Source organism: Drosophila obscura, unplaced genomic scaffold, assembly GCF_018151105.1.
Source record: "Drosophila obscura isolate BZ-5 IFL unplaced genomic scaffold, ASM1815110v1 contig_95, whole genome shotgun sequence".
In the NCBI taxonomy this organism is placed as follows: domain Eukaryota; kingdom Metazoa; phylum Arthropoda; class Insecta; order Diptera; family Drosophilidae; genus Drosophila; species Drosophila obscura.
Window position 1 is genome coordinate 378570 of NW_024542889.1, and position 72089 is coordinate 450658.

The 72089-nt window shown below is 40.8% G+C and overlaps 1 pseudogene; it reads left to right on the top strand.

The window, feature by feature from the left end:
• The first annotated feature begins 28574 nt into the window (after nt 1–28574).
• LOC121405386 lies at nt 28575–39608 on the top strand (annotated as a pseudogene).
• The last annotated feature ends 32481 nt before the right edge of the window (nt 39609–72089 follow it).

Consider the following 72089-nt stretch of genomic DNA (forward strand, 5'->3'; position numbering starts at 1 on the left):
ACCGGCCCCCCGCGTCTTCAATCGACCCATCGTTAACTCTCGTTATCAAATCCGCACACCTTTCGCTAGTTTTGGATAAAACATATATATTAACTTAAGTACAATAAACTGTGAATACATTAACTGAACAATCATCGCCTTTTTAATAATATCGCAATACAACGCTACTGAAGAAGCTCAGTAGCTCAACATTTGGTGACCCCGACGTGATAGAAACATAAACTTGTTAAATTTTATCACAAAAAACATAACATTTTCGTTGGATAAATTGGCTTTGAACCACGGTTTTTTCGGTTTGTCGTATGTGCACAAGCAACAGAAACGGTTCTCGCGTCATCTGCTTTGCGGTCTGCTTGCTTGCTGCTGTTTCGTTTCGGTTTCGTGCTCTCAGTGTGCATGCCTTTGTTGTTGTCGGATGCACAAGTTTAGTGCGTTTCAAACTGTTAGCTCACGCTGCTGATCTGTAAAACTGCAAGACCGTGTGTTTTGAGCGCTGCGATTGATTGTACAGTTCATGTAAAACTGCTCGAGGTTATTCACCGGCTGTTAACCTCTACACTCGCTCAGTGACTCTAAATCCAGCTTTCTACTGAGCATACACGATGGCTTCTAATAGCACCCCTTCAATCTCTCCCCCTCACCTTTGTTCGTCGATTCGGAAGCTGCATTCAACAAGCGCAAGGTGCAATCCATGGTAGGAGCAGCACGGAGATGGAAACTGCCGTCGGCAAGGAGAGGATTGGGGAACTCAGTGAGGAGGAGTTAAATGTGCGACTAAAGTTGCTAGCGGATCTGGTCGCTTCGTTCAACGAGCACCATAATGCCCTGGAGAGGATTGATCTCGATGAGATTGGCAGTCCCTTGAGGGAGGAGTTTGACGAATGCGTGGTCATGCTGGAAATTCGTATGAAGCGCGAGTTGAACAAGCGGCAGCCCACAATGCTCCCATGCTCAACAATGCGGACGGATCATGTTGGAGAGGCCCCAGCTACAGTCATAGTGCAGAGTCGGCCTCGCCTGCCGGAATTAAAGCTTCCCGAATTCAGGCGGGGGCTACGCGAAATATGCTGCGTTTCGGGGCATGTTTGCCTCCATAATTGACAAGGATTCTGACCTAACGAATGTGGAGAAGCTGCAGCACCTACGATCCTGCCTGAAAGGACCTGCTCTAGACACAATCTCTTCGCTAGAATTCAGCCACGCCAGCTATCCCATCGCCCTAGACCTTCTTAATAAACGATTCAATAACAAGCGTTTAATATTTCAGGCACATGTCACCGACATTTTGGGTGTGCAGCGTATTGAGACCTCGTCTGTGTCCCAGCTCCGGTCATTGTCAGATACTGTAAATGCCAATCTGCGGGCCTTGCAGAGTATGGGGACAAAGGACCAGATAGCTGACTGCATTCTGATACATATCCTGCTACAGAAAGTGGACAGCGCCACACAAGCCAAGTGGGAGGAATGCTCGTCAATGGATAGCATACCCACAAGCCAGCAATTTACCGCTTTTCTGGAGCAGAGATGCCAGAGGTTGGAGACTCAGGAGCACGCTAAGGAAATGTACACTAATAGCAATCGGAAACACTGCCTAGTTGCAACTACCTTCAAGCCGATTGCCTGCGCGCTCTGCGGCGACACCGGACATTCGATATATCGATGTTCTCAATTCAGCAACCTTTCTCCTCGACTTCGGCTCCAGGAAGCTAATAAGCTATCCCTATGCACCAACTGCCTCCGATCAGGCCATCAGCAAGGTGAATGTCGGTCACGATCCTGCCGAGTATGTGGTGCTAAGCATCACACACTACTTCATTTCGAGTCTTCGTCCTACACTTCTCAAGCCATTCTGCCTCAACTCGTCAAATCAACATCGACTCTACGAATTCCCGCGATACCCTCTGTCGCTGAACATGCCGTAACATCGTCAGCCACGTCGCTCTTGGCCCAGAGTCATCGACGGGACGCTGTGATTTTGCCCACTGCCATAATCAGCGTAAGGAGTCGCTCCGGGATGTTGATTCCTTGCCGTGCCCTGCTCGATTCTGGATCGCAGGTGCATTTCGTCACTTCTCGTCTGGCTCAACAGTTGCAGCTACAGAAGAAAGAGTCGGAAGTTTCCGTTTCTGGTCTAGGCGATTCGTGTGCCATATCCGAAGGATGCTGCGTCGATATCCAACTGGAATCATACGCGTCCAACTATGCCGCGACCATTACGGCACTTATTGCTCCAACCATTACGGGTAACCAACCCAACGGTATCCACGACATTAATCGCTGGAACATGCCCTCCAACATACCTCTGGCGGATCAGAAGTTTCACCAGCCCCAGCCAGTTGATATTCTGATTGGAGCGGCTCTGTTCTTCGAGCTTCTATGCCCTGGCAATATCAAGTTGGGAACTGGACTGCCACGTCTTCAGGAGACCAAACTGGGATGGATAGTTGCAGGAGAGGTTTCTCCGTCTCTCAAGGCAGCTCCACTTTTTGCTTCTCTATTTTCAGGTAGCTCATCTGAAGTGGCCCCTCGCTCGACCCAGCATAGGGTCAGAAATAAAGTCCGGAGTAGCGGTACTGAAGACGGTGCTGAAGACAACAACAGTGCTGCAAAATAAGGACGTTAAAGATCCGTGCTCTTCAACGGGGGGAGTATGTTCGGCTAAGCGCCGGCCCATGGCAGCACAATGAGCAAAGAGACCATATGTAACATCTCTTAAAAGTAACGTCTCTCTTTATTACTGTTTTGTTTGCTTTGCTTATGCTCTGTCTGGTGCTTTGCTCTCTGTCGGCGTTCGACAGCCGCTGTGGGGGAGGCTCGTCAGAGAAAGCAGAAGACACTTCAGATTCGATCATCACCGTCGTTAAACGTTTTGCTGTCTGGCACAGTGACCTGCCTGCCACAGAGTTCTAAACTAAACCTTACATAAATCTAACAACTTCAACAGTCTTGAACCGGCCCCCGCGTCTTCAATCGACCCATCGTTAACTCTCGTTATCAAATCCGCACACCTTTCGCTAGTTTTGAATAAAACATATATATTAACTTAAGTACAATAAACTGTGAATACATTAACTGAACAATCATCGCCTTTTTAATAATATCGCAATACAACGCTACTGAAGAAGCTCAGTAGCTCAACAACTATTCTCATATTATATTGTTTTTGAAATCATTCGCTTTTCTAACTTCTCTGCTTGACTTCCTCGCATTTTCATGACTCCATGGGCAGGACGTTAAGTGTCCACCATAACGAGAAGTTATGTACAGTTGACTTTCACATTTACTTAAAAAGTACTGTATATCGAGTAGTTTTCGGACATGTTCATTGAAAATTACTCCCTCGAACAAGTTTATAAATATTTCTATCTTCGCTGACATCATCATCATAATTAATACGTAACAACCTTATATTCAATTTTAAATTAGATTCCTAGAAGACCCTCCCCAATTTTTGTAAACCAATGAAAATAGTTTCATCCCCTTTTATGTTTGGAATGAATGAAAACAAACGTTGGTTTGGGTTGCTGATAAAAATTTTCTTTATTCAAGTTTTTATACCCGTACTCAAAAAAGAGTTAAGGGGTATATTAGATTTGTGGTAAAAGTGGATGTGTGTAACGCAGAGAAGGAAAATTTTCCGACCCCATAAAGTATATATATTCTTGATCAGCATCAATAGCCGAGTCGATATAGCCATGTCTGTCTGTCCGTCCGTCCGTCCGTCCGTCCGTCCGTCTGTCTGTCCGTCTGTCCGTCTCGATGAGCGCCTGGATCTCAGAGACTATAAGAGCTAGCGAAACCAAATTTGGTTTCCAGACTTATGTGATATCACACTGCTACAAGTGTATTTCAGAATTTCGCCCCGCCCCCTTCCGCCCCCACAAAGAACGAAAATCTGTGGCAGGCACAATTTTAAAGATACGATAAAACTAAAAACGCAGTATCGTAGAGAATGCCCATATCTACCAGATTGCCAAATCTGAACTAGATCGAATCATAATTATAGCCAGAATGAAGAAATTAATTTTCTGTTCCTTCCCCTGCCCCCTCCTGAACACAATAACAGAACTCATTTTCCTTCTCGCTCACACACTCTGCCGCGTTCAGTGCGCGAGCAACCCCTAGTGGAGGAGATGTAGAATCTAAATGGTACATGTAGAATATACATGTTAGATGTATAATATAAATAGTATATGTAGATGTAGATAACAGATGTAGCAAAAAAAATGTAAAATTTCTTTTTTTTTTAAGTTCTAAATAATTATATGCTTAAAAATGTATATGCTGACTGAGTACGGGTATAAGTAGAGTCGCGTCCCCAGAAGCGACTCACACGTTCCTTCTCGTTTTTTTTCATATTGTTGTGAAATAGGATATATGATGAAATTAATTTTCTAACTGCATGCAACCGAAGTACCTAGTGAAAGCAGCCACATTTTTCAACGTCATCATATACATTTTTAAAGAATATGATGTGTTCTCCGTGGAATGTTTTTGTGAAATCATTTGCTCCTCGACGTATAAATATATCTCTTGATTCCATAAGAAATAGTAGATGTCCTCTAAATATCTCATCATCAATTTTTCAACAAATTAATTAATTTTATGTATTACTGCTGAATAATCCTTTAGGTTGTACTTGATCTCATAAAAGTTTTCATTTTCGTTCTGATTACAATAGTCAACACGATTTTTCCTCAAGGAACAAAACGAACTTTTTCTTAAAGATTTGGGGCTTAGAAATGGTCTGATGATGTTTTTTTTTCTATGGCAGAACTTTTTTTAAAAAAATTTTTGAAGTCTGGTATTTTTTTAAGCTTTTTTCAGAGGAAGCGCTTGTTTTTTTCACATAACTCTAGTATCTTACGTCTGGTTGTAAAGAACTTTGCTATTTTGAAAAGATAATTGAAACAGATAGAAGTTAAGCCCAAACACTTTGTGATTACAGCTTACCGTCTGGGAAATATAAAGCATTGAAATGCAAAAATGATGATTTTTGTGCGGTATTTTTTACGAAATTTTGACTTTAACTGACTTTGACTTAACGAATTTTAGCTCCAAAGTCTCTCCATAGATTTTAATGAGCGATACCTGGAACGACACCAAATTAATACACCTATACACAAAAAAATAGAGGACACAGGTATATCATTTTTTTCGACTTTTCCTGAGTTTTTAAAGTCAAAATTTCGTAAAAAATACCGCACAAAAATCATCATTTTTGCATTTCAATGCTTTATATTTGGGCTTAACTTCTAGCTGTTTCAATTATCTTTTCAAAATAGCAAAGTTCTTTACAACCAGACGTAAGATACTAGAGTTATGTGAAAAAAACAAGCGCTTCCTCTGAAAAAAGCTTAAAAAAATACCAGACTTCAAAAATTTTTCAAAAAAAAAGTTCTGCCATAGAAAAAAAACCATAATTCTTTAAAAAATTTTAAATCTCCATATCTATCAGAAAAAGCCGGTTTGGATCCTTGAGGAAAAAAAAGTTCGATTTTGTCGAGTAGTGTTATCATTCATTATACGTACTATCTCCCTACACAATCACAATATGAATGAATTAAGCTTGAAAATTAATTAAGATCACCCTTGTAATAATTTAAAATTTTGTGTGCATTGTTGAGAGCACAAACACCTTCAATTTGACGCATTGAGCAAAATGGATGCTCAGTAGTATTCATTGTTTTTAGTTTGGAGCATCCACATTCCTCAACATTGAGTATATTTGTTGTTCTTAAGAAATTTTTCAAAAAATATTTCTTCTCAATACCTTTACACAATACAATATCCTTTCCAGCAGTTATTTTCCTCAAAATTTTTTGTATTTGTGTAAAGTAATGTATACTGTAACGAACCATTGTTCTAGCCATGGCTCGTCACAAACGGCGAAGGGTCAGCGCATCCACGCTGGCGGGAGACAATAACCTAACTGATATACACAGAGCTAGCGAACCATGGCTCTAACCACGGTTCTCCAAAAATAGCGGTGTGTCAGCACCCCGGAAATAAAATAGTCTTAAGCAACGCTCACAATTAATTAAGAACTCTCGACCGACAACTCTACACATTTTTGTCCACACAACAATTTAAAACACCCCACCTCTTGGGACATTTCGCAATCGACGGCCTACATAAGAAATATCATTTGCGTTATTTCACAATAAGTCAAGCCAACATAAAATTATCGACTTACCACTCAACTTCCGCGATGCAGAGTTAGCAAAAACTCATTTCTTTTGAAAACCAAATACCCAATTCCCAACTGCACCTTCCGGGATGCAGCATCAGCAAAACACACTGATCCCCTAAGCATTGTCAACGAAGCACCAAGCTTCCACAATTATTGTTGTCCAACAACCTTAAGTCAGCAAGAATTAATTATTTCCGGGTTTCAGGTGCGATCGCCAGCTGCATAAAAGGGCCAAGATCGGCCGAAAGAGTAGGCAGTCCATCAGCCCGAACACAAGACACTGCACTAGGCAGTCCCTCAGCCCGAATACAAGATACAGGCAGTCCATCAGCCCGAACACAAGACACTGCACAAGGCAGTCCCTCAGTCACACACCCAAGACACTGTACTACGCAGTCCCTCAGTCACACACCCAAGACACTGCACAAGGCAGTCCCTCAGTCACACACCCAAGACACTGTACTACGCAGTCCCTCAGTCACACACCCAAGACACTGCACAAGGCAGTCCCTCAGTCACACACCCAAGACACTGTACTACGCAGTCCCTCAGTCACACACCCAAGACACTGCACTAGGCAGTCCCTCAGCCCAAACACAAGACATTGCACTACCCAGTCCAACGGCTCCAAGGCAAAGTAACTAGATCCGCGAGTTAAGTCATTGTAAACAAACCAGAATTAAATAATAAAAGACAACGCAAAGAACACCAACAAAAACCACCGGTTCACAGGCCAAGTAACAAGATCCGCAAGTAATCCATCGTACACAAACCCACAAAGAATTAAGTAATAAAAATAATAAACACCAGCAAAAACCAAAAAACCACGATTTTCTTGAAGTATTTTTGTCAGCAACAAAACGCTCCGCCTGCGTCCTACCTCTCTTTCGGCCGCACCGAACCTAAAAGTCACCTGCGATCTACAAATTGTCTTGTAGTAGACCCTGGACAGGCTGATGCTTACCTCAGCCTGAAATAGGACCTCACAATACCATCATACCAACACACCAACAGCCAATCATCAGTTTTTCGATCCTTCTTATTTAATGTCGAAAAATTATAAGGAGGATGTATAATGAAATGATCATTTAATTTAGTATCTTTTTCAAATACTACCCCAATTTCCTTTAGAATAAATTTATCATGTCCAATAAATCCTTGAATGTCGATTGCAACAATATCTTCACTCATTTTATGTATCTGTGTGTGTGTGTGTGCGTGTGTGCGTAGACCGTTAGACAATACGATGAACTAAACCTTTCAATGGATTATACTCAACTAATCGTTCATGTATAAGGAAGCAGTATGCCTGTGTATCTGGTTTACTATTATTTTTCAACTCTATCGAAATTCTCACATCAATCGGCCACGATTTAACCGTTTCATTTTGATAAGATAGATCTATTACAATAATCGGAGCCTTAGAATAGAAATCATTTGGACTCAATAGTGGGAATGACTCACGATTGTAGTAGCTAGACTGAAAATTTTAGTACATGTCATAGAGATGAGCATACCGATATGTGGTGAAATCAATATTTAAATCAGAATTCAAACTGATATGATTCAGAATTCAAACTTTTCAGGTTTGATAAATAAACACTCCCTTTTGTGTAAATGTTATAAGCGCAAATCGAGGTCGTTCCTCATTAGCTGATAACTTAACATTCCAAACATGATGTGTACCCTCAGAAAGTTTCGGATTAATATACGTATCCCAATAGGTATTGTTGGTATATTACCACACTTTTTATATCTTAGCATATTATGTGAGGAATTAGGCTTATGTGGATTAAAGCCCAAGACGATGTTAGTTTTATAGATATTAGTATGTCGTTTGTGTATTTAATATGTTGTGTGTGTAACTTAATGTGTAGTGTGTGTGTCTAGTTCGCGAAACTCTGGCACCGACTGACTCTGACTCTCGCTTGCTTAACCCTACAAACCTCCTGCTCTAATTGATCTCTCTCCTTTGCTCAAAAAGGGCGTTGCTCAATACTGGCGGCCACTTCGAGTCGCTCTCTGCACTGCCGGCCCTATCCCGATTCCTACATTCGGCCCTCCTGACGCTGGATTCGCCCCGAATTCCTTCATGTACTCTGCCACACTCGAAGTCTTACAAGGTCCTTCTCCATCCCCGACCTTCTCTACGTCATACCTTCCATGCTTATGTACTTTCACCACTTTGTATGGTCCTAAATACTTTCCTTTCAATTTTAGCCCCACCCCGTACTGTGTACGCTTAATCGCTACTAAATCATTAACCTGGTACTCTTTTTCTACCTTTCTTTTCTTATTGAATGCTAATCGATTCTCCTCCTGCAAAACTTTTATGTTCTCTCTAGCCTCTCTTCGTATCTGCTCGCGCTCTTCATCCAATTCATCAACTAATGATTGATTCACCAGCTCTTTTAGCTCCGAAATATCCGAACATCGCATATCAACACCTGTCAAAATCTTAAACGGTGTGATTTTTGTACTCCTCGGCTCAATATTGTTGATTAACTGCTGCACTTTAGCTACATGCCTGTACCAAGAACCTGGACTATCTCCACTTAACTTTGACAACATAGGAACTACGATCCTGTGCATTCGCTCCACTTGCCCGTTACCTCGTGGCACACCTGTAGTAATCATCAAATGTTGTATATTCTGCCCTGAACAGTACTCTCTAAACGCATTCGCCGTGAAAGCGGCTCCTCTATCTGATACAATTCTACATGGATTTCCGAAATTGATGGCTTGCTTTTCCAAACAGTTTATGACTTCCTCAGTTCCTGTACTACGCGTTGGATATAACCACACATACTTTGAGAACCCATCAACAACAACAAGAATATGGTTATAGCGCTTTTTGGTAATCTCCATTGGACCTACATGATCTATGTGGAATGTCACTAACGGTCTATCGCCCTTATCTATCGGTGTCAAATACCCTTCTTGCTTTCCAGCTTTCGCATTTACCAAGATACATTCTACGCAACTTTCCACAACTCGACATACTTTCTCTTTCAACTTTGGTATGAAATACGACTTTTCCACTAGCTCCTGAGTCTTCTTTGCAGAAAAATGCCCCTGCCTATGAGCAATTTGCATTATTTCTCCCTCCATTTGGGATGGGACTACGATCAGTTCTCTATCGGGGTCTTTGAACAAAATCTGCTTCGCAATGTAATAGTCTTCATACCCTTTATCCTCCACAATACTTCTAATTACTTTTGTCCAGTCATCCGCCAATTGCGCCTCTTTCAACCTATGCATCACACTATCTGTCAATACGTAACACGATACTCTACTTAATGCATCTACATGCCTCATTTTCGATCCTGACCTATGCTCTATATCAAAATCAAAGTCCTGTAGGAACATCGCCCATCTCGCAACTCTCAACGGTACCTCTTTCTTCTTCATCGTCATGGCGAACGCATTACAATCAGTGATGATTTTAAACTTCGTTCCCAAGACATATACACGCCACTTTGTTAATGCTCCTATAACTGCTAGCACTTCTAGTTCGTACGAGTGGTATTTCTCTTCGCAAGGTCTTGTTTTGCGGCTCATAAATAATACTGGGTGTAGCAAGCTATCCTCTGGGTCTCTCTGCAGCAATACTGCTCCAAATCCGAACTTGGACGCATCTGTGTGTATTTCTGTTTGCAACCTAGGATTATACAACCTCAAAACTGGTTTACTAGTCAGCGCAGCCTTTAACTGCTCGAACGATATCTGCTGTAACTCCTTGAACTCGAACTTTGCATCCTTCCTTAGCAAATCTGTCAACGGTTTTGCGATTACTGCGTATCCTTCTATAAATTTCCTGAAGTACGACGTCAGCCCTAAGAATCTTTGCACTGCCTTTTTATCTCTGGGTATTGGAAAATTACCCACTGCCATGGTTTTTTCCTCACTTGGTTTGATCGTTCCATTTTCAACAATATAGCCTAAGAATGTTACTTTCTTCTGTAGAACCTGACACTTTGACCAATTAATCCTTAATCCGTTCTGTGCTGCCACTTCAAGCACTCTTCCCAATCTTTCTAGTCCCTCTTCAACATCCTTACTTGGGATGATAATGTCATCCATGTAAATGACTGCATCACCTTTCCTAATTAAATCACGCATTACTGACATTATGAAACGATTGAACACTGCAGGCGAGTTGGATATACCAAATGGAACATACTGGAACTCGTACTGACCATTTTGGGTAACGAATGAAGTGTACTTCTGTGACTGTTCCTCGACAGGCACGTGAAAATACCCATTCGACAGATCCAATGTGGTAAATACTCTTGCTCCCTCTAACTTCTCGATAACACAATCCATTTGCACCATTGGAAAATTATCTCTCACTATCTTTTCGTTTAACTTTCGATAATCACAACATAGTCGTTTCTTCCCATTTTTCTTTTCGACCAAAACTACAGGAGATGCATATTCTGACGTGCTATGCTTGATTATCTTCTCGTCTAACCATTCCTGAACTTGGTCATCTACTATCTTTTGTTCACTGCATGCAAGACGTCTCGGATGTTGGTAAACTGGTAACTCGTCTGATAACACTAATTTCATTCTTATCTGACTACTAGCATTTCTTTTTGGATTGTATCCCTCGATCAGGCCTTTCACTTTACAAGCATCTAGCTGCGATAAGTGTGAAACCTTTATGTCATCCTTATCGTCACTTTCTTCGAAACTCATCATACACAAGCTTTTATACTCTTTTAACAGCTCTGAGCAACAACCTTGTTCCTCGTTACCCTCATCCTGTATCCCTTCGCTCTTTACTTGGACCTCCGATCGTCTAACGAATTCCGTCCCTTCTTTGGTGACTTTCATGTCAATGTCTTTTAAGATTGTCCTGCCCAAAATCGCTTCAAAAGCTATGTCTTCATCCGACACAACATTGAACTCTACCTTCATTTCGATTCCATCGATCTTCACAGGAATGACTTCACTTCCGATCGTGATGATCTGAAACTCCCCAATTCCAGTCAGACATCTTTGGCGACCTGTCAACTGACCAGTTCCTAACTTAAGGAAAACTCTGCGGCTTAACAAGCACAAATCCGCTCCTGTGTCTACAAGACCTTTGAACGTACCTCTTGTGTGTACCACATTCTTTAACTCTAGCCCGGAAGAAGTAAATATACCTGATGGTTTTGTTACAATTTTCCCTTGCACTAAGTTTGCTCTTTCCTGCTTTACCTGTCCTTCAACCCTGCAAGCAGCGGCCTTATGCCCAAGTTGGTTGCATTTAAAACATCTGAAATCGTTCTTTGGACAGTCTTTCTTCATATGTGACGTTTCTCCACACTTATAACATTTCCTAGCTGACTCTGAACCTTTTCCCTCATTTATTTCCTTACCAAAACTCCGTGATTCATATTTGTTTGACGACTTTAATGGACCACGCATCTTCTGGTAAACTTCAATCTGATTCTTCAACTGCTGCATGGTTCTGGCTTGATACAGCAACCCCTTATTGGTTCGACTATCCGGAATACCATCCACAAAGTACTCAATCAAACTTTGGTCCTCTAAATCAATCGGTTTTGCGATCTCCATCAGAGCATACAAGTATTCCTGCAACGTTTCGTTTTTCTTTTGTTGTCGCCTAACCAATCTCCGATGAACCTCTGCCGATGATACTTTAATCCCGAACTCTTCGATCAACGCTTCCTTCAATCTACTCCAGTCACGAATATCCCGCTGACTGCGTATGAACAACTTTGCTGCTCCACCTAACAATTGCTTAGCGTAAATGAAAGTCTGCAGCTGATTCCACCCTACCGTTAGTGCACATTCTTCAAGCTCAATTATCCACTGATTAACATCCAAGCTATTTGAACCTGAAAACTCTGAAACGCTACCTTCAACATCCTTTAGCGTGAACCACGATCTAGCTGAAACTGTAGCTTCCATTTCTCTGCGACCAATTCCTGCCACTCTGTTTCCTATTTCTGCATTTTGAACTTGCCGCGGTTCTATTGACCTGAATGATTGTTCCTGTTCATCCCCATCACTCTCATCTACCTCCACTTGAAGATCATAGTGATTAAGAAGCCTGTTTTGTAAATCTACCTTTCTACCAACAGTCTCCAATCCCAGCTCGTTCAACTTAAGCCTCAAATCCGCAACTAGCAGTGCCAGAATCTCGTCTCTTCTCATCTTGTACAATTTATGTTCTTATAATATAGAATGTAATGGGTAATAATATACGAAAGTGTGTGGTATTATAATGCAGTAAAGAATATAACAATAAAAGTATTACTTCTAATTTCTCTCAAACTTTGGCACTCCAGTTAGCTGCTTTTACTTGGCCGGTTACAATGGCTCTCAAACAATGCCAATTTTTTAATCTCAATTAATTTTAACTTATGAATTTCAAACTTTGCCGTTACAGTTTATTTATTTTTTCCAGTTGCAGTTGCTCTAAAACTCTTCCAATTACAGTTTATTATTTTTCCAATTAAAATTGCTCTACAACTGTTCCAATTACAGTTTATTATTTTTCCAATTAAAATTGCTCTACAACTGTTCCAATTACAGTTTATTATTTTTCTGATAATTGCAATGGCTCTCAAACATTACTTGAATCTTATCAAACTGCAATCACATACTCTTCAAACTGTACTAAAATCAAAATTTTCTCCTTAAACACGTTCGTTCTTGTTTGACTCACTGTCGCTCGTTTCCGCTTCCTCTTCGATCAATACTTATGTATATGGATCCTCTCGTCTGACCAGGACAATTTCCGTAACTCACCAGAATTCGCAACTGTACTTTGCAACTCGCATCTGCTATCCGACCTTACCGCCTCCCAACGCTTGATCCCATCCAGATCAAACAGCTCTCGTTCTGCTTCACGCCTCTCTTTTCCAGCTATACAGTACGAACACTCCAGCCAGTTGCTTGTTGTCTGTATACCGAAAAGTCCCGCGCCGCTGTCAGTAACGATTTCTGCTCCCTCTGCTTTCGTATCGTCTTCGTTTCCAGCTCCTTTATCACTGCTCTCGTCGTTTCTCGTGGCTTTCGTCGTTTTCTTTCGCCTTCACAGTTTCTCGTCGGCTTCTGTCGCAGACCTTGAAATCGGTTCTTGTTGAGTCTGCCGTTTCTGCGCGTCGCTTCTGAATTTCACAATTCCACGAAATTGTCGAAAATTCTTTTGACGCTCCGTTTTTGTCTCTGTCGCTCTCCAACAATTGTCCATTAACACTCTTGACTTGGTTAATGCAATTTTGCGACTTATGACTCGAGCTCCACTACAACACAACACAATTGACCACAATTACGACACTTTTTATTGTTGGTGTTTTTATACACGTTTAATCAAAATTCATTCCCGGACGAGCCCCCAAATGTGTGGCCCAGGGTTTTTGCACTGATGTGGATTAAAGCCCAAGACGACGTTAGTTTTATAATAGTGGTAGTTGTTGTAACTTTATTTAATATTATGGGAATTGGCTTATGATTATGTGTATTTAATATGTCGTGTGTGTAACTTAATGTGTAGTGTGTGTGTCTAGTTCGCGAAACTCTGGCACCGACTGACTCTGACTCTCGCTTGCTTAACCCTACAAACCTCCTGCTCTAATTGATCTCTCTCCTTTGCTCAAAAAGGGCGTTGCTCAATACTGGCGGCCACTTCGAGTCGCTCTCTGCACTGCCGGCCCTATCCCGATTCCTACATATATTTGTAATTTCTAAATGGTATTCTTTTCCAGAGGTGTCTTTTTTGAGAAATACATCATCCAAATTTTTAGAAACTAACAGAATGAGTTCATGTTTATAGTTTAACAAAACCTTCTTATAGTCCTCTGCAAATCCCATTAAACATTTCAAGGGTACTGAAAAATTAAATTTGCTAGCTACCACAAAATTACCAGAAGAACCACTCCAACCCGAGTTTTACATTTTCTTGTTCTCAGGTAGAATTAGAGAGACAAAGTTTTTTAATGTTGAAGTAACACCAAGAAATCTTGTTTTGTCGACTTCACAACCATTTATTTCGTATCTTATTTCATCAAATAGGTATGCCATACAGTTATGGCAGTTAAATGTTGCTCAACGATATTAAGAATACTCTGTTTTTCAATGTAAGTCTGCTGCCCTTGTTTTTGAACCTCTTCCCACAGCTTTACAAATATTAGTGTGAGGATCCGTGTGAATATTTGTTCTTTTATTGTATATAATCATTCTGTCATTCGTAAATGTATACGAATTGTTATATTTTCACCACGCACGTTTACCAAGTCACCGTTCTGATCTGTTATTCGCATAGATATAGTACTTATTTGCTTAGTGTTCACTGGCAAATAAATGAGATTACTAGGTGTTACATTCATTTTATACCCTTGATACCAAATTCATATAATGTATGATATGGTCTATTATTTACATAGGAACCGCTAACAATATTACACTCTACACGTAGTGTATTTATTCTTAAAATGTTCACTGGTTGATCAGATACATAAGTTGTTGTTTTACTCGGATTGAGTATCCTTCTGTCGAAACCAAATAATGGTCCAATGGTTCTCTCTTTATTAAAGTATATTGGATGGTCACTTGTAAAAAGTTAAACTTGTAGCGTATTATTATTACTCTCCAGTTTAAATGTATTCTCAATTTTATATTCTTTCAATTTATGATGAATAAACTTCCAATGTCTATGAGCTCATACGAACCTATGGGAATCGTTATAACATAATTCCCAATATGAAACAGATTGTTTGTTTCATCAACATTGGGAATTGAATTGTACATGTAATAGTCAATGAGTGCACATTCATAATCGCCTTTCAGCAATTCGATTGGTGGAAAATAATTTGTTTCTATTGTGGAAGTGTTTTCATTTAATGATAACATTAATGATCTTGACATTTTGAACTCTCTTCTTAAACTGGTGTAGATGGTAAAACACCATTTGATTTAAATAACAATAAACTGATCGAAACCTTTTCTATATCGACCCTTTTCAATGTCATCTTTGCTAACTAATAAGAAACCGTATTTATCTTCCCAACATTTTCGACAAATATTTATAAATGTCGGTTGTTCGGCTAAGCGCCGGCCTATGGCAGCACATAGAGTAGTTGAGCATCTTTTAATGTAATGTTCTCTTTATAACCGTTTGTTTGCTTGTACTTATGCTCTTGCTGGTGCCTTGCTCTTCTCGGTTTTCGTCAGCCGCTGTGGGGGAGGCTCATCAGAAAAGGCAGAAGTCACTTCAAATTCGATCATCACCGTAGTTAAGCGTTTGGCTCTCTGGCACAGTGACCTGCCTGCCACAGAGTTCTAAATTAAACCTAACATAAACATATCAACTTCAACAGTCTTGAACCGGCCCCCGCGTCTTCAATCGACCCATCGTTAACTCTCGTTACCAAATCCGCACACCTTTCGTTAGTTTTGGATAATACATATAATAAGAATTCCCGAGTTCACAAGTAGGTTTTTAAAAAGATATTTTATTTAACCGAACTTATAAAATAGAACATATGATATAATAATGAATTCCCCAACTCAATGTTAGAAAGTCTCAAACGGAACTGTCTTCTTGTTCTCGAGTTATTGATCTCGAGACCTCTGTTGGGAAGCTTAAAGCTTATCTCCTTAAGCTTTCGGCTTCGGCTGATATTTCGTCTTCGTGATTGAGTGATGATGGCTTCGGCTGAGAGGCGGTTGTGAGAGGCGTTGCTTTGGTGAGAGCGGCTGATAAGCGATGCGTTGGTCTATGTGTGGGAGGCTTGGGAGATGCGTCGGCTTGGATGAAACAGGCGGCCGCAGCTGGTGATTGGTGTCAGCTTTCATCTTGAGAACTCACTTGTTTACAAGAGTTTCCCTTCTATTGGAGTGTGGGACTGATTCTGAATTAGTCATAGTGTGGAGTGTGGGAACGAGCTGATAACGTATTGGTCAGCGACGTTCTATTGCATTCCAGAGTTTTGGGTTGCATGGGACTTCCTGTTGATTTCGGTATGGACGAATCATGCGTTGTTTATTCAGGTGTTGGGGTATCTTCTTATATGTTTATCTTATTTCATATAGATGCGAATACATGGGTGTAAGGGTGAGTGCTGGGCATATGCATAACGTGTATGGGTGTGGGTGTGGTTATGAATATGTAAGTGCTTAACGTATACTTAATGCGTATGTAGGTGTAGGGCAGAGAATTAAAATTATTTTATTTTTATTTATACCAATAATAAAAAAATTACTAAAATGTATTATGAATATATAAATTAATTATTTTTTATTTCTGTAATTTACAAAAAAAAAACGAGAAGGAACGTGTGAGTCGCTTCTGGGGACGCCGACTCTACTTATACCCGTACTCAGTCAGCATATACATTTTTAAGCATATAATTATTTAGAACTTAAAAAAAAAAGAAATTTTACATTTTTTTGCTACATCTGTTATCTACATCTACATATACTATTTATATTATACATCTAACATGTATATTCTACATGTACCATTTAGATTCTACATCTCCTCCACTAGGGGTTTGCGCACACTGAACGCGGCAGAGTGTGTGAGCGAGAAGGAAAATGAGTTCTGTTATTGTGTTCAGGAGGGGGCAGGGGAAGGAACAGAAAATTAATTTCTTCATTCTGGCTATAATTATGATTCGATCTAGTTCAGATTTGGCAATCTGGTAGATATGGGCATTCTCTACGATACTGCGTTTTTAGTTTTATCGTATCTTTAAAATTGTGCCTGCCACAGATTTTCGTTCTTTGTGGGGGCGGAAGGGGGCGGGGCGAAATTCTGAAATACACTTGTAGCAGTGTGATATCACATAAGTCTGGAAACCAAATTTGGTTTCGCTAGCTCTTATAGTCTCTGAGATCCAGGCGCTCATCGAGACGGACAGACGGACAGACGGACGGACGGACGGACGGACAGACGGACGGACGGACGGACAGACAGACATGGCTATATCGACTCGGCTATTGATGCTGATCAAGAATATATATACTTTATGGGGTCGGAAAATTTTCCTTCTCTGCGTTACACACATCCACTTTTACCACAAATCTAATATACCCCTTAACTCTTTTTTGAGTACGGGTATAATAATAGAATAAAAAAAAAAAAATATATGGGAAACCTACTATTAATGAATTGCCTGATAAAAACGGTTACCTTGATAAGGTAAATTATGCATTCATTAACAGGTTTTGTTGTTTTTTTTATAAAACCTTTATATTTAATAGAACTAAACTATTTCTAAAAGTATCAAAAACTTTTGTGCGTCATACACCAAAATATATCAATTAATTATAATTATAAAAAGATAAGCTAACTAAGCTACTGGGTTCATACCCCATTTATAAAGGTTATAATCCTTTTCTTTTTAATTTTTAATGATTCTTCAAAAATTTAATTTATCACATTTATAATTATTGGGACATTAATTCGGTAACATTTAACTCTTGGTTAGGAGCTTGAATAGGTCTTGAAATTAATTTATTATCTTTTATCCCCCTGCTAAGAGATAGTAATAATAACACAACATCAACAGAAGCTTCTTTAAAATATTTCTTAACCCAAGCTTTAGCCTCAACTGTACTCTTGTTTTCTTCTATTATTCTTATATTAAAAAATAATAAATAATTAAATAAAATAAATATCGAAATTAACGACTCATTTACTTCAATAATTATTATATCAGCTTTACTGCTAAAAAGAGGAGCTGCTCCTTTTCATTTTTGATTCCCTAATAAAATAGAAGGATTAACTTGAATAAACGCACTTATATTAATAACTTGACAAAAAATTGCTCCTTTGATATTTATTTCTTATTTAGATATTAAAAAATTTACTATTAGTTAGAGTAATTTTATCAGTAATAGTCGGAGCAATTGGAGGTTTAAACTAAACGTCTCTTCGTAAGTTAATGGCATTATCATCAATTAATCATTTAGGGTGAATATTAATAAGTTTAATAATTAGAGAGTCAATTTGATTAATTTATTTTTTATTTTATTCTTTTTTATCGTTTATTTTAACATTTATGTGAAAGGTTGTATTTAAATGTATGTTTATTAACGAGATATATAAGTAATGGATACAGCTTTGTTAGATATGTTTTTATAAGCGAAAGACAACTGATTTAAGTACGACTGATTTTATTTACGACTGACGAAAACGACGACTGACCAAGGAATGGCGAGAGGCCTCTGAGCGGCGTCGGCTGACGTTCTCGCGATCTCCTCTTTACTCTCTCTGCTCTCAGCTCTCTCTGGGAGGTCTGCACTTGTGTGCGCGACCCAGCCTTCTTACATTCGGCCATCCTGACATTCGTCATCCGTCCCGGATGACAACAGCTCCTCGTTTTCCTCGACAAACTTCCAAAGCTTGAGATTGTCACAACTAGTCGCTGTCACGTTTGGTCCTTCGATGTCCGGGGCTGCTTTCTTCACGTCGTATCGTCCGTTACGCTTGACGTTGACGATCTCATACGGACCAAGGTATGAACTCGCCAGCTTTCGACCAGCAACAAATTGGGTTCGCTTTACAGCGACGAGATCGACCAATCTGTAGCCATGCTCGACACGTCGTTTCTTGTCAAAGTTGGCCTTGTAGGTCTTCTGTGCTTGCTGTATATTCTGCCTGGCTTCATTTCGCAACATTAGACGGTCGTCGTTAAACTTCTCTACCAGCTCCTGATTCAGTAGTTCCATTAGTCGATCTTCTGCTTTGCTATTCATCTTGATGCCGAACATGATTTCGAATGGTGATACTTTCGTCGACATATGAATGTGGGAGTTAATCGCTCTTTGCACAGAAGGTACATACTTGAACCACTTTGACGGTTCCTCTGATGACAGCTTTGCTATGATCGAAAGGATTGAGCGGTTAACCCTTTCAACTTGACCATTACCTCTGGCAACACCAGTTGTTGACCAGACATGTTCTACCATGTTAGCGCTGAGGAACTCAGCAAACGCGTTGGCCGTGAATGCAACGCCTCTGTCGCTTATCAGGCGCCTCGGAAATCCGAACACGTTGGACCATTCGCTCAGCTTCGTTATGACCTCTTCACAGCCTGTAGACTTCGTTGGAAACAGCCAGACAAACTTTGAAAACCCATCCACTACTGCCAGTATAAACTTATACTGCTTAGACGTCGCATCCATCGGACCCAAGTGATCGATGTGGACCGTATGGAGTGGTACATCTCCCTTGTCGATGCAATGCAAGAGGCCTTCTTGCTTGCCGGTTTTTTTGCTGTGAATAATACAACTTATACAGTTAGATATGAAATTATTTACCTTCCCCTCTAAGTGGGGGATGTAAAACTGCTGCTGAATACTGTGCATCGTCTTTGTCGTTGCCAAGTGACCAGTGTCATGTGCAGTCTTGATCACCTCGCGCTCCATCTGTTTCGGGACTACCAGTAGCTCGTGTCCAACAACTTCTTTATAAAGTAGTCCACCTTTCAGCTTGTAGTTCTCATATGCACCGTTTTGTAGAACTCGAACAATTGCTCTTATCCCATCGTCGCTCTGCTGTGCCTTCTTTAAACGTGATGATCTTTCTGATGTAACGACGTAGACTTGAGGATAACGACTTAGAGAGTCCACATGCTTCATTTTGTCTGCCGCTCGATGTTCCATTTCGAAGTCGAAGTCCTGCAAATGGAGCACCCATTGCGCCACTTCTCTTGGTATGTCAAGCTTACTCGTCGTCTGCTTAAACGCGATACAATCCGTGACCAGCTTAAACCTTATCCCCAGCAAATAATGTCTAAACTTTTTCAATGCCAGATATGCAGATTTGACCTCGAGTATGTAACTATGTTGCTTTGATTCAGCTTGCGTCGTCTTCTTGCTCCAGAAATAAACCGGGTGAAGCTTACCATCGAACGACTGCAATAGAACTGCGCCGTATCCATCTTTGGACGCGTCAGTGTGAAGCTCGGTTGGCGCATCCCTTATGTAAATTCGTAAAACAGGCTCCGTTACAAGAATGGATTTCAACTGTTTGATCGCCTGTTCTTCCTCTGGTCCTATCTTAAAATCGACGTCTTTTTTAAGAGATTTGTAAGCGGACGTGCTACCTGCGCATATTGTGGTACAAACTTGCGAAAAAATCCTGTAAGCCCCAGGAATGCTTGGATGGCCTTGACGTTTTTCGGCATAGCAAAGCGATTTACAGCAGAACACTTCTCTTCTCCTGGCCAGATTTGACCATTTTCGATAATGTGTCCCAAGAACTTAATACGCCGCTGCAGAAAACTACATTTTTTCCACTTAATCTTCATTCCATACGAAGCTGCTTTCTCTAGAACTTTCTTTGTTTTGGTCATGCATTCTCCGACGTCGTTGGCATAAATAATTATGTCATCCATGTACAGCTGCATAACGTCTTCATTGATAAGCGGCTGGAATATGTGATTTACAAACCGTATGAAAGCTGCTGGGGAGTTTGTAAAGCCGAACGGCGCCTTGTTGAATTCAAAAAGTCCTTCACGAGTAACAAACGCAGTGTAAGCTTTGCTATTCTCTTCCACGGGCACATGGAAAAACCGATTTTCCAAGTCCATAATGCTGAAAAACTTTGCTGCTTTGAGTTTTTCCAGAACGTCGTCCATCATCGGCACGGGAAAGCGATCTTTCAACACCATGCTATTCAGTTTCCGATAGTCAACGCAGACTCTCAACGTGTGATCTTTTTTCTTGACTATTACGATTCTGCTCGCTACGTGAGACGTTGATTTGCGCACAATACCCAGATCGAGCCACTCCTCAATCTGCTTCTTTACAGCTGCTGCTTCATCTCCAGACAAACGGCTTGGCGACTGGCAAAACGGTTTTATAACTCCATCTGGAACGATCTTCAGCTCTATTGGACATATAATGGGTACTTCGGCTGACAACTGCTTTCCACTAGCTGCTCGATGTTCTTCTGATATTGGGGTGGAGCATCAAAATTACCTGGAGTTTCGATGACATTATAAACCATTTATACTCTTCTTCCGACTTTTTCTGCTGTTCCAGGCTTAGAAAAGAGACTCCGTTTAAATCGGCCATAAGTGTGAACTTCTTAATGAAATCGTAGCCCAAAATTCCATCACATTCCATCGAATTGTTTGGAACCACCAGAAACTTATGCTCGGTTCGCAGCTGATCCACTTCTATGTCGGCGTTAAAAAATCCAATTGGCTTTGTATTCTTGTTTCCCAGGCCACGCAAGGTTGTTGCACTTTCCAGCATCTGCACACCGTTCAAATTTTTGAATACTCCTTCTCTGACCAAGGTCACGTCCGACCCAGTGTCAACCAGGCACTCCACTTCACATTCGTTTACAAGTATTGTCTTGAAGCGACTGCGATCCATAATTAGATTCACCCTTCCATCTTTCTTCGGACAATTACGGGAAATATGTCCGTACTCGTTGCAACGGAAGCATTTGGTATCAGCTGTACACGACATTCGTTTGTGATCCGGAGAACCGCAATTGAAACAGTATTCTTTTCTGCCTTCAGGCACCGTCGCTTTACTTTTGTACACCACTGTGCTCTTGTCATCGCTGGGTTTTCCTTGAACTAGCTCGTAAATGGCATACTCTTCCTTAAGGGCTTTATACGACCGGCACCGATGCATCGCGATTTTAAACTCGTTTTTTATTTGCAACCCGTCTACGATATAGCGCAATACTGCTTCCTCTTCAACACTGCCGACGCTTGCCAACATTTTCATGCTTAGCATATACTCATGGAATGTCTCCGACTTCAGCATTTTACGATTTCTCAACATTTGGTGAATATCCGCACTATTTGTACTCTTTTCGAATTCGCTTATTAATCTGTCTTTCAGATCGTCAAAATTAGACACGCACTCGGATTCCAAAAAAAGCTTAGCAGCGCCACACATCTTGCCTCGGGCCTGAACATATTTTTGTTTATCCGACAGTTCGTAAGCCTCCGCATTATTCTCGAAAATGTCGAACCACTGTTGCACAGGGATAGAGTATCCATCGAAGTCGCTCAGAATTTTCTCGAAATTACTCGCCGATATTTTCACTTGATTATCTCTGCGTTCATCTACCTCTATTTTCAGGGTTAACAGTTGCATCATTTGTTGCACCCTGGCGTCGATGTTTGCCACGCTTCCTCAGCCATTGCTACCTTGTTTTCTTCTGGGATCAGCCCGGTTTCGCGATCTAGCTCCGTCTCGGACAAATTTTCATCCAGCAGCAGCAGATTCTCCTTTTCGATTCTTGTTTCCACTTCGTTGATTTTTTTCGACGGCGTACGTCTGGTTCTCGGCATTTTCCTTTTTATTTTACGTTTGTGTATCTATTGCGAGCGACGCGACTGAGCTGTTATTTTCTTTCTTCTTGCGAACCGACACAACGAGTACCCACAACAACGACGTCGACCGAACCGTTCTCTTTCGTTCTTTTTTTCCGAATGTCTGTGTTCGTGTGTGTATTACGAGCAGACAAAACAGCGAGCAAGCGAACCGAACTGTTCTCTTTCGTTACTTTTCGACGATCGTATGTATATTACGCACCGACACAAAACAACCCCCGAAAATAACGAGGTTGACCGAACTATTTTTCGCTCCTTTTCTGTTCTTTCGTATGTGTATGCACGCCGCAACACAAAATTTGAATTTCGCAACAATTTTTCGCTTTTTGGGCAAATACTGTAATTTCACAACTGTTCGACTGTACAACTTTACGACTTTACTTCTTTTTTTTTTTTTTTGAAATCACAATAAAATGCTCCATCCACTTTAGGAAACTTTTTCACTTATCATTACTAACCGCGCATTCAAAACAGGACGAGCCCCCAAATGTGAAAGGTTGTATTTAAATGTATGTTTATTAACGAGATATATAAGTAATGGATACAGCTTTGTTAGATATGTTTTTATAAGCGAAAGACAACTGATTTAAGTACGACTGATTTTATTTACGACTGACGAAAACGACGACTGACCACGGAATGGCGAGAGGCCTCTGAGCGGCGTCGGCTGACGTTCTCGCGATCTCCTCTTTACTCTCTCTGCTCTCAGCTCTCTCTGGGAGGTCTGCACTTGTGTGCGCGACCCAGCCTTCTTACATTTATATTCAATATTTTTAAACTATTCCATTTAAATCAATTATTTTCTTGATTTGTCAATAGAAAAATTTTAAAATTCACTTTATTTCTAAATTTTGTATCTTAAGGGGGATTGCCCCCATTTTTAGGATTTTTACCAAAATGTCTTGTAATTCAACAATTAACATTATGCAACCAATATTTTTCATTAACAATTATAATAATATCTACATTAATTACTTTTTTTTTTTATTTACGAATTTGTTATTCAGCATTTATACTAAATTGTTACGAAAATAATTGAACGATTAGTACACAATTTAATAATATAAATACAAATTTATACCTAATTTATACTTTTTTTTTTTTTTCAATTTTTGGGTTACCTTTAATTACTTTATTTTTTTTATACTTTAAGGCTTTAAGTTAATAAAACTAATAGCCTTCAAAGCTGTAAATATAGGAATTCCTTTAAGTCTTATTAAATTTTACTCCTTCAAAATTGCAGTTTGATGTCATTGTTGACTATAAGACCATTGATTAAGAAGAATAACTCTTATAAACAAATTTACAATCTATCGGCTAAACTTCAGCCACTTAATCGCGACAATGATTACACTACTCGACAAAATCGAACTTTTTTTTCCTCAAGGATCCAAACCAACTTTTTCTGATAGATATGGGGATTTAAAATTTTTTAAAGAATTATGGTTTTTTTTCTATGGCAGAACTTTTTTTTAAGAATTTTTGAAGTCTGGTATTTTTTTTAAAGCTTTTTTTAGAGGTAGCGCTTGTTTTTTCACATAGCTCTAGTATTTACGTCTGGTTGTAAAAACTTTGCTATTTTGAAAAGGTAATTAAAACAGCTAGAAGTTAAGCCTAAATACTTTGTGATTTCAGCTTACCGTCTGGGAAATATAAAGCATTGAAATGCAAAAATGATGATTTTTGTGCGGTATTTTTTACGAAATTTTGACTTTAAAAACTCAGGAAAAGTCGAAAAAAAATTATATCTTGTGTCCTCTATTTTTTTGTGTACAGTGCGTTAATTGGCGTCGTTTAAGGTATCGCTCATTAAAATCTATGGAGAAACTCGAAGCTAAAATTCGTTAACCAAACCTAAAATACGAAAAAATGAACAAAAAATACCTTTTGGAAGGTTGCGGGCCCAACTGCCAATTGGGAACAAAGCAAACGAACAAGAGTTGTACATTTGGTACCTGATCGCGTTCCTTTGTTCCCAATGGGCAGTTGGGCTCGAACCTTCCAAAAGGTATTTTTTGTTCATTTTTTCGTATTTTAGGTTTGGTTAACGAATTTTAGCTCCAAAGTCTCCATAGATTTTAATGAGCGATACCTTAAACGAGGCCAAATTAACGCACCTATACACAAAAAAATAGAGGACACAAGATATCATTTTTTTTCGACTTTTCTAGTTTTTAAAGTCAAAATTTCGTAAAAAATACCCCACAAAAATCATCATTTTTGCATTTCAATGCTTTATATTTCCCAGACGGAAGCTGAAATCACAAAGTGTTTGGCATCAGCTTCTAGCTGTTTCAATTATCTTTTCAAAATAGCAAAGTTTTTACAACCAGATGTAAGATACTAGAGTTATGTGAAAAAACAAGCGCTAGCTTGAAAAAAGCTTAAAAAAATAACAGTTTTCAAAAATTCTTTAAAAAAAAGTTCTGCCATAGAAAAAAAAAAATATCATCAAACCATTTCTAAGCCTCAAATCTTTAAGAAAAAGTTCGTTTTGTTCCTTGAGGAAAAATCGTGTTGACTAGTGTAATATGGCGGTGGTTGGAAAAGGAAGAGACACGGATAACGGATGGCACAGAATGAAGAAATAAGTACATATATAAGAATATATATATGTACTTATATCGCGGAACTCGGACTTTTCGGAATTTTGGAACACAAATCGCAAATGGAAGGGATTTGTGGCACACGAAACTCGTACTTATCTTGGGATCCTGGTGGTGAAGGCGATGCCGTGCTCGAAGGCTGGATATGGTTGGGGAAGGCGAAGTATATCCGGCTCGAAGGACCAATGTTTGAGCGTAGAGGCGGTGCGAAATCCCAGGATCGATTCCCAAAATACGATGAACTAAACCTTTCAATGGATTATACTCAACTAATCGTTCATGTATAAGGAAGCAGTATGCCTGTGTATCTGGTTTACTATTATTTTTCAACTCTATCGAAATTCTCACATCAATCGGCCACGATTTAACCGTTTCATTTTGATAAGATAGATCTATTACAATAATCGGAGCCTTAGAATAGAAATCATTTGGACTCAATAGTGGGAATGACTCACGATTGTAGTAGCTAGACTGAAAATTTTAGTACATGTCATAGAGATGAGCATACCGATATGTGGTGAAATCAATATTTAAATCATCATACGGAAATGATTCAGAATTCAAATGCATTTTCAGGTTTGATAAATAAACACTCCCTTTTGTGTAAATGTTATAAGCGCAAATCGAGGTCGTTCCCTATTAGCTGCTAACTTAACATTCCAAACATGATGTGTACTCTCAGAAAGTTTCGGATTAATATACGTATCCCAAATACGGAATGCTATTGGTATATTAACACCACTTTTTATGATATCATACATTTTTATCTTAGCAGTATCACTGGGTGTTATGTGAGGAATTTTCCAGGCTATATTTGTAATTTCTAAATGGTATTCTTTTCCAGAGGTGTCTTTTTTGAGAAATACATCATCCAAATTTTTAGAAACTAACAGAATGAGTTCATGTTTATAGTTTAACAAAACCTTCTTATAGTCCTCTGCAAATCCCATTAAACATTTCAAGGGTAGTGAAAAATTAAATTTGCTAGCTACCACAAAATTACCAGAAGAACCACTCCAACCCGAGTTTTACATTTTCTTGTTCTCAGGTAGAATTAGAGAGACAAAGTTTTTTAATGTTGAAGTAACACCAAGAAATCTTGTTTTGTCGACTTCACAACCATTTATTTCGTATCTTATTTCATCAAATAGGTATGCCATACAGTTATTTTTAAATGTTGCTCAACGATATTAAGAATACTCTGTTTTTCAATGTAAGTCTGCTGCCCTTGTTTTTGAACCTCTTCCCACAGCTTTACAAATATTAGTGTGAGGATCCGTGTGAATATTTGTTCTTTTATTGTATATAATCATTCTGTCATTCGTAAATGTATACGAATTGTTATATTTTCACCACGCACGTTTACCAAGTCACCGTTCTGATCTGTTATTCGCATAGATATAGTACTTATTTGCTTAGTGTTCACTGGCAAATAAATGAGATTACTAGGTGTTACATTCATTTTATACCCTTGATACCAAATTCATATAATGTATGATCTGGTCTATTATTTACATAGGAACCGCTAACAATATTACACTCTACACGTAGTGTATTTATTCTTAAAATGTTCACTGGTTGATCAGATACATAAGTTGTTGTTTTACTCGGATTGAGTATCCTTCTATCGAAACCAAATAATGGTCCAATGGTTCTCTCTTTATTAAAGTATATTGGATGGTCACTTGTAAAAAGTTAAACTTGTAGCGTATTATTATTACTCTCCAGTTTAAATGTATTCTCAATTTTATATTCTTTCAATTTATGATGAATAAACTTCCAATGTCTATGAGCTCATACGAACCTATGGGAATCGTTATAACATAATTTCCCGATATGAAACAGATTGTTTGTTTCATCAACATTGGGAATTGAATTGTACATGTAATAGTCAATGAGTGCACATTCATAATCGCCTTTCAGCAATTCGATTGGTGGAAAATAATTTGTTTCTATTGTGGAAGTGTTTTCATTTAATGATAACATTAATGATCTTGACATTTTGAACTCTCTTCTTAAACTGGTGTAGATGGTAAAACACCATTTGATTTAAATAACAATAAACTGATCGAAACCTTTTCTATATCGACCCTTTTCAATGTCATCTTTGCTAACTAATAAGAAACCGTATTTATCTTCCCAACATTTTCGACAAATATTTATAAATGTCGGTTGTTCGGCTAAGCGCCGGCCTATGGCAGCACATAGAGTAGTTGAGCATCTTTTAATGTAATGTCTCTCTTTATAACCGTTTGTTTGCTTGTACTTATGCTCTTGCTGGTGCCTTGCTCTTCTCGGTTTTCGTCAGCCGCTGTGGGGGAGGCTCATCAGAAAAGGCAGAAGTCACTTCAAATTCGATCATCACCGTAGTTAAGCGTTTGGCTCTCTGGCACAGTGACCTGCCTGCCACAGAGTTCTAAATTAAACCTAACATAAACATATCAACTTCAACAGTCTTGAACCGGCCCCCGCGTCTTCAATCGACCCATCGTTAACTCTCGTTACCAAATCCGCACACCTTTCGTTAGTTTTGGATAATACATATAATAAGAATTCCCGAGTTCACAAGTAGGTTTTTAAAAAGATATTTTATTTAACCGAACTTATAAAATAGAACATAGGATATGATAATGAATTCCCCAACTCAATGTTAGAAAGTCTCAAACGGAACTGTCTTCTTGTTCTCGAGTTATTGATCTCGAGACCTCTGTTGGGAAGCTTAAAGCTTATCTCCTTAAGCTTTCGGCTTCGGCTGATATTTCGTCTTCGTGATTGAGTGATGATGGCTTCGGCTGAGAGGCGGTTGTGAGAGGCGTTGCTTTGGTGAGAGCGGCTGATAAGCGATGCGTTGGTCTATGTGTGGGAGGCTTGGGAGATGCGTCGGCTTGGATGAAACAGGCGGCCGCAGCTGGTGATTGGTGTCAGCTTTCATCTTGAGAACTCACTTGTTTACAAGAGTTCTCCCTTCTATTGGAGTGTGGGACTGATTCTGAATTAGTCATAGTGTGGAGTGTGGGAACGAGCTGATAACGTATTGGTCAGCGACGTTCTATTGCATTCCAGAGTTTTGGGTTGCATGGGACTTCCTGTTGATTTCGGTATGGACGAATCATGCGTTGTTTATTCAGGTGTTGGGGTATCTTCTTATATGTTTATCTTATTTCATATAGATGCGAATACATGGGTGTAAGGGTGAGTGCTGGGCATATGCATAACGTGTATGGGTGTGGGTGTGGTTATGAATATGTCAAGTGCTTAACGTATACTTAATGCGTATGTAGGTGTAGGGCAGAGAATTAAAATTATTTTATTTTTATTTATACCAATAATAAAAAAATTACTAAAATGTATTATGAATATATAAATTAACTATTTTTTATTTCTGTAAATTACAAAAAAAAAATACTAGAATAAAAAAAAAAATATATGGGAAACCTACTATTAATGAATTGCCTGATAAAAACGGTTACCTTGATAAGGTAAATTATGCATTCATTAACAGGTTTTGTTGTTTTTTTTATAAAACCTTTATATTTAATAGAACTAAACTATTTCTAAAAGTATCAAAAACTTTTGTGCGTCATACACCAAAATATATCAATTAATTATAATTATAAAAAGATAAGCTAACTAAGCTACTGGGTTCATACCCCATTTATAAAGGTTATAATCCTTTTCTTTTTAATTTTTAATGATTCTTCAAAAATTTAATTTATCACATTTATAATTATTGGGACATTAATTACGGTAACATTTAACTCTTGGTTAGGAGCTTGAATAGGTCTTGAAATTAATTTATTATCTTTTATCCCCCTGCTAAGAGATAGTAATAATAACACAACATCAACAGAAGCTTCTTTAAAATATTTCTTAACCCAAGCTTTAGCCTCAACTGTACTCTTGTTTTCTTCTATTATTCTTATATTAAAAAATAATAAATAATTAAATAAAATAAATATCGAAATTAACGACTCATTTACTTCAATAATTATTATATCAGCTTTACTGCTAAAAAGAGGAGCTGCTCCTTTTCATTTTTGATTCCCTAATATAATAGAAGGATTAACTTGAATAAACGCACTTATATTAATAACTTGACAAAAAATTGCTCCTTTGATATTTATTTCTTATTTAGATATTAAAAAATTTACTATTAGTTAGAGTAATTTTATCAGTAATAGTCGGAGCAATTGGAGGTTTAAACTAAACGTCTCTTCGTAAGTTAATGGCATTATCATCAATTAATCATTTAGGGTGAATATTAATAAGTTTAATAATTAGAGAGTCAATTTGATTAATTTATTTTTTATTTTATTCTTTTTTATCCTTTATTTTAACATTTATGTGAAAGGTTGTATTTAAATGTATGTTTATTAACGAGATATATAAGTAATGGATACAGCTTTGTTAGATATGTTTTTATAAGCGAAATACAACTGATTTAAGTACGACTGATTTTATTTACGACTGACGAAAACGACGACTGACCACGGAATGGCGAGAGGCCTCTGAGCGGCGTCGGCTGACGTTCTCGCGATCTCCTCTTTACTCTCTCTGCTCTCAGCTCTCTCTGGGAGGTCTGCACTTGTGTGCGCGACCCAGCCTTCTTACATTCGGCCATCCTGACATTCGTCATCCGTCCCGGATGACAACAGCTCCTCGTTTTCCTCGACAAACTTCCAAAGCTTGAGATTGTCACAACTAGTCGCTGTCACGTTTGGTCCTTCGATGTCCGGGGCTGCTTTCTTCACGTCGTATCGTCCGTTACGCTTGACGTTGACGATCTCATACGGACCAAGGTATGAACTCGCCAGCTTTCGACCAGCAACAAATTGGGTTCGCTTTACAGCGACGAGATCGACCAATCTGTAGCCATGCTCGACACGTCGTTTCTTGTCAAAGTTGGCCTTGTAGGTCTTCTGTGCTTGCTGTATATTCTGCCTGGCTTCATTTCGCATACATTAGACGGTCGTTGTTCAAAGTGACCTCTCACTCGAACCACTTTGACGGTTCCTCTGATGACAGCTTTGCTATGATCGAAAGGATTGAGCGGTTAACCCTTTCAACTACTTTGACCATTACCTCTGGCAACACCAGTTGTTGACCAGACATGTTCTACCATGTTAGCGCTGAGGAACTCAGCAAACGCGTTGGCCGTGAATGCAACGCCTCTGTCGCTTATCAGGCGCCTCGGAAATCCGAACACGTTGGACCATTCGCTCAGCTTCGTTATGACCTCTTCACAGCCTGTAGACTTCGTTGGAAACTGTTCAAAGGACCACATGTTATCGATCTCAAAGCAACACTGCGCATGTACACTGATGCTCCGAGGATCTATCGATACGAGTTTTTCGTGTGTCGTGTGCCTATATAATTCTCGTGAGCACGTCTCCATACATTTTTCTGTACACATTATTATCCTACTCAATAAATAACTGAAACAGGTTATGGGCCCAGGCACCCAGATAACTAAAACAGTGAGAAACAAAAAACATTGTTTGTGCTTAGTGAAAAGCAGTGTCGAAAAAAAAACGACTTAGACTCATTGGTGTGTGCGTGTGTGTACGGTAGAGAAAAGTGGAACAAAAATTTAAACAGACGTTCGTAGCGTGTTTTTTGATCAGAATTCTGCAGCGAGCCGGACCGTTGCCGTGGTTAAAAGTCCAAAATAAAGAAGTCCCAACAGATCAAGAAACACAAAAGCGAACGGAGACTCTAGTGTGTATACCAAGGCACAGAAAATTGTGCGTGTGTGTAGCTAACAAAATTCAACCGAGCAAAGGAGAAAAGGAAACTGAAAAAAAAAAGAAAAGAAAGAGACAAAAGTATTTTCCTCGTAGTTGCTTTGTGCATGAAACAAGCGACAGATTTATACATATGTACGTAAGCATTTGCACAGTCGGACAAAAACAATAAAAAATGAGTGGAAATATGAATTTCAATATTGAGAAACTGGACGAAAACAATTATAGCACATGGGAAGTTTTGATGAGAAGTGTTCTCATACAAAATGATTTGTGGCCAGTAGTAAGTGGTAAAATAGAGCTGAGTGAAAATGCAACTAATGAGCAACGCGCAGCTTTTGAGCTGAAAGATCAAAAGGCGTTGGCGTCAATATTACTTTGTGTTAAATCGACCCAACTGAACAATGTTAAAAATTGTGTATCATCTTCGCAGGCCTGGCAAAAGTTAAATGCAATTCACAGACCAAGCGGACCAGCAAGATGTGTACTGCTAATCAAACAGTTGTTGTCGCTGAAAATGTCGGAAGACATGAGTGCACAGGAATATTTGCACAAATTCCAGGTGGTACATGAGGCTTTAGCAGAGGTCAGCATAAAGGTTGATGAAAAGCTTTTATCTGTTGTTTTGCTAAATGGTCTGCCAAAATCGTATGAAAGTTTTGTTGTTGCGATTGAGACGCGGGATGATTTACCGAGCTTAAGTGTGCTAAAAATTAAAATTTCTGAAGAAGCGAATAGGCAGGAAGATATCGTTTACAAGGAAATAACAAGCAGCGCAGAACTACATGTTAGCCATGACAACAAAAACTTTAAGAAAAGCTTTAAGAAAGGCAAGAAGTGTTTTAATTGCGGAAAAGAAGGGCATTTTAAAACAGATTGTCGTGTCAAAAGAAAGCAAGAAGAAGTAAACAATAAGGGCGTAAGCTACAAAAGTGGAGAAAAATTGGGTACATTGCTTTGTGTAACCAAAGATACCAAAGTGGAACCTGAAAAATATGTACCAATTTTAAATGTTGCTAAGTCTGATGACCGGATGGTAAATGCATGGTGCATAGACAGTGGCGCAACGGCGCATTTATGTTGCGACAGGGATCGCTTTGTGTCGTTCACGGAAGATAATCAAAAAGTATTTTTAGCCGGCGGGAAATCACTTATTGCTGAAGGGCATGGAACTGTAAAAGTAAAGTTCGGTGATAGAGCGGTTACAATGGATAATGTTATCTTGGTACCAGATTTACAGTACAATTTTATATCAGTCGCAAAAGCATTAAGCAATGGCAAACAAGTTTTGCGATGATTTTTGAAAACGGAAATGTGTAAGTAAAGGCACATTTAGAAAATGGATTGTTTATGGTTAATGACAATCAGGAAAAGTGCATGAACATTGTAAATGTTGAGACAGATACATTTAAATGGCACAACAGGTTCGGTCATGTACATTTTGACGCACTAAAGGAAATGGCTAGTAAGGAGATGGTAATAGGTCTCAAGGGCATTTGCAACCCAAAAAAGGTATGTGCAACATGCGCAAAAAGTAAGATTTGCGTTCAACCATTTCAATCGAGCTCAAACAGGTCAAAGGGTGTACTAGACGTGATACATAGTGACGTATGCGGTCCAATGCAAAAGCAATCGATAGGAGGAAATCGATATTTCGCAACATTTATTGATGATTGTTCCAGATATGTATCAGTATATTTTCTAAAATCCAAAGATCAGGTTTTTGATGCTTTTAAAGTGTTTAAAAGTCAAGTTGAGTGCCAAACTGGGAAACAAGTTAAAGTTCTACGAAGCGACAATGGCCGAGAATACATTTCAAACGTTTTTGATAAGTATCTGAAAGAAAATGGAATAATAAGAAACTTAACAGTGCCATATACACCGCAACAAAACGGAGTTGCAGAAAGGGCGAACAGAACATTGGTTGAAATGGCAAGAAGTATGCTGTTGCATTCTGGGTTGAGTGAATGCTATTGGGCTGAAGCGATTCGAACTGCCGCGTATTTGCGAAATAGAGTGGCAACAAGTTCCCTGAATGGTGTTACACCATTTGAAATCTGGACAGGTAGAAAGCCAGTGGTATCGCACTTGAGAGTTTTTGGCTCAGTAGCAATTGCTTTAGATAAAACTAAGAAATCAAAGTTCGCACAAAAAGGTTTTGAGTATGTAATGGTGGGATACTCCGATACGGCCAAAGCATATCGATTGGTCAGTAAAGAAAACAGAAAACTCGTAGAGAGTAGGGATGTCATTTTTGTAGAACCTGAAGGGGACAGACTAGAGCCATCAGATTCTAATGACATGGCATCAGTTGAGGTTCAACAAAACCAGGACTCTGAATACGATATAGAAAACGAGTCATCTACAGATCCAGAAAATGCACCAGAGATTCAGGAGGAGAATAGGTCCGATAACGAAATTATTGCATTTCCAGAACCCAAGAGAGGACCAGGTCGTCCATCCATCGTACGTACGGGCAAACCAGGAAGACCGAGGAAAGAGTATCATATGCTCAATGCGATACTAGCAGCAGACGTACAAGTTCCTCAAAACTACGAAGAAGCTGAACGGTCAACTGAAGGTGAGCTATGGAAAGCATCCATGAAGGACGAGTACGAATCCCTCGTCAAGAATGGCACGTGGTCGCTTACTGAATTGCCTAGCGACATGAGGGCTATTGGATGCAGATGGGTTTACGCTGTCAAGTCAAATCCGGATGGAAGCGTGAACAGACTGAAATCACGTTTGGTAGCAAAAGGTTGTAACCAACGCTACGGGATCGACTACAAGGAGACATTCGCACCGGTTGTTCGCCATGCAACTATCAGGTTGATAATTGCACTTGCAGTCGAACATGGCCTCCACCTACATCAAATGGATGTTGCAACCGCATATCTAAACGGAGAACTGCAAGATGAGGTCTTTATGAGGCAACCCAAAGGCTTCGTCAGCGTTGATTATCCAAATCACGTTTTGAGGATTCACAAGAGCATATATGGGCTTAAACAGTCAGGAAGAGTTTGGAACTCTATGTTAGATGCAACGCTGCGACGCATTGGATTTGTGCCGACTGCCAATGAACCATGCCTCTATTATAGACCAGGTAATAATATGTGTCTATTAGCTGTCTACGTAGATGACATTATTTTGGCGTGCAACGACCTGGACGATCTATCTGATATCAAAACAAAGATCGCAGCAGAATTTGACGTAGTTGACATCGGGCCTATGCAGTACTTCCTAGGTATTGAAGTGAAACGTGAAGGCAGTACTGGAGCAATTTCAATCAGCCAACGGAAGTACATTAGAGAATTGCTCGAACAGTACAACATGAACGATTGTCGACAGACGCCCACGCCGCTGGAAGCTGGTTACCAGGTGTCATGCAACAGAGAGGACTGCCGCAAGGTCGACATGACATCGTTTCAAAAGCTAATTGGGGAGTTATCTTATCTTGCAGTTATGACTCGTCCGGACATTGCTCATTCAGTGAACAAGTTGGCACAACGCAACAAGGATCCCCATTCCGAGCATGAAGCGGCAGCTAAGCATATCCTTCGATATCTAGCCAAAACTATCGACTGGGAAATATGCTACACAAAACAAGGCAAGGCAATTGAGTGTTTTGTCGATGCAGATTGGGCAAGTGATATGACAAACCGCAAGTCATTCACTGGCTATGTATGCACCTTGGCAGGAGGAGCGATTTCTTGGGAGTCAAGAAAGCAATCGACAGTCGCGCTTAGTTCCACGGAGGCTGAGTACATCGCCTTATCATCTGCAGCAAAGGAGGCGATATACTTTCGAAACCTACTCATCGACTTGAAGCTGATGTCCAAAGAGTCAGCTATTCAGATGTACGGTGACAACATAGGAGCACAGCAGCTGGCTAGAAACCCTATGTTTCATGCACGTACAAAACACATCGACGTCAAGGTTCATCATGTTCGAGAGGTTCTCAAGAGAGGTGAAGTCGACATTGCGTATCTACCAACCGATGAAATGATAGCAGATGTCCTTACAAAGAACTTAGCCAAAGTTAAACATCATAAATTTGTATTCGCCTTTGGCTTAAAAGAACGTTTATAATTTGCCTTGACATGTATTCGAATGCTAGTTTAAGTAGCATTAAGTATGTTTAAATGTTGTAAGCATGCGTTGTGTTGAGGAGGAGTGTTCAAAGTGACCGCCACGATATATAAGTTATCGATCTCAAAGCAACACTGCGCATGTACACTGATGCTCCGAGGATCTATCGATACGAGTTTTTCGTGTGTCGTGTGCCTATATAATTCTCGTGAGCACGTCTCCATACATTTTTCTGTACACATTATTATCCTACTCAATAAATAACTGAAACAGAAACAGCCAGACAAACTTTGAAAACCCATCCACTACTGCCAGTATAAACTTATACTGCTTAGACGTCGCATCCATCGGCCACCTTGTCGATGCAATGCAAGAGGCCTTCTTGCTTGCCGGTTTTTTTGCTGTGAATAATACAACTTATACAGTTAGATATGAAATTATTTACCTTCCCCTCTAAGTGGGGGATGTAAAACTGCTGCTGAATACTGTGCATCGTCTTTGTCGTTGCCAAGTGACCAGTGTCATGTGCAGTCTTGATCACCTCGCGCTCCATCTGTTTCGGGACTACCAGTAGCTCGTGTCCAACAACTTCTTTATAAAGTAGTCCACCTTTCAGCTTGTAGTTCTCATATGCACCGTTTTGTAGAACTCGAACAATTGCTCTTATCCCATCGTCGCTCTGCTGTGCCTTCTTTAAACGTGATGATCTTTCTGATGTAACGACGTAGACTTGAGGATAACGACTTAGAGAGTCCACATGCTTCATTTTGTCTGCCGCTCGATGTTCCATTTCGAAGTCGAAGTCCTGCAAATGGAGCACCCATTGCGCCACTTCTCTTGGTATGTCAAGCTTACTCGTCGTCTGCTTAAACGCGATACAATCCGTGACCAGCTTAAACCTTATCCCCAGCAAATAATGTCTAAACTTTTTCAATGCCAGATATGCAGATTTGACCTCGAGTATGTAACTATGTTGCTTTGATTCAGCTTGCATCGTCTTCTTGCTCCAGAAATAAACCGGGTGAAGCTTACCATCGAACGACTGCAATAGAACTGCGCCGTATCCATCTTTGGACGCGTCAGTGTGAAGCTCGGTTGGCGCATCCCTTATGTAAATTCGTAAAACAGGCTCCGTTACAAGAATGGATTTCAACTGTTTGATCGCCTGTTCTTCCTCTGGTCCTATCTTAAAATCGACGTCTTTTTTTAAGAGATTTGTAAGCGGACGTGCTACCTGCGCATATTGTGGTACAAACTTGCGAAAAAATCCTGTAAGCCCCAGGAATGCTTGGATGGCCTTGACGTTTTTCGGCATAGCAAAGCGATTTACAGCAGAACACTTCTCTTCTCCTGGCCAGATTTGACCATTTTCGATAATGTGTCCCAAGAACTTAATACGCCGCTGCAGAAAACTACATTTTTTCCACTTAATCTTCATTCCATACGAAGCTGCTTTCTCTAGAACTTTCTTTGTTTTGGTCATGCATTCTCCGACGTCGTTGGCATAAATAATTATGTCATCCATGTACAGCTGCATAACGTCTTCATTGATAAGCGGCTGGAATATGTGATTTACAAACCGTATGAAAGCTGCTGGGGAGTTTGTAAAGCCGAACGGCGCCTTGTTGAATTCAAAAAGTCCTTCACGAGTAACAAACGCAGTGTAAGCTTTGCTATTCTCTTCCACGGGCACATGGAAAAACCGATTTTCCAAGTCCATAATGCTGAAAAACTTTGCTGCTTTGAGTTTTTCCAGAACGTCGTCCATCATCGGCACGGGAAAGCGATCTTTCAACACCATGCTATTCAGTTTCCGATAGTCAACGCAGACTCTCAACGTGTGATCTTTTTTCTTGACTATTACGATTCTGCTCGCTACGTGAGACGTTGATTTGCGCACAATACCCAGATCGAGCCACTCCTCAATCTGCTTCTTTACAGCTGCTGCTTCATCTCCAGACAAACGGCTTGGCGACTGGCAAAACGGTTTTATAACTCCATCTGGAACGATCTTCAGCTCTATTGGACATATAATGGGTACTTCGGCTGACTTATAACTGCTTTCCACTAGCTGCTCGATGTTCTTCTGATATTGGGGTGGAGCATCAAAATTACCTGGAGTTTCGATGACATTATAAACCATTTATACTCTTCTTCCGACTTTTTCTGCTGTTCCAGGCTTAGAAAAGAGACTCCGTTTAAATCGGCCTTAATGAAATCGTAGCCCAAAATTCCATCACATTCCATCGAATTGTTTGGAACCACCAGAAACTTATGCTCGGTTCGCAGCTGATCCACTTCTATGTCGGCGTTAAAAAATCCAATTGGCTTTGTATTCTTGTTTCCCAGGCCACGCAAGGTTGTTGCACTTTCCAGCATCTGCACACCGTTCAAATTTTTGAATACTCCTTCTCTGACCAAGGTCACGTCCGACCCAGTGTCAACCAGGCACTCCACTTCACATTCGTTTACAAGTATTGTCTTGAAGCGACTGCGATCCATAATTAGATTCACCCTTCCATCTTTCTTCGGACAATTACGGGAAATATGTCCGTACTCGTTGCAACGGAAGCATTTGGTATCAGCTGTACACGACATTCGTTTGTGATCCGGAGAACCGCAATTGAAACAGTATTCTTTTCTGCCTTCAGGCACCGTCGCTTTACTTTTGTACACCACTGTGCTCTTGTCATCGCTGGGTTTTCCTTGAACTAGCTCGTAAATGGCATACTCTTCCTTAAGGGCTTTATACGACCGGCACCGATGCATCGCGATTTTAAACTCGTTTTTTATTTGCAACCCGTCTACGATATAGCGCAATACTGCTTCCTCTTCAACACTGCCGACGCTTGCCAACTTTTTCATGCTTAGCATATACTCATGGAATGTCTCCGACTTCAGCATTTTACGATTTCTCAACATTTGGTGAATATCCGCACTATTTGTACTCTTTTCGAATTCGCTTATTAATCTGTCTTTCAGATCGTCAAAATTAGACACGCACTCGGATTCCAAAAAAAGCTTAGCAGCGCCACACATCTTGCCTCGGGCCTGAACATATTTTTGTTTATGCGACAGTTCGTAAGCCTCCGCATTATTCTCGAAAATGTCGAACCACTGTTGCACAGGGATAGAGTATCCATCGAAGTCGCTCAGAATTTTCTCGAAATTACTCGCCGATATTTTCACTTGATTATCTCTGCGTTCATCTACCTCTATTTTCAGGGTTAACAGTTGCATCATTTGTTGCACCCTGGCGTCGATGTTTGCCACGCTTCCCTCAGCCATTGCTACCTTGTTTTCTTCTGGGATCAGCCCGGTTTCGCGATCTAGCTCCGTCTCGGACAAATTTTCATCCAGCAGCAGCAGATTCTCCTTTTCGATTCTTGTTTCCACTTCGTTGATTTTTTTCGACGGCGTACGTCTGGTTCTCGGCATTTTCCTTTTTATTTTACGTTTGTGTATGTATTGCGAGCGACGCGACTGAGCTGTTATTTTCTTTCTTCTTGCGAACCGACACAACGAGTACCCACAACAACGACGTCGACCGAACCGTTCTCTTTCGTTCTTTTTTTCCGAATGTCTGTGTTCGTGTGTGTATTACGAGCAGACAAAACAGCGAGCAAGCGAACCGAACTGTTCTCTTTCGTTACTTTTCGACGATCGTATGTATATTACGCACCGACACAAAACAACCCCCGAAAATAACGAGGTTGACCGAACTATTTTTCGCTCCTTTTCTGTTCTTTCGTATGTGTATGTGTATGCACGCCGCAACACAAAATTTGAATTTCGCAACAATTTTTCGCTTTTTGGGCAAATACTGTAATTTCACAACTGTTCGACTGTACAACTTTACGACTTTACTTCTTTTTTTTTTTTTTTGAAATCACAATAAAATGCTCCATCCACTTTAGGAAACTTTTTCACTTATCATTACTAACCGCGCATTCAAAACAGGACGAGCCCCCAAATGTGAAAGGTTGTATTTAAATGTATGTTTATTAACGAGATATATAAGTAATGGATACAGCTTTGTTAGATATGTTTTTATAAGCGAAAGACAACTGATTTAAGTACGACTGATTTTATTTACGACTGACGAAAACGACGACTGACCACGGAATGGCGAGAGGCCTCTGAGCGGCGTCGGCTGACGTTCTCGCGATCTCCTCTTTACTCTCTCTGCTCTCAGCTCTCTCTGGGAGGTCTGCACTTGTGTGCGCGACCCAGCCTTCTTACATTTATATTCAATATTTTTAAACTATTCCATTTAAATCAATTATTTTCTTGATTTGTCAATAGAAAATTTTTAAAATTCACTTTATTTCTAAATTTTTTATCTTAAGGGGGATTGCCCCCATTTTTAGGATTTTTACCAAAATGTCTTGTAATTCAACAATTAACATTATGCAACCAATATTTTTCATTAACAATTATAATAATATCTACATTAATTACTTTTTTTTTTATTTACGAATTTGTTATTCAGCATTTATACTAAATTATTACGAAAATAATTGAACGATTAGTACACAATTTAATAATATAAATACAAATTTATACCTAATTTATACTTTTTTTTTCAATTTTTGGGTTACCTTTAATTACTTTATTTTTTTTATACTTTAAGGCTTTAAGTTAATAAAACTAATAGCCTTCAAAGCTGTAAATATAGGAATTCCTTTAAGTCTTATTAAATTTTACTCCTTCAAAATTGCAGTTTGATGTCATTGTTGACTATAAGACCATTGATTAAGAAGAATAACTCTTATAAACAAATTTACAATCTATCGGCTAAACTTCAGCCACTTAATCGCGACAATGATTACACTACTCGACAAAATCGAACTTTTTTTTCCTCAAGGATCCAAACCGACTTTTTCTGATAGATATGGGGATTTAAAATTTTTTAAAGAATTATGGTTTTTTTTCTATGGCAGAACTTTTTTTTAAGAATTTTTGAAGTCTGGTATTTTTTTTAAAGCTTTTTTTAGAGGTAGCGCTTGTTTTTTTCACATAGCTCTAGTATCTTACGTCTGGTTGTAAAAACTTTGCTATTTTGAAAAGGTAATTAAAACAGCTAGAAGTTAAGCCTAAATACTTTGTGATTTCAGCTTACCGTCTGGGAAATATAAAGCATTGAAATGCAAAAATGATGATTTTTGTGCGGTATTTTTTACGAAATTTTGACTTTAAAAACTCAGGAAAAGTCGAAAAAAAATTATATCTTGTGTCCTCTATTTTTTTGTGTACAGTGCGTTAATTTGGCGTCGTTTAAGGTATCGCTCATTAAAATCTATGGAGAGACTTTGGAGCTAAAATTCGTTAACCAAACCTAAAATACGAAAAAAATGAACAAAAAATACCTTTTGGAAGGTTGCGAGCCCAACTGCCAATTGGGAACAAAGCAAACGAACAAGAGTTGTACATTTGGTACCTGATCGCAGTATGCCTGTGTATCTGGTTTACTATTATTTTTCAACTCTATCGAAATTCTCACATCAATCGGCCACGATTTAACCGTTTCATTTTGATAAGATAGATCTATTACAATAATCGGAGCCTTAGAATAGAAATCATTTGGACTCAATAGTGGGAATGACTCACGATTGTAGTAGCTAGACTGAAAATTTTAGTACATGTCATAGAGATGAGCATACCGATATGTGGTGAAATCAATATTTAAATCATCATACGGAAATGATTCAGAATTCAAATGCATTTTCAGGTTTGATAAATAAACACTCCCTTTTGTGTAAATGTTATAAGCGCAAATCGAGGTCGTTCCCTATTAGCTGCTAACTTAACATTCCAAACATGATGTGTACCCTCAGAAAGTTTCGGATTAATATACGTATCCCAAATACGGAATGCTATTGGTATATTAACACCACTTTTTATGATATCATACATTTTTATCTTAGCAGTATCACTGGGTGTTATGTGAGGAATTTTCCAGGCTATATTTGTAATTTCTAAATGGTATTCTTTTCCAGAGGTGTCTTTTTTGAGAAATACATCATCCAAATTTTTAGAAACTAACAGAATGAGTTCATGTTTATAGTTTAACAAAACCTTCTTATAGTCCTCTGCAAATCCCATTAAACATTTCAAGGGTAGTGAAAAATTAAATTTGCTAGCTACCACAAAATTACCAGAAGAACCACTCCAACCCGAGTTTTACATTTTCTTGTTCTCAGGTAGAATTAGAGAGACAAAGTTTTTTAATGTTGAAGTAACACCAAGAAATCTTGTTTTGTCGACTTCACAACCATTTATTTCGTATCTTATTTGTTTCAGTTATTTATTGAGTAGGATAATAATGTGTACAGAAAAATGTATGGAGACGTGCTCACGAGAATTATATAGGCACACGACACACGAAAAAACTCGTATCGATAGATCCTCGGAGCATCAGTGTACATGCGCAGTGTTGCTTTGAGATCGATAACTTATATATCGTGGCGGTCATTTTGAACACTCCTCCTCAACACAACGCATGCTTACAACATTTAAACATACTTAATGCTACTTAAACTAGCATTCGAATACATGTCAAGGCAAATTATAAACGTTCTTTTAAGCCAAAGGCGAATACAAATTTATGATGTTTAACTTTGGCTAAGTTCTTTGTAAGGACATCTGCTATCATTTCATCGGTTGGTAGATACGCAATGTCGACTTCACCTCTCTTGAGAACCTCTCGAACATGATGAACCTTGACGTCGATGTGTTTTGTACGTGCATGAAACATAGGGTTTCTAGCCAGCTGCTGTGCTCCTATGTTGTCACCGTACATCTGAATAGCTGACTCTTTGGACATCAGCTTCAAGTCGATGAGTAGGTTTCGAAAGTATATCGCCTCCTTTGCTGCAGATGATAAGGCGATGTACTCAGCCTCCGTGGAACTAAGCGCGACTGTCGATTGCTTTCTTGACTCCCAAGAAATCGCTCCTCCTGCCAAGGTGCATACATAGCCAGTGAATGACTTGCGGTTTGTCATATCACTTGCCCAATCTGCATCGACAAAACACTCCATTGCCTTGCCTTGTTTTGTGTAGCATATTTCCCAGTCGATAGTTTTGGCTAGATATCGAAGGATATGCTTAGCTGCCGCTTCATGCTCGGAATGGGGATCCTTGTTGCGTTGTGCTAACTTGTTCACTGAATGAGCAATGTCCGGACGAGTCATAACTGCAAGATAAGATAACTCCCCAATTAACTTTTGAAACGATGTCATGTCGACCTTGCGGCAGTCCTCTCTGTTGCATGACACCTGGTAACCAGCTTCCAGCGGCGTGGGCGTCTGTCGACAATCGTTCATGTTGTACTGTTCGAGCAATTCTCTAATGTAGTTCCGTTGGCTGATTGAAATTGCTCCAGTACTGCCTTCACGTTTCACTTCAATACCTAGGAAGTAATGCATAGGCCCGATGTCAACTACGTCAAATTCTGCTGCGATCTTTGTTTTGATATCAGAAAGATCGTCCAGGTCGTTGCACGCCAAAATAATGTCATCTACGTAGACAGCTAATAGACACATATTATTACCTGGTCTATAATAGAGGCATGGTTCATTGGCAGTCGGCACAAATCCAATGCGTCGCAGCGTTGCATCTAACATAGAGTTCCAAACTCTTCCTGACTGTTTAAGCCCATATATGCTCTTGTGAAGCCTCAAAACGTGATTTGGATAATCAACGCTGACGAAGCCTTTGGGTTGCCTCATAAAGACCTCATCTTGCAGTTCTCCGTTTTAGATATGCGGTTGCAACATCCATTTGATGTAGGTGGAGGCCATGTTCGACTGCAAGTGCAATTATCAACCTGATAGTTGCATGGCGAACAACCGGTGCGAATGTCTCCTTGTAGTCGATCCCGTAGCGTTGGCTACAACCTTTTGCTACCAAACGTGATTTCAGTCTGTTCACGCTTCCATCCGGATTTGACTTGACAGCGTAAACCCATCTGCATCCAATAGCCCTCATGTCGCTAGGCAATTCAGTAAGCGACCACGTGCCATTCTTGACGAGGGATTCGTACTCGTCCTTCATGGATGCTTTCCATAGCTCACCTTCAGTTGACCGTTCAGCTTCTTCGTAGTTTTGAGGAACTTGTACGTCTGCTGCTAGTATCGCATTGAGCATATGATACTCTTTCCTCGGTCTTCCTGGTTTGCCCGTACGTACGATGGATGGACGACCTGGTCCTCTCTTGGGTTCTGGAAATGCAATAATTTCGTTATCGGACCTATTCTCCTCCTGAATCTCTGGTGCATTTTCTGGATCTGTAGATGACTCGTTTTCTATATCGTATTCAGAGTCCTGGTTTTGTTGAACCTCAACTGATGCCATGTCATTAGAATCTGATGGCTCTAGTCTGTCCCCTTCAGGTTCTACAAAAATGACATCCCTACCTCTACGAGTTTTCTGTTTTCTTTACTGACCAATCGATATGCTTTGGCCGTATTGGAGATTCCCACCATTACATACTCAAAACATTTTTGTGCGAACTTTGATTTCTTAGTTTTATCTAAAGCAATTGCTACTGAGCCAAAAACTCTCAAGTGCGATACCACTGGCTTTCTACCTGTCCAGATTTCAAATGGTGTAACACCATTCAGGGAACTTGTTGCCACTCTATTCGCAAATACGCGGCAGTTCGAATCGCTTCAGCCCAATAGCATTCACTCAACCCAGAATGCAACAGCATACTTCTTGCCATTTCAACCAATGTTCTGTTCGCCCTTTCTGCAACTCCGTTTTGTTGCGGTGTATATGGCACTGTTAAGTTTCTTATTATTCCATTTTCTTTCAGATACTTATCAAAAACGTTTGAAATGTATTCTCGGCCATTGTCGCTTCGTAGAACTTTAACTTGTTTCCCAGTTTGGCACTCAACTTGACTTTTAAACACTTTAAAAGCATCAAAAACCTGATCTTTGGATTTTTGAAAATATACTGATACATATCTGGAACAATCATCAATAAATGTTGCGAAATATCGATTTCCTCCTATCGATTGCTTTTGCATTGGGCCCGCATTGGTCACTATGTATATCACGTCTAGTACACCCTTTGACCTGTTTGAGCTCGATTGAAATGGTTGAACGCAAATCTTACTTTTTGGATGTTGCACATACCTTTTTTGGGTTGCAAATGCTCTTGAGACCTATTACCATCTCCTTACTAGCCATTTCCTTTAGTGCGTCAAAATGTACATGACCGAACCTGTTGTGCCATTTAAATGTATCTGTCTCAACATTTACAATGTTCATGCACTTTTCCTGATTGTCATTAACCATAAACAATCCATTTTCTAAATGTGCCTTTACTATAAAATTTCTGTTTGGTTACGCAGCCAAATAGTGGCCAAATGCATAGATTATAGCCAGTGGTGCAGCAGTAGAGTAAATCCTTATTATTGTTCGTTGTTTGCACTGCCCACTGTACTAAATTGTCATTTACCTACAAACTCATGCACGCATTCATGCTCCCTCACGGCAGCAGCCTATGCAGCCGTTCTCTTTCGCCTCTTCATCCCACACCTTTCTTTCTATCGCCTTTCGCTATCACTCTCTCGATCTGTCGCTCTCTCGCTCGCATTAGGGCACAGGCAATTCGGCCCGCCTGCCCTTTGAATTAGTCTTGATCTTGCAATCACTGCGCATCGTCTTGGAATCGAGCTATTCAATCCGACACCGTCTTGAACCGACCCCCGCGTCTTCAATCTGACCCCGTCTTGAATCCAGCTAACTATCCTTTCGACTCTGTATCGCTTATTTACTTCACCACAATAAACTGTGAATATATATATTGAACAATCATCGCCATTTTAATAATATCGCAATACAACGCTACTGAAGAAGCTCAGTAGCTCAACATTTGGTGACCCCGACGTGATATAAACATTAACTCGTTAAATTTTATCACAAAAAACAATAACATTTGTCGTTCTTTTAATTCGCATTGAACCACGGTTTTTTCGGTATTCGGCTGTGCACAAGCAACAAAAACGGTGCTCGCGTCGTCTGCTTTGCGATCTGCTTGCGGTTCTTGCTGCATTTACTGCAAGCGTTCGTTCTTCTTTGCGGTCATCTTCCCGCTAGGAACGTTTTCTAGCGCCTGCGCCGAAATGGGTGCGAGGAACGACGGTGCAGTGACCGCTGCTGGAAACAGTCTGGCTTTCCTAAAGCGGAAAGCACCAGCGTTATTTGAACGGATGAAGCAGCTAAAAGTTGTCTTGGAGAACGCTTCCCTATTCGACCACTTCATGCTCGTTGGCAGGCTGAAGCAAATCGAGGAGCTGCACGGCACTTTTAAAACCGTGCACAGTGAACTCGAGGAGCTAGACTTCGACGAGATTGGGAGTGAACTCGCCGATGACTTTGAGGAGCTGTTTGTGACGCTCAATGGGATCATTCTCGGAGAGATCACTAAGCGGTCCACTTCCGTAACTCCGCATCCTGCGTATGGTCACGGAATCACACCGGCCCCATTTCAAGTGGATTCGTGCGCGATTTTGGAGCCAATCGGACTGACCGACAGAAACCAATACCAATCGAAGCATCCGTTTCTTGTGCCGGCTCTTCATGGTGGAGCAGGAGACGAGGAATCCTATTCAAAGTTAGAAGGCGGCCTCGATTGCATCAACACAGGTGGACTTGCGTCGGATGTGGTTCCTGCTCAGCCTACGACCTCGTTTACGGACCTTCAGGCCTTGTGGGTTCTCTGCAAACGCTTCGTTTCGGCCGATGTTCATCCGAACGAACCCACGCTCTCTGCTGGCGGACGTAATTCTGGGCATCGCGCTGGGCCTCAAGCTGTGCTGGGCCAAAGACCATCCCGACATTGGCCTATTGGGGGGAGGGCAGAAATTGCTAATCCCTCAGTCATTTCAGGAAATCATGCTGAATTGGACACATCACTTCCAGTGCTTGGTTTGAATGCGCTATTCTTTTTCGCCTCTTCTTATTCTGTCGCTGAGCATCACATGACATGGCTCAACTTCAACCGATTAGATGTCGGACAACGCGTTGCTTTCTTGCAGCGAATCTACAGGTATCGACGGAAGGAAGAACGGCCCCATCAACAACAAGCTTTGTCTGCTGAACCCTGTATGCTGTTGAAGGAAGTTTGTTAAAGACCCGTGATCTTCAACGGGGGGAGTATGTTTGGTTACGCAGCCAAATAGTGGCCAAATGCATAGATTATAGCCAGTGGTGCAGCAGTAGAGTAAATCCTTATTATTGTTCGTTGTTTGCACTGCCCACTGTACTAAATTGTCATTTACCTACAAACTCATGCACGCATTCATGCTCCCTCACGGCAGCAGCCTATGCAGCCGTTCTCTTTCGCCTCTTCATCCCACACCTTTCTTTCTATCGCCTTTCGCTATCACTCTCTCGATCTGTCGCTCTCTCGCTCGCATTAGGGCACAGGCAATTCGGCCCGCCTGCCCTTTGAATTAGTCTTGATCTTGCAATCACTGCGCATCGTCTTGGAATCGAGCTATTCAATCCGACACCGTCTTGAACCGACCCCCGCGTCTTCAATCTGACCCCGTCTTGAATCCAGCTAACTATCCTTTCGACTCTGTATCGCTTATTTACTTCACCACAATAAACTGTGAATATATATAATGAACAATCATCGCCTTTTTAATAAATATCGCAAAACAACGCTACTGAAAAAGCTCAGTAGCTCAACATTTAATGACCCCGACGTGATATAAACATTAACTCGTTAAATTTTATCACAAAAAACAATAACATTTGTCGTTCTTTTAATTCGCATTGAACCACGGTTTTTCGGTATTCGGCTGTGCACAAGCAACAAAAACGGTGCTCGCGTCGTCTGCTTTGCGATCTGCTTGCGGTTCTTGCTGCATTTACTGCAAGCGTTCGTTCTTCTTTGCGGTCATCTTCCCGCTAGGAACGTTTTCTAGCGCCTGCGCCGAAATGGGTGCGAGGAACGACGGTGCAGTGACCGCTGCTGGAAACAGTCTGGCTTTCCTAAAGCGGAAAGCACCAGCGTTATTTGAACGGATGAAGCAGCTAAAAGTTGTCTTGGAGAACGCTTCCCTATTCGACCACTTCATGCTCGTTGGCAGGCTGAAGCAAATCGAGGAGCTGCACGGCACTTTTAAAACCGTGCACAGTGAACTCGAGGAGCTAGACTTCGACGAGATTGGGAGTGAACTCGCCGATGACTTTGAGGAGCTGTTTGTGACGCTCAATGGGATCATTCTCGGAGAGATCACTAAGCGGTCCACTTCCGTAACTCCGCATCCTGCGTATGGTCACGGAATCACACCGGCCCCATTTCAAGTGGATTCGTGCGCGATTTTGGAGCCAATCGGACTGACCGACAGAAACCAATACCAATCGAAGCATCCGTTTCTTGTGCCGGCTCTTCATGGTGGAGCAGGAGACGAGGAATCCTATTCAAAGTTAGAAGGCGGCCTCGATTGCATCAACACAGGTGGACTTGCGTCGGATGTGGTTCCTGCTCAGCCTACGACCTCGTTTACGGACCTTCAGGCCTTGTGGGTTCTCTGCAAACGCTTCGTTTCGGCCGATGTTCATCCGAACGAACCCACGCTCTCTGCTGGCGGACGTAATTCTGGGCATCGCGCTGGGCCTCAAGCTGTGCTGGGCCAAAGACCATCCCGACATTGGCCTATTGGGGGGAGGGCAGAAATTGCTAATCCCTCAGTCATTTCAGGAAATCATGCTGATCTGGACACATCACTTCCAGTGCTTGGTTTGAATGCGCTATTCTTTTTCGCCTCTTCTTATTCTGTCGCTGAGCATCACATGACATGGCTCAACTTCAACCGATTAGATGTCGGACAACGCGTTGCTTTCTTGCAGCGAATCTACAGGTATCGACGGAAGGAAGAACGGCCCCATCAACAACAAGCTTTGTCTGCTGAACCCTGTATGCTGTTGAAGGAAGTTTGTTAAAGACCCGTGATCTTCAACGGGGGGAGTATGTTTGGTTACGCAGCCAAATAGTGGCCAAATGCATAGATTATAGCCAGTGGTGCAGCAGTAGAGTAAATCCTTATTATTGTTCGTTGTTTGCACTGCCCACTGTACTAAATTGTCATTTACCTACAAACTCATGCACGCATTCATGCTCCCTCACGGCAGCAGCCTATGCAGCCGTTCTCTTTCGCCTCTTCATCCCACACCTTTCTTTCTATCGCCTTTCGCTATCACTCTCTCGATCTGTCGCTCTCTCGCTCGCATTAGGGCACAGGCAATTCGGCCCGCCTGCCCTTTGAATTAGTCTTGATCTTGCAATCACTGCGCATCGTCTTGGAATCGAGCTATTCAATCCGACACCGTCTTGAACCGACCCCCGCGTCTTCAATCTGACCCCGTCTTGAATCCAGCTAACTATCCTTTCGACTCTGTATCGCTTATTTACTTCACCACAATAAACTGTGAATATATATATTGAACAATCATCGCCTTTTTAATAATATCGCAATACAACGCTACTGAAGAAGCTCAGTAGCTCAACAATTTCCGTTTTCAAAAATCATCGCTTGATTTTTCTCAAACAAAACTTGTTTGCCATTGCTTAATGCTTTTGCGACTGATATAAAATTGTACTGTAAATCTGGTACCAAGATAACATTATCCATTGTAACCGCTCTATCACCGAACTTTACTTTTACAGTTCCATGCCCTTCAGCAATAAGTGATTTCCCGCCGGCTAAAAATACTTTTTGATTATCTTCCGTGAACGACACAAAGCGATCCCTGTCGCAACATAAATGCGCCGTTGCGCCACTGTCTATGCACCATGCATTTACCATCCGGTCATCAGACTTAGCAACATTTAAAATTGGTACATATTTTTCAGGTTCCACTTTGGTATCTTTGGTTACACAAAGCAATGTACCCAATTTTTCTCCACTTTTGTAGCTTACGCCCTTATTGTTTACTTCTTCTTGCTTTCTTTTGACACGACAATCTGTTTTAAAATGCCCTTCTTTTCCGCAATTAAAACACTTCTTGCCTTTCTTAAAGCTTTTCTTAAAGTTTTTGTTGTCATGGCTAACATGTAGTTCTGCGCTGCTTGTTATTTCCTTGTAAACGATATCTTCCTGTCTATTCGCTTCTTCAGAAATTTTAATTTTTAGCACACTTAAGCTCGGTAAATCATCCCGCGTCTCAATCGCAACAACAAAACTTTCATACGATTTTGGCAGACCATTTAGCAAAACAACAGATAAAAGCTTTTCATCAACCTTTATGCTGACCTCTGCTAAAGCCTCATGTACCACCTGGAATTTGTGCAAATATTCCTGTGCACTCATGTCTTCCGACATTTTCAGCGACAACAACTGTTTGATTAGCAGCACACATCTTGCTGGTCCGCTTGGTCTGTGAATTGCATTTAACTTTTGCCAGGCCTGCGAAGATGATACACAATTTTTAACATTGTTCAGTTGGGTCGATTTCACACAAAGTAATATTGACGCCAACGCCTTTTGATCTTTTAGCTCAAAAGCTGCGCGTTGCTCATTAGTTGCATTTTCACTCAGCTCTATTTTACCACTTACTACTGGCCACAAATCATTTTGTATGAGAACACTTCTCATCAAAACTTCCCATGTGCTATAATTGTTTTCGTCCAGTTTCTCAATATTGAAATTCATATTTCCACTCATTTTTTATTGTTTTTGTCCGACTGTGCAAATGCTTACGTACATATGTATAAATCTGTCGCTTGTTTCATGCACAAAGCAACTACGACGAAAATACTTTTGTCTCTTTCTTTTCTTTTTTTCAGTTTCCTTTTCTCCTTTGCTCGGTTGAATTTTGTTAGCTACACACACGCACAATTTTCTGTGCCTTGGTATACACACTTGAGTCTCCGTTCGCTTTTGTGTTTCTTGATCTGTTGGGACTTCTTTATTTTGGACTTTTAACCACGGCAACGGTCCGGCTCGCTGCAGAATTCTGATCAAAAAACACGCTACGAACGTCTGTTTAAATTTTTGTTCCACTTTTCTCTACCGTACACACACGCACACACCAATGAGTCTAAGTCGTTTTTTTTCGACACTGCTTTTCACTAAGCACAAACAATGTTTTTTGTTTCTCACTGTTTTAGTTATCTGGGTGCCTGGGCCCATAACCTGTTTCAGTTATTTATTGAGTAGGATAATAATGTGTACAGAAAAATGTATGGAGACGTGCTCACGAGAATTATATAGGCACACGACACACGAAAAAACTCGTATCGATAGATCCTCGGAGCATCAGTGTACATGCGCAGTGTTGCTTTGAGATCGATAACTTATATATCGTGGCGGTCACTTTGAACATTATTTCATCAAATAGGTATGCCATACAGTTATTTTTAAATGTTGCTCAACGATATTAAGAATACTCTGTTTTTCAATGTAAGTCTGCTGCCCTTGTTTTTGAACCTCTTCCCACAGCTTTACAAATATTAGTGTGAGGATCCGTGTGAATATTTGTTCTTTTATTGTATATAATCATTCTGTCATTCGTAAATGTATACGAATTGTTATATTTTCACCACGCACGTTTACCAAGTCACCGTTCTGATCTGTTATTCGCATAGATATAGTACTTATTTGCTTAGTGTTCACTGGCAAATAAATGAGATTACTAGGTGTTACATTCATTTTATACCCTTGATACCAAATTCATATAATGTATGATCTGGTCTATTATTTACATAGGAACCGCTAACAATATTACACTCTACACGTAGTGTATTTATTCTTAAAATGTTCACTGGTTGATCAGATACATAAGTTGTTGTTTTACTCGGATTGAGTATCCTTCTATCGAAACCAAATAATGGTCCAATGGTTTCTCTTTATTAAAGTATATTGGATGGTCACTTGTAAAAAGTTAAACTTGTAGCGTATTATTATTACTCTCCAGTTTAAATGTATTCTCAATTTTATATTCTTTCAATTTATGATGAATAAACTTCCAATGTCTATGAGCTCATACGAACCTATGGGAATCGTTATAACATAATTTCCAATATGAGACAGATTGTTTGTTTCATCAACATTGGGAATTGAATTGTACATGTAATAGTCAATGAGTGCACATTCATAATCGCCTTTCAGCAATTCGATTGGTGGAAAATAATTTGTTTCTATTGTGGAAGTGTTTTCATTTAATGATAACATTAATGATCTTGACATTTTGAACTCTCTTCTTAAACTGGTGTAGATGGTAAAACACCATTTGATTTAAATAACAATAAACTGATCGAAACCTTTTCTATATCGACCCTTTTCAATGTCATCTTTGCTAACTAATAAGAAACCGTATTTATCTTCCCAACATTTTCGACAAATATTTATAAATGTCGGTTGTTCGGCTAAGCGCCGGCCTATGGCAGCACATAGAGTAGTTGAGCATCTTTTAATGTAATGTCTCTTTATAACCGTTTGTTTGCTTGTACTTATGCTCTTGCTGGTGCCTTGCTCTTCTCGGTTTTCGTCAGCCGCTGTGGGGGAGGCTCATCAGAAAAGGCAGAAGTCACTTCAAATTCGATCATCACCGTAGTTAAGCGTTTGGCTCTCTGGCACAGTGACCTGCCTGCCACAGAGTTCTAAATTAAACCTAACATAAACATATCAACTTCAACAGTCTTGAACCGGCCCCCGCGTCTTCAATCGACCCATCGTTAACTCTCGTTACCAAATCCGCACACCTTTCGTTAGTTTTGGATAATACATATAATAAGAATTCCCGAGTTCACAAGTAGGTTTTTAAAAAGATATTTTATTTAACCGAACTTATAAAATAGAACATATGATATGATAATGAATTCCCCAACTCAATGTTAGAAAGTCTCAAACGGAACTGTCTTCTTGTTCTCGAGTTATTGATCTCGAGACCTCTGTTGGGAAGCTTAAAGCTTATCTCCTTAAGCTTTCGGCTTCGGCTGATATTTCGTCTTCGTGATTGAGTGATGATGGCTTCGGCTGAGAGGCGGTTGTGAGAGGCGTTGCTTTGGTGAGAGCGGCTGATAAGCGATGCGTTGGTCTATGTGTGGGAGGCTTGGGAGATGCGTCGGCTTGGATGAAACAGGCGGCCGCAGCTGGTGATTGGTGTCAGCTTTCATCTTGAGAACTCACTTGTTTACAAGAGTTCTCCCTTCTATTGGAGTGTGGGACTGATTCTGAATTAGTCATAGTGTGGAGTGTGGGAACGAGCTGATAACGTATTGGTCAGCGACGTTCTATTGCATTCCAGAGTTTTGGGTTGCATGGGACTTCCTGTTGATTTCGGTATGGACGAATCATGCGTTGTTTATTCAGGTGTTGGGGTATCTTCTTATATGTTTATCTTATTTCATATAGATGCGAATACATGGGTGTAAGGGTGAGTGCTGGGCATATGCATAACGTGTATGGGTGTGGGTGTGGTTATGAATATGTCAAGTGCTTAACGTATACTTAATGCGTATGTAGGTGTAGGGCAGAGAATTAAAATTATTTTATTTTTATTTATACCAATAATAAAAAAATTACTAAAATGTATTATGAATATATAAATTAATTATTTTTTATTTCTGTAATTTACAAAAAAAAATACTAGAATAAAAAAAAAAAAATATATGGGAAACCTACTATTAATGAATTGCCTGATAAAAAAGGTTACCTTGATAAGGTAAATTATGCATTCATTAACAGGTTTTGTAGTTTTTTTTATAAAACCTTTATATTTAATAGAGCTAAACTATTTCTAAAAGTATCAAAAACTTTTGTGCGTCATACACCAAAATATATCAATTAATTATAATTATAAAAAGATAAGCTAACTAAGCTACTGGGTTCATACCCCATTTATAAAGGTTATAATCCTTTTCTTTTTAATTTTTAATGATTCTTCAAAAATTTAATTTATCACATTTATAATTATTGGGACATTAATTACGGTAACATTTAACTCTTGGTTAGGAGCTTGAATAGGTCTTGAAATTAATTTATTATCTTTTATCCCCCTGCTAAGAGATAGTAATAATAACACAACATCAACAGAAGCTTCTTTAAAATATTTCTTAACCCAAGCTTTAGCCTCAACTGTACTCTTGTTTTCTTCTATTATTCTTATATTAAAAAATAATAAATAATTAAATAAAATAAATATCGAAATTAACGACTCATTTACTTCAATAATTATTATATCAGCTTTACTGCTAAAAAGAGGAGCTGCTCCTTTTCATTTTTGATTCCCTAATATAATAGAAGGATTAACTTGAATAAACGCACTTATATTAATAACTTGACAAAAAATTGCTCCTTTGATATTTATTTCTTATTTAGATATTAAAAAATGTACTATTAGTTAGAGTAATTTTATCAGTAATAGTCGGAGCAATTGGAGGTTTAAACCAAACGTCTCTTCGTAAGTTAATGGCATTATCATCAATTAATCATTTAGGGTGAATATTAATAAGTTTAATAATTAGAGAGTCAATTTGATTAATTTATTTTTTATTTTATTCTTTTTTATCCTTTATTTTAACATTTATATTCAATATTTTTAAACTATTCCATTTAAATCAATTATTTTCGGGATTTGTCAATCGAAAAATTTTAAAATTCACTTTATTTCTAAATTTTTTTATACCCGTACTCAAAAAAGAGTTAAGGGGTATATTAGATTTGTGGTAAAAGTGGATGTGTGCAACGCAGAGAAGGAAACGTTTCCGACCCCATAAAGTATATATATTCTTGATCAGCATCAATAGCCGAGTCGATATAGCCATGTCCGTCTGTCCGTCCGTCCGTCCGTCTGTCCGTCTGTCCGTCTGTCCGTCTTGATGAGCGCCTAGATCTGAGAGACTATAAGAGCTAGAGAAACCCAATTTGGTTTCCAGACTCATGTGATATCACACTGCTACAAGTGTATTTCAAAATTTCGCCCCGCCCCCTTCCGCCCCCACAAAGGACGAAAATCGGTGGCAGGCACATTTTTAAAGATACGATAAAACTAAAAACGCAGTATCGTGAGAATGCCCATATATACCAGATTGCCGAATCTGAACTAGATCGGATTATAATTATAGCCAGAATGAAGAAATTAATTTTCTGTTGGTTCCATCTCCTTCTCCAACGCTGCTGACGCTACTGATTCTCTTTCTCGCTCGCACACTCTGCCGCATTCAGTGCGCGAGCAACCCCTAATGGAGGAGATGTAGAATATAAATGGTACATGTACAATCTACATGTTAGATGTGGAATATACATTGTAGATGTAGATGTAGATAACAGATGTAGCAAAAAAATGTAAAATTTAAAATTTTTTTTTTAATTTTTAAATTCTAAAAAATCATAAGCTCAAAAATGTATATACTGACTGAGTACGGGTATAAGTAGAGTCGCGTCCCCAGAAGCGACTCACACGTTCCTTCTCGTTTATCTTAAGGGGGATTGCCCCCATTTTTAGGATTTTTACCAAAATGTCTTGTAATTCAACAATTAACATTATGCATCAATATTTTTCATTAACAATTATAATAATATCTACATTAATTACTTTTTTTTTTTATTTACGAATTTGTTATTCAGCATTTATGTAAAGAGTAAGGGTATCAAGCGGATAAGACATGACATTAATCTTAAGATACTATCGGTAAGATGTACCGATATAAGGTAGAAGGCGATAGCGGAAGGCGATAGGAAGAAGTCGATAGTCTGAGTCGGTTTTTGGAAGCAGCAGCGGAAAGTTGTACGGGAGTTATAAGAACAATTAATCAAGTTGAACTATTTTCTAAATCATGTAATCTCTAACTGTATTTGAACTATAAGCATAATAAACAATTCTATATTATAAATCTTACATTTGGGGGCTCGTCCGAGTCGAATACAGAGACAAGAGTGGCGTGATCGAAAAAAAAAAAGTTGGCCGATGCAAGAAGAGGATCGTTAAAAAGTTGTTAAAGTTGTTGTTTGTAGCTAAATAAAGTTGTAAAGTTGTTCCAAGTGGCTATAAACATTAAGTTGAACGATCCAAATTCTGTAAGCATAACAGTAGACACGGAGATTGACAAAAATCGGTCGTGTAATTCAGTTGAAAAATTGTGAAATTCGAAGTCGCGCCACAGCGTCGCCTTGTTCTGGTGTGGTACATACACACCCATATATAGACACGCAGACACAGTTGGTGTGGTGCACATACATAGGCAGAAGAGGCAGAACAGACAAGCAGAAAATAACCGTTGAGACACGCAGAGACAGGCAGAAAAGACACGCAGAGACACGGTTTTGTACCGAAGCAAAAAATGATGAACACGCCGCCGCCGCTGCATTGGAAAGAGAAGGAGATGGCAGAAGCTGTAGCAGGAACGTCGCGCCAGAGTGCAAACGAGATGGAAAATGTTGGGAATATGGAAAACAAAGATGAGGACAAAATTGATCGGATGATAAAGCTGCTAAGTTTAAAAGTGCTAGCTGACGAGGAACGAGAAGTCCAAATGAAAGTCGCTCCAGATAATTTTGGAAAAGTTGTGAATGAGTGTGATGGCAAATCGGTCCCAATTGAAAAGTGGTTCGAGATTTTCGAAAAAAATGCCGACGCATATGAGCTTACTGAAAAGCAAAAGTATGTGCATGCCAGAGGAAAGATGATCGGTGCAGCTAAACTTTTTTTAGAATCTGAAAGCGTGTGCACCTATGAGGAGCTCAAATTCGTATTATTGGAGGAATTTACATTTAGCTACAATAGTGCAGACATTCATCAACAGCTGCAAGAAAGAAAGAAGAAGAGTAATGAGTCGCTGCACGAATACTTGCTGCAGATGAGAAAAATAGCTTCAGTTGGACATGTTGAAGACGTGGCTGTCATAAGCCATATTGTAAACGGTTTGGATATAAGAAACGAGTACAAGTATGCCATGTATCGATGTAAATCATTTAAAGCCTTGAAAGAAGAGTTCGATATCTACGAGCGTTTGAACATACCGGAGAAGAATGCCAATAAAGAAAAACATAAACCGAGTTATAAACAGCAAAGTGGGTCAGGCGGTAAAAAAGAATACTGCTATAATTGTGGATCAGGAGAGCACAAGCGCAAAGATTGTAAAGCCGAAACGAAATGTTTTAAGTGTAATCAGAATGGTCACATTTCACGTAACTGTCCATATGAAGCCGATAAAGTAGATACAGTACGAGTTGTTTCAGATCGTAATCGCATGAAAAAAATTCAGATAAATGGCATTGAAGTCGACTGTCTTGTAGATACAGGTTCAGATGTAACCATAATCAAAGAAAATGTGTTAAAGAGAATGAAAAACGTTGAACTTTTAAAATGCAAAACTACGTTGCGCGGTCTTGGCCATATAACAACGAAGCCTGTTGGATACTTTAATGCAGAGATTACAGTGGATAAGTTGCAGACTAACCAGAAGTTTCTAGTCGTACCCAGTAACCAAATTGATTTCGATGCACTGTTGGGACACGATTTCATCAAAAAGTTTCGTTTCGTCGCTGATATGAAAGGATACACGTTTGCGAAGCTGGACGAAGATCCCAAGTCGATAGATAAGTATTCTCTTATATATAATGTCACTGAAGAGTCATCCTTTGTAGCTCCACCGCAATATCGCACAGACGTTGAACAGATGATAAAGAGCAGTTACCAGATGCCCACAGAAGTTCCGAAGCAGTGCCCAATCCAACTGCAAATAGTTCCCGACAGAGTTATCAAGCCGTTTCATCACTCTCCGAGTCGTTTATCCACAGACGAAGCCAGCGCTGTGAAGAAGCAAGTAGAAGAATGGATCGAGAAAGGAATCGTACGCAAGTCATCTTCAAATGTGGCAAGCCGAGTTGTAGTCGTGAAGAAGAAAGATGGTACACTTCGAGTTTTTGTAGACTACAGGAAATTGAACAGCATGGTATTGATGGACTGTTTCCCAGTCCCGATCATGGAGGAAATCTTGGAAAAGCTGGAGTCTGCTAAGTGGTTTACCATAATGGACCTTGAAAATGGATTTTTCCATGTTCCAATCGAAGAGCAGAGCAAGTCGTATACGGCCTTCGTCACAAAAGAGGGATTATACGAGTTTAATAAAGCGCCTTTCGGATTTAAGAACTCGCCAGCTGCGTTTATTCGGTTTGTAAACTATATTTTTCAAGAATTAATCAACTCTGATGTTATGCAGCTTTATATGGACGACATTATTGTTTACGCCGCGTCGCCCGAGCTTTGCATGAAGAAAACGAAATTGGTTCTAAATACAGCTGCGCGATTTGGCTAAAGATCAAGTGGAAGAAATGTAGCTTCATGCAGCCCCGCATTAACTTTCTTGGCCATATTATTGAGGCCGGGAAAATCTGGCCCGGCAAAGAGAAGACAGCAGCAGTTAGTCGGTTTGCTACGCCGAAGGATATCAAAGCAGTTCAAGCGTTTCTGGGACTCACAGGCTTTTTTAGAAAGTTTATTCCTGGGTACGCACAAGTTGCACGGCCGCTCACGAATCTACTCAGGAAAGAAGCAGTTTTCAACATTGGCGAAGCAGAACAGCAGTCGCTAAACACCTTAAAGAAGCTTCTTGTAATTGAACCTGTATTACATATCTACTCACGAGAAGCGCCAACGGAACTCCACACGGATGCGTCCAAGGAAGGTTTCGGAGCTGTATTGTTGCAGCAGTTTGATGGCAGTTTCCATCCCGTCTACTACTGGAGTAAAAAGACTACAGAAGCTGAATCCAAACGTCACAGCTACTATTTGGAGGTCAAAGCAGCATACCTCGCACTCAAGAAGTTTCGTCACTACCTGTTGGGGATCAAATTTGATCTTGCTACTGATTGTGTAGCGTTTAAGCAGACAACAACCAAAGCAGACATACCGAGAGAAGTTTCCCAGTGGATCCTGTATATGGAGGACTTCACATTTAAAGCAGTACATCGCCCTGGGGACAGAATGAGACATGTAGACTGTCTCAGCCGTTTTCCACAAACTTGCATGGTTGTGACAACGGAGTTGACAGCTCGGATAAAGAAGGCGCAGCAGAATGACGATTTCATAAAGGTCACAGTAGAGATCCTGAAGCAGCACCCATACCAAGACTACAAGCTAAAAGGAGGTCTTCTCTTCAAAGTTGTGAATGGCAATGACGTATTGCCAAAGCTAATGGAAAGAGAAATCATTCAAGGATCGCACGAAGTTGGTCATTTCTCCACAGCGAAGACGATGCACTCAATTTAGCAGCAATACTGGATCCCGCATCTTGAAAGGAAAGTTGCAAATGTTATTGCTAATTGTATCAGTTGTATCATTTTCAGTAAAAAATTGGGCAAGCAGGAGGGCTATCTTCATTGTATTGACAAGGGTGACACGCCACTACACACACTGCACGTTGATCATTTGGGCCCAATGGATGCGACAGCCAAGCAATATAAATACATTTTTGCTGCAGTGCATGCATTCTCCAAGTTCGTCTGGCTGTTTCCAACCAAGTCAACGGGATACGAAGAAGTTGTGAAGAGGCTGACAGATTGGTCATTTGTGTTTGGCTTTCCCAAACGCATAGTCAGCGATAGAGGAGCAGCGTTTACATCCAACGCATTTAGCGAGTTTCTCAACGAGAATAAAGTCGAACATGTGTGGACAACGACAGGTGTGGCGAGAGGCAACGGACAGATTGAACGGGTGAACCGTTCAATTTTGGGCATAATCGCTAAGTTGTCGGTTCAGGAGTCTTCGAAGTGGTACAAGTATGTGCCACAGGTCCAGATGGCGATTAATTCGCATATCCCTTCAACATTGAAGTCGGCGCCATTCGAGGTCATGTTTGGGACTAAGATGCATAGCCAAGCTGAGGGTCGACTATTGGAGGTACTCAACGAGGAGTTTGTTACGCAGTTTAACAACGAGCGCCAAGAGCTGCGTAACCAAGCGAGACACAACATCGAGCAGGCACAAGAGGTCTACAAGCGCAATTACGATAAAAAACGTCGAGCTGAGCACGGCTACAGAGTGGGAGATATGGTGGCAATCAAGAGGACGCAGTTCGTCGCAGGTCGCAAGTTGGCCAGCGAGTTTCTAGGCCCATATGAAGTCACCAATGTAAAACGTAACGGTCGCTATGACGTCAGAAAGGTGGCAAACGTTGAAGGGCCGAACATCACAGCAACGAGTAGTGACAACATGAAGCTATGGCGTTTTATATCCGAAACGATGAGATATTATCATCTGGGACAGATGAAGATGAGCAGGAGGGCCGAATGTAAAGAGTAAGGGTATCAAGCGGATAAGACATGACATTAATCTTAAGATACTATCGGTAAGATGTACCGATATAAGGTAGAAGGCGATAGCGGAAGGCGATAGGAAGAAGTCGATAGTCTGAGTCGGTTTTTGGAAGCAGCGGCGGAAAGTTGTACGGGAGTTATAAGAACAATTAATCAAGTTGAACTATTTTCTAAATCATGTAATCTCTAACTGTATTTGAACTATAAGCATAATAAACAATTCTATATTATAAATCTTACATTTATACTAAATTATTACGAAAATAATTGAACGATTAGTGTTAATGTGTGTTTGTGTGTGTGTTTTGGTATGCATACGGTACATAAACCGTCTACAAATTTGTCGTCGCAACTAGAACTTGAACCAGTTGGACTGCGGAGAGGGTTTCCTACGTCGAGCAAATGAGGGTCTGAAGACACGGCGACAGCCTCTGTTGATTGCAGTTGTAGAGAATGAGTGAACAGGCAGTGATGGTACTGTTTCTGATACTGATTTTATTCAACAAACTTAACTTCTATTTATAGGTAACAAAAGGTACAGAAAGTGCTGAGTCTAGTTAGAATATGGTAAAAGGGAATTGGAATTAATATTGAATTAATTTGGATTTAATATGATATTGTGTTATTGGGCAATTGTGATAGTCAGCAATTGCACCAGTGTTTTTGCCCTCTGACGAGCGATCGCATCGTTGGCAGAAATTGCTGCAGAAGCGGTTATTGTTGACTCAGCTACAATGCCTTGTCGTTTGTTATTATGTCTCCCGTTACATGGGTCGACCTGACTTATTCGATAAGTGTATATTATGTAATATTAATTACTGCATAAATATGCGACTGAACATTCTCCCGGCCGTTGAACTGGTGTTCAACCATCGCCCAAGTCGACTGAAAAGCGGCGTGGAATGGGGATCGGGGGTGATGATCCGCGTGGCTCTGCTTGGTTGATTGTTGACGGCCTTGGGTTCCATGATTGATACTTCTTCCGGAGAATGAACGCAATAATCAATAGCATTGATATTGCTAGGGCAGCATAAGTAGCGATTTGATGATGCTGCACTGTGTTGAGATGGTGTGGCAGCCTTTGTTGATTGATTGCCACTAATTGCAGGCGTAAATCTTCCAATTCTTGAAGATAGTCTGATGTCTGGTTCTCCAATTGTACAGTTGCTGGCGAAGGGGTTGTCGTTGGTAAGCGTATGTCCCCAAATCGAGGGTATATTGATTTGACTTCACTGATTGTTGTGCTGAAGGTACTGATGCTTATTTCTGTATTGCGATCGGTGCATCCAGGTGACAGTGAGAGTAAGCCAGTTCTTTCCAGTTGTATGGTTGACGGAGACCCGTTGCAAACTGCCTGAAGTCTCATTGTAGAGTGTGTTGCAAAAATCCATTTATTTGCTTGCTGAGTTTCGGACCACACCATGTCCACCTTCGTGTGGGTCACTTCACATAAAGGTGCTGTTTTATTGTTAAACAACTGAAACTCACAGCGATTGTCGACATTGAAGACTGTTTGATGATCAAAGCAGATGTATTCTACGTTAAGTAGTTTAAAGCAGTGTCGAAATTCTTCGGGAGTAAATCCCATGAATTGATCTCGGTGAGTGTTCCCAGTGATTAGGGTCGTCCCAGACCGGAATCGGCATGATACTGAAAACTTCGAGCTGAACTGTTAAAACTAACGGTAGTGTCACCTTCAAAATGACGTGTGTGGCAGTCAGTGTTCCTTCGGCTCGCATGAGCCTGTATAATTGTATCACATTTTGTGTTGTGACAGGCAGCATTTGATCAGCTGGCAAGTGATCCCGGATTTGGTCTAGTTGCTCTCTTAATTGCTCAGGAGATACTAGCGTTGGGCTTATTGTCCGATGGTGAGTGCCGATTAATACATCAGATATGTCAGACTGCATACGTTGAAGACTCGTTGTCAGCAGAGTTAGTTGGGCTGTGAGCCCTAGGTATGACTGAATTAGATTATCGCCGTGATATGTTCCTCTTTCTCGGCTGATGGTTGCCATTTGTTGTTCCAATACAAATGTTGAAAGTGTTGAAATATGGAGTTGCACGCTGGAACATTTTTTAGTTCAGGGCACATGTGTCTTAGTTCGGACATTCCGGCTGACATGACTTGCATATCCTTCCAATATGGATCCAAGTCGTAGTATATAATCATGGTCCATTCGGAAGTGGTCATTCTTGAGGTTCCAAGTTTCTCATAGAATATTCCAGGATTGTTTGCAAATTGCGTCACATTTATTGATTGTGAAAATGCTAAAGGCAGCATGAGAAGTAACACTAACAATGTGGATGTTAGTGATGGTAACATAATAATGGGGCGAGACGACTGATGGGGCGTTTGTATACACCGGACGATGTTTTGACATCAACCACTCGTACATGGCTGTCTTGCCCAGGGTAAGTTTTAATGATGCGACCCATTGGCCACTTCATTACTGGAAGGTTGTATTCCTTCACCAAAACTAATAATCCTTAGGTCACATTTGGAGCGGTGGTTTTCCATTTATGCCGAGTTTTTTAGTTCGTGGAGTGTAACGCACCATGGTTCTAGCCATGTCTCGTCACAAACGGCGGAGGGTCAGCGCATCGACGCTGGCCGGAGACAGTAATCAAACTGATATACACAGAGCTAACTAACCATGGCACTAGCCACCGGCTGGATTTACAAAGTCCGGTGGAACGAGCTGGAAGCCCTTGCCGAGGAATTCGGATTTGGCAACGAAGGAACAGTCGAGGAACGACGAAAGAGATTCGCCGCATTAGTCGCCGGGACACTCTCGCAGGACGCCTGGGTTCGACTAGGAGACCTAGCAGGACACTCCCGGTCACCCATGCCCACCACTCCTGGGAATTCTGACAAGCGGAAAACCGAGCCAAAAGCCGGGTTACAAGTCCCCACTGCGTCCGAATACAGCACACCCGGCCCACCACGCATCGTAACGCCAGCCGATTGGCCCAGACTTCCAGTTACGGAGACTAGTCGCTCGCCCACACAGAGGATCGTGCCAGCCATGGACCCTTCCATAGATGGACGCCACCTCAGCCACACCGCCCACATCGCGGAACAGATTCGGAAATGGGGAATCAGGTTCGACGGACAGGACGACCCACTTACATTTCTGGAACTACTCGAAGAACGTGCGCTCTCATATGGGGTGGACACAAATCAGCTACCTCGGGCCATGACAGAGCTTCTCACCGATCGGGCCAGTCGCTGGTACCGCACCAGCCAACTACAAGGCAGCTCATGGGCATATTTCCGCCAAGAATTCTTGACTTTCTTCTTGCCGCCACGGTATTTTGAACAATTGGAAAACCGAATCCGGGCCCGCAAGCAAGCGGTAGGAGAATTGTTCAAGGATTACCTCATCGAGATACGTTTACTCATGCACCACGCCAGGTACGACGCAGCCAAGGAACTGAACAGGATCTACGATAACGCCCTGCCAGCATACCAGATGTACGTGCGGCGAGATACGCAAGGCCGGCTTCAGAACAGAGGAATTGCGACTCGCAACAGACGCCATTTCTGAGTCCCCATTGGGAATCGACAGACACACCAGGGAGACCACCAGCTCATCCAAACAGTACGGCGAATCCCGAAGTAGCCCATCACATGATCACGACCCCCATCATCAACCCACGCGCAGCCTGTCGCCGGTGTGGTGAAGCGGGGCATGCGGCATACGACTGCCATAATCCCTCCATCCTATTTTGCTGGGAATGTGGCAAACGCGGCACACGGACCGTAAATTGCTGCAGCCAAAACACGTCGGGAAACGACACTGACACGGGATCAGCCGGGATAGTCGCGATAGCCGGGATCAGCCGGATAGTGGCGATGGTGACCATAGGAGGACACGCAACGGAAGCCACAATTTACACTAGCCCGACAACTAGACAACAACACCAACCTGCAAGAAGCATGCGTCCGCATACGCCTGGCCGATGGCTCGGTCAGAGAGATCTCACAAGTTCTACGGGCGCACATCAAGCTGTATTCACGAGAGGTTCAAATCCCGCTCCTGGTCCTGCCAAACATGTTGGGACAAGTTATTGTCGGCATGGACTTCCTAGGTGCCACCGAAACGACGATCCAATGCGGCTCCACGCTGCTACAGCTAAGAGACCGTCGCCCCATGCCCACTGAACCCGTGCTTACTACTGTAATGTCCTATCTCAGGCTGAGGTATGCATCAGTCTGTCCAGGGTCCTGAATTACAAGTTATTTATAATTCACGAGGACTTTATCGGGAAAACCAGGAACTTTGCCAGCAACTGAAATAGAAATCACAACACTTTTTGGTTCTTTTAATTTTAATGGATTTCTTTATTCTTCCGTATTATTATTCTATCCGATTATGTTATGTTTCATTGTTTGACGACGCGTATGGTGGTTTGACTGACCTCTACGATGGCTGGACTGGTGGCCTGCCTCCGACGATGGCTGGTGGACTGCCTCCTACGATGGCTGGTGGACTGCCTCCGACGATGGCTGGTGGACTGCCCTTTTCTTCATGCAAGGCAGTGCCTTTTATAGATCGGCCGGCCTTCGATTTTCCCATGAATGTCTTACAGATATCTTATTTCTACTCCAGAATGTGGGAAGGGTTCTTACATAAATATATTTTGCCGAATTATAGTCTGCGCGTGCAGACGGGCTGATCGGTAACAGAAGGTTAGCTAATCATTAGCCCTGCAGTCAGTGTCCAATATTCCCGGTAAGGAAAGTCGGAGACTGCTGACTGGCTCGCGCATGTCGGGGGCTGCCCGGTAATCGAGGGTTACCTAAGCAATCGCCTGCCAACAAGTGTCCAATGTCCCAGGTACGGTGATCGGTGTGCACCGGTACCGTGACGCCTCTGGTATCGCAGCAACGACTTGTGTGGGCGATGAAGATGTCGGACATGGCTCTAGGCATGGCTCGTTGCATGGCGCTAAAAATCATGTCAGTACGCGGAAGGTACTCCATTGTGTGGGCGAGGATCGGTGTGGCGTCGGCCGTGGGTACGACATGGCTGCGGTCGGTGTATCGTGGGGCCATCGTACTGGTTTCCGGGCCCGCGTTGAGGGGCTCTGTGGATATCAGTTCAATTATGGGCCCCGACCAGGGTGGGGTCAGCGTGGCTGTTTCCCTTGTTGCTGGGCTGTCGGATGGTGGTTGCCGTTGTCCTCTTTCGATGCTGATGCTGATCTGAGAGACTATAAGAGCTAGAGAAACCCAATTTGGTTTCCAGACTCATGTGATATCACACTGCTACAAGTGTATTTCAAAATTTCGCCCCGCCCCCTTCCGCCCCCACAAAGGACGAAAATCGGTGGCAGGCACATTTTTAAAGATACGATAAAACTAAAAACGCAGTATCGTGAGAATGCCCATATATACCAGATTGCCGAATCTGAACTAGATCGGATTATAATTATAGCCAGAATGAAGAAATTAATTTTCTGTTGGTTCCATCTCCTTCTCCAACGCTGCTGACGCTACTGATTCTCTTTCTCGCTCGCACACTCTGCCGCATTCAGTGCGCGAGCAACCCCTAATGGAGGAGATGTAGAATATAAATGGTACATGTACAATCTACATGTTAGATGTGGAATATACATTGTAGATGTAGATGTAGATAACAGATGTAGCAAAAATATGTAAAATATAAAATTTTTTTTTTAATTTTTAAATTCTAAAAAATCATAAGCTCAAAAATGTATATACTGACTGAGTACGGGTATAAGTAGAGTCGCGTCCCCAGAAGCGACTCACACGTTCCTTCTCGTTTATCTTAAGGGGGATTGCCCCCATTTTTAGGATTTTTACCAAAATGTCTTGTAATTCAACAATTAACATTATGCATCAATATTTTTCATTAACAATTATAATAATATCTACATTAATTACTTTTTTTTTTTATTTACGAATTTGTTATTCAGCATTTATGTAAAGAGTAAGGGTATCAAGCGGATAAGACATGACATTAATCTTAAGATATATCGGTAAGATGTACCGATATAAGGTAGAAGGCGATAGCGGAAGGCGATAGGAAGAAGTCGATAGTCTGAGTCGGTTTTTGGAAGCAGCAGCGGAAAGTTGTACGGGAGTTATAAGAACAATTAATCAAGTTGAACTATTTTCTAAATCATGTAATCTCTAACTGTATTTGAACTATAAGCATAATAAACAATTCTATATTATAAATCTTACATTTGGGGGCTCGTCCGAGTCGAATACAGAGACAAGAGTGGCGTGATCGAAAAAAAAAAGTTGGCCGATGCAAGAAGAGGATCGTTAAAAAGTTGTTAAAGTTGTTGTTTGTAGCTAAATAAAGTTGTAAAGTTGTTCCAAGTGGCTATAAACATTAAGTTGAACGATCCAAATTCTGTAAGCATAACAGTAGACACGGAGATTGACAAAAATCGGTCGTGTAATTCAGTTGAAAAATTGTGAAATTCGAAGTCGCGCCGCAGCGTCGCCTTGTTCTGGTGTGGTACATACACACCCATATATAGACACGCAGACACAGTTGGTGTGGTGCACATACATAGGCAGAAGAGGGCAGAACAGACAAGCAGAAAATAACCGTTGAGACACGCAGAGACAGGCAGAAAAGACACGCAGAGACACGGTTTTGTACCGAAGCAAAAAATGATGAACACGCCGCCGCCGCTGCATTGGAAAGAGAAGGAGATGGCAGAAGCTGTAGCAGGAACGTCGCGCCAGAGTGCAAACGAGATGGAAAATGTTGGGAATATGGAAAACAAAGATGAGGACAAAATTGATCGGATGATAAAGCTGCTAAGTTTAAAAGTGCTAGCTGACGAGGAACGAGAAGTCCAAATGAAAGTCGCTCCAGATAATTTTGGAAAAGTTGTGAATGAGTGTGATGGCAAATCGGTCCCAATTGAAAAGTGGTTCGAGATTTTCGAAAAAAATGCCGACGCATATGAGCTTACTGAAAAGCAAAAGTATGTGCATGCCAGAGGAAAGATGATCGGTGCAGCTAAACTTTTTTTAGAATCTGAAAGCGTGTGCACCTATGAGGAGCTCAAATTCGTATTATTGGAGGAATTTACATTTAGCTACAATAGTGCAGACATTCATCAACAGCTGCAAGAAAGAAAGAAGAAGAGTAATGAGTCGCTGCACGAATACTTGCTGCAGATGAGAAAAATAGCTTCAGTTGGACATGTTGAAGACGTGGCTGTCATAAGCCATATTGTAAACGGTTTGGATATAAGAAACGAGTACAAGTATGCCATGTATCGATGTAAATCATTTAAAGCCTTGAAAGAAGAGTTCGATATCTACGAGCGTTTGAACATACCGGAGAAGAATGCCAATAAAGAAAAACATAAACCGAGTTATAAACAGCAAAGTGGGTCAGGCGGTAAAAAAGAATACTGCTATAATTGTGGATCAGGAGAGCACAAGCGCAAAGATTGTAAAGCCGAAACGAAATGTTTTAAGTGTAATCAGAATGGTCACATTTCACGTAACTGTCCATATGAAGCCGATAAAGTAGATACAGTACGAGTTGTTTCAGATCGTAATCGCATGAAAAAAATTCAGATAAATGGCATTGAAGTCGACTGTCTTGTAGATACAGGTTCAGATGTAACCATAATCAAAGAAAATGTGTTAAAGAGAATGAAAAACGTTGAACTTTTAAAATGCAAAACTACGTTGCGCGGTCTTGGCCATATAACAACGAAGCCTGTTGGATACTTTAATGCAGAGATTACAGTGGATAAGTTGCAGACTAACCAGAAGTTTCTAGTCGTACCCAGTAACCAAATTGATTTCGATGCACTGTTGGGACACGATTTCATCAAAAAGTTTCGTTTCGTCGCTGATATGAAAGGATACACGTTTGCGAAGCTGGACGAAGATCCCAAGTCGATAGATAAGTATTCTCTTATATATAATGTCACTGAAGAGTCATCCTTTGTAGCTCCACCGCAATATCGCACAGACGTTGAACAGATGATAAAGAGCAGTTACCAGATGCCCACAGAAGTTCCGAAGCAGTGCCCAATCCAACTGCAAATAGTTCCCGACAGAGTTATCAAGCCGTTTCATCACTCTCCGAGTCGTTTATCCACAGACGAAGCCAGCGCTGTGAAGAAGCAAGTAGAAGAATGGATCGAGAAAGGAATCGTACGCAAGTCATCTTCAAATGTGGCAAGCCGAGTTGTAGTCGTGAAGAAGAAAGATGGTACACTTCGAGTTTTTGTAGACTACAGGAAATTGAACAGCATGGTATTGATGGACTGTTTCCCAGTCCCGATCATGGAGGAAATCTTGGAAAAGCTGGAGTCTGCTAAGTGGTTTACCATAATGGACCTTGAAAATGGATTTTTCCATGTTCCAATCGAAGAGCAGAGCAAGTCGTATACGGCCTTCGTCACAAAAGAGGGATTATACGAGTTTAATAAAGCGCCTTTCGGATTTAAGAACTCGCCAGCTGCGTTTATTCGGTTTGTAAACTATATTTTTCAAGAATTAATCAACTCTGATGTTATGCAGCTTTATATGGACGACATTATTGTTTACGCCGCGTCGCCCGAGCTTTGCATGAAGAAAACGAAATTGGTTCTAAATACAGCTGCGCGATTTGGCCTAAAGATCAAGTGGAAGAAATGTAGCTTCATGCAGCCCCGCATTAACTTTCTTGGCCATATTATTGAGGCCGGGAAAATCTGGCCCGGCAAAGAGAAGACAGCAGCAGTTAGTCGGTTTGCTACGCCGAAGGATATCAAAGCAGTTCAAGCGTTTCTGGGACTCACAGGCTTTTTTAGAAAGTTTATTCCTGGGTACGCACAAGTTGCACGGCCGCTCACGAATCTACTCAGGAAAGAAGCAGTTTTCAACATTGGCGAAGCAGAACAGCAGTCGCTAAACACCTTAAAGAAGCTTCTTGTAATTGAACCTGTATTACATATCTACTCACGAGAAGCGCCAACGGAACTCCACACGGATGCGTCCAAGGAAGGTTTCGGAGCTGTATTGTTGCAGCAGTTTGATGGCAGTTTCCATCCCGTCTACTACTGGAGTAAAAAGACTACAGAAGCTGAATCCAAACGTCACAGCTACTATTTGGAGGTCAAAGCAGCATACCTCGCACTCAAGAAGTTTCGTCACTACCTGTTGGGGATCAAATTTGATCTTGCTACTGATTGTGTAGCGTTTAAGCAGACAACAACCAAAGCAGACATACCGAGAGAAGTTTCCCAGTGGATCCTGTATATGGAGGACTTCACATTTAAAGCAGTACATCGCCCTGGGGACAGAATGAGACATGTAGACTGTCTCAGCCGTTTTCCACAAACTTGCATGGTTGTGACAACGGAGTTGACAGCTCGGATAAAGAAGGCGCAGCAGAATGACGATTTCATAAAGGTCACAGTAGAGATCCTGAAGCAGCACCCATACCAAGACTACAAGCTAAAAGGAGGTCTTCTCTTCAAAGTTGTGAATGGCAATGACGTATTGGTTGTCCCAAAGCTAATGGAAAGAGAAATCATTCAAGGATCGCACGAAGTTGGTCATTTCTCCACAGCGAAGACGATGCACTCAATTTAGCAGCAATACTGGATCCCGCATCTTGAAAGGAAAGTTGCAAATGTTATTGCTAATTGTATCAGTTGTATCATTTTCAGTAAAAAATTGGGCAAGCAGGAGGGCTATCTTCATTGTATTGACAAGGGTGACACGCCACTACACACACTGCACGTTGATCATTTGGGCCCAATGGATGCGACAGCCAAGCAATATAAATACATTTTTGCTGCAGTGCATGCATTCTCCAAGTTCGTCTGGCTGTTTCCAACCAAGTCAACGGGATACGAAGAAGTTGTGAAGAGGCTGACAGATTGGTCATTTGTGTTTGGCTTTCCCAAACGCATAGTCAGCGATAGAGGAGCAGCGTTTACATCCAACGCATTTAGCGAGTTTCTCAACGAGAATAAAGTCGAACATGTGTGGACAACGACAGGTGTGGCGAGAGGCAACGGACAGATTGAACGGGTGAACCGTTCAATTTTGGGCATAATCGCTAAGTTGTCGGTTCAGGAGTCTTCGAAGTGGTACAAGTATGTGCCACAGGTCCAGATGGCGATTAATTCGCATATCCCTTCAACATTGAAGTCGGCGCCATTCGAGGTCATGTTTGGGACTAAGATGCATAGCCAAGCTGAGGGTCGACTATTGGAGGTACTCAACGAGGAGTTTGTTACGCAGTTTAACAACGAGCGCCAAGAGCTGCGTAACCAAGCGAGACACAACATCGAGCAGGCACAAGAGGTCTACAAGCGCAATTACGATAAAAAACGTCGAGCTGAGCACGGCTACAGAGTGGGAGATATGGTGGCAATCAAGAGGACGCAGTTCGTCGCAGGTCGCAAGTTGGCCAGCGAGTTTCTAGGCCCATATGAAGTCACCAATGTAAAACGTAACGGTCGCTATGACGTCAGAAAGGTGGCAAACGTTGAAGGGCCGAACATCACAGCAACGAGTAGTGACAACATGAAGCTATGGCGTTTTATATCCGAAAACAATGAGATATTATCATCTGGGACAGATGAAGATGAGCAGGAGGGCCGAATGTAAAGAGTAAGGGTATCAAGCGGATAAGACATGACATTAATCTTAAGATACTATCGGTAAGATGTACCGATATAAGGTAGAAGGCGATAGCGGAAGGCGATAGGAAGAAGTCGATAGTCTGAGTCGGTTTTTGGAAGCAGCGGCGGAAAGTTGTACGGGAGTTATAAGAACAATTAATCAAGTTGAACTATTTTCTAAATCATGTAATCTCTAACTGTATTTGAACTATAAGCATAATAAACAATTCTATATTATAAATCTTACATTTATACTAAATTATTACGAAAATAATTGAACGATTAGTGTTAATGTGTGTTTGTGTGTGTGTTTTGGTATGCATACGGTACATAAACCGTCTACAAATTTGTCGTCGCAACTAGAACTTGAACCAGTTGGACTGCGGAGAGGGTTTCCTACGTCGAGCAAATGAGGGTCTGAAGACACGGCGACAGCCTCTGTTGATTGCAGTTGTAGAGAATGAGTGAACAGGCAGTGATGGTACTGTTTCTGATACTGATTTTATTCAACAAACTTAACTTCTATTTATAGGTAACAAAAGGTACAGAAAGTGCTGAGTCTAGTTAGAATATGGTAAAAGGGAATTGGAATTAATATTGAATTAATTTGGATTTAATATGATATTGTGTTATTGGGCAATTGTGATAGTCAGCAATTGCACCAGTGTTTTTGCCCTCTGACGAGCGATCGCATCGTTGGCAAAAATTGCTGCAGAAGCGGTTATTGTTGACTCAGCTACAATGCCTTGTCGTTTGTTATTATGTCTCCCGTTACATGGGTCGACCTGACTTATTCGATAAGTGTATATTATGTAATATTAATTACTGCATAAATATGCGACTGAACATTCTCCCGGCCGTTGAACTGGTGTTCAACCATCGCCCAAGTCGACTGAAAAGCGGCGTGGAATGGGGATCGGGGGTGATGATCCGCGTGGCTCTGCTTGGTTGATTGTTGACGGCCTTGGGTTCCATGATTGATACTTCTTCCGGAGAATGAACGCAATAATCAATAGCATTGATATTGCTAGGGCAGCATAAGTAGCGATTTGATGATGCTGCACTGTGTTGAGATGGTGTGGCAGCCTTTGTTGATTGATTGCCACTAATTGCAGGCGTAAATCTTCCAATTCTTGAAGATAGTCTGATGTCTGGTTCTCCAATTGTGCAGTTGCTGGCGAAGGGGTGTCGTTGGTAAGCGTATGTCCCCAAATCGAGTGTAGGTTGATTTGACTTCACTGATTGTTGTGCTGAAGGTACTGATGCTTATTTCTGTATTGCGAGCAGTGCATCCAGGTGACAGTGAGAGCAAGCCAGTTCCTTCTAGTTGTATGGTTGATGGAGAGCCGTTGCAAACTGCCTGAAGTCTCATTGTAGAGTGTGTTGCAAAAATCCATTTATTTGCTTGCTGAGTTTTGGACCACACCATGTCCGCCTTCGTGTGGGTCACTTCACATAAAGGTGCTGTTTTATTGTTAAACAGCTGAAACTCACAGCGATTGTCGACATTGAAGACTGTTTGATGATCAAAGCAGATGTATTCTGCGTTGAGTAGTTTAAAGCAGCGTCGAAATTCGTCTGGAGTAAATCCCATGAATTGATCTCGGTGAGTGTTTACAGTGATTATGGTCGTTTTGAGATTGAACAAGCTCCAACTTGTTGAGTCCCAGACTGGAATCGGCATGATACTGAAAACTTCGAGCTGAAATGTTGAAACTAACGGTAGTGTCACCTTGAAAATGACGTGTGTGGTAGTCAGTGTTCCTTCGGCTCGCATTAGCCTGTATAATTGTATCACATTTTGTGTTGTGACAGGCAACATTTGATCAGCTGGTAAGTGATCCCGGATTTGGTCTAGTTGCTCTCTTAATTGCTCAGGAGATACTAGCGTTGGGCTTATTGTCCGATGGTGAATGCCGATTAATACATCAGATATGTCAGACTGCATACGTTGAAGACTCGTTGTCAGCAGAGTTAGTTGTGCTGTGAGCCCTAGGTATGACTGAATTAGATGATCGCCATGATATGTTCCTCTTTCTCTGCTGATGGTTGCCACTTGTTGTTCCAATACCTTTAGGCGGTTGTCCATGGCTGACTTATCCTTCCTGATCACGTTCATTGTGGAGTCGACAATTGACGTTTGATTTCGTAGTAGATGTAGCAGAAAGTCTTCGTTGGTTTGTACCTTTTCGATTACTTTGGCCAT